The sequence below is a fragment of the Megascapheus bottae genome, chromosome 10, assembly GCF_031878675.1.
Source record: "Megascapheus bottae isolate mThoBot1 chromosome 10, mThoBot2.hap1, whole genome shotgun sequence".
Taxonomy (NCBI): Eukaryota; Metazoa; Chordata; class Mammalia; order Rodentia; family Geomyidae; genus Megascapheus; species Megascapheus bottae.
In genome coordinates, this window is record NC_143518.1 from 36,629,685 (window position 1) to 36,690,632 (window position 60,948).

Genomic DNA, 60,948 nt, shown 5'->3' on the forward strand with positions numbered 1-60,948 from the left:
TTAGCACAGACCACAAAGGATATGGAGAATTGTTTACAAATATATGGGCATCCATAAAGTGATGTGCATCACACGCACACACACACACACACACACACACACACACACACACACGGGTTAACCAAGAAGAGAAAGCCAATACCGTGGCTTACCAGGTACAAATGCTAGATTGTTCCTCACAGGTCTCCCACTCACATTGTGAGAAGAGTCAGGACCAAAGTGCAGGTGAAATGTAATGCAGCTGAAGTCTCTGTCATCAACTGCTTCAGAAAGGAAGCAGTTGAAGGAGCAAGCTGGTCTGAGAAGCAGAGTGAAAAGGTGTTTATTACAGGGCGCTCACACCTATAAACCTACATACTCAGGGGGCTGAGTTCTGAGTATCATGGTTCCAAGCCAGCCCAGGCAGGAAAGACTCTAATCTTCAATAAACTTGAAAAAAAAAAACAGTTGCAAGTGAGCTCTGGCTCAAGGACAGGGCCCAAATCCTGAGTTCAAGCCCCAGGATTAGCACCAAAAAAAAGAGGTGTTTACTACTGTCATAGTATACAAACAACAATAACAACAACAACAAAAAAACCTATGTACCAAATCGAAAGTCAATAAGAGGTTTTTCATGGGCAATCCTTGATAACCCACAATCTTGGTAAGTGTTTAGCTCACCAATGCCACCTACTGGTTAGATGTAGCTATTAATAAAGTAATGGAAGAGGGAATTTGCTCAGTTCACTCTATTTCCTTAATTGAATTGTTGTGGCCTGATGTTGCACATCACCTGCAAACACAGCCATTTATCGGTCAGGACTCTTATCTTAACCAACTACTTTTTTAAAAAGCAAGAAAATTCAATTTGGTGCTTTTAAGTAAACTGTATTGATGTTCACACAATCAATGGAGCTACAAGGATGTTTATAGGTGAAACTTGGCTGTAAATGGAGGCTTTTATCTGCCTCGTGGGTTCTTCCCCCTATTTTGTCTCACAGCTATAGTTAGCCTTAAATGAGATCTGCACACTACATTTAGAATATAAATAATTTAATTCCTTTCTGGGGCCTCAATTCTCTATTTAATCCTCCAAATTAAGGTGTCTGAGAAAACACCCCAAATGAATTCCACTGAGCAAAATGAACTCCATTCCTCTAGAACCTTAGCTAAATCATTTTTTTCTTTCCTAATTTTAGTTTATATTGGGTGAAAAGACTATATATGTATCATGATCAATTATTCTTCACATGAAGAAGTATACATGGTAAGAATGTGGGTTGGTGGTAGTGTGCGTGTCTAGCATGCATGAAGCCCAGGGTTCGAATCCTCAGTACCAGATAAACAGGAAAGACTGACATGGCACTATGGCTCAAGCGGTAAGTGCTAGCCTTGAACAAAAGAAGCTCAGGGACAGTACCCAGCCCCTGAATTCAAGCTGAAAAAAAAATGATGTATCAAATGAGTAGTTACAGACAAAGATTGGAAATTTTTGGCCTCTTTTGTAATGTGTTCCTAGATTGAATGGTTCATACCATTTATTCCCTAGAAGTTGTCCATCTACATTCAGAAATGTTCTAGACTCCATTCTCTCTGCCCTTCCACCAATACCACCAATGAGCTCTACTGTCTTAGTCTTTGCCAGCCTCTACCTTTGCCTACAAGACCTGCCACTTTTGGGGGGGGGGGTCTGGGGCTTGAACTCAGGGCCTGGGCATTGTCCCTAAGGTCTTCAGTTCAAGGCTACCGTCCTACCCCTGGAGCCTCAGCACCACTTCTGGTTTTCTAGAGGTTGATTGGAGATAAGAGTCTCACGTTCTTAAGTACCAGCTTGCTTTGAACTGCAATCCTCACATCTCAGCCTCCTGAGTAGCTAGGATTATAGGTGTGAGTCACTGTGCCCAGCCAAGACCAGCCACTTCTTAATAGTCACTTATAAAAGGCTCCCTTGCCTAAAGCCTAGTCTCTCTGAGCTTTCCTTGCATCCACCCTTGAGCAATTTTGTGGTCAGCCGTGGGCTTTATAAAATCTCAAAGACTTTTCTCATTACCATGAGAGTAGATGTCTTCTACGTGCTTTCACGTCCCAGTCAGAAAAATGTTTATAATGAACTGTAACCGAATTGCAAAGAAAATTATAGGGTTTTATCAATATTTTGTCTATGAACAATCTGGTTTCACTTGCGATTATTCCCTGCTGAGCAAAATGGCTTTTTTAATGTTGGTGTCTTTAAAACTCTGGAATCTAAGGCTCTGTCTTTCTGCCATGAGCCTAGAAGCTACTATTGCACAGGTAGAACACAGATGGGACTCATTCTCTAGGACTTTGCTTGACTTATAAATGGTAGCTCCCCAAACTCCCTTCTTAGAAACAGACAGATAAAACTAGGCTCTAATCAAAAAGAAGCAAATAAAAGCTGTGCCTGGAAACAAGAATTCTCTCTTTTGTATTTATTTTTTGTTTGGGGTGATTCTGCCTTCCTCTCTTTACATATGGTGCATTCACGTGTATATCTTCAGGAGCGTGGGAAAGAACTCAAGGGAAAGGGTGAAAGAGTACAGCAATGAAGCTCATGGGACGTGGATGCTCGTGAACTACACAACACCTTGGTGGGTATGGGAGGGAGGGACTGGGAGAGAGCGAGGGAACAGAAGACACTGTAAGAAAAGAAATGTATTCATTACCTGACTCACGTCACTGAACCCCTCCTTACATCACCTCTATACTGACAATAAAGTAAATCAATTATTTTTTTAATCTGTGCCTGAAGCTGCTACGTGGGAGGACCAAAAAGGGCAGCAGCAGGGCACCAGGGATTTGCAATCCCAAAACATGATGAAAGATGATACTATCAATAAAATATTGATGATTTCCAGCAAATCAAAAGAAAAAGAAAGCAACCACCAGAGGAAAAAAAAGAACAAACGCTACTGACATTCAATTTAAGGAATAAAATTACATGAACAAGAACAAAACACATGAAGAGATGCTCAGTCATTACTCATTGAGGAAAGAAAAGTGGCAATAAAATTTAATATATCCATGTAGGAAATACTAGACTGTACGATGTGGTGTGGACATGGGGTATGTGTGCATTGTTTTGTAAAATGTCGGTAGTAATATAGCTGTCTAGCTCAAGACAAGTAGAAATTCCTGACCTGGAATTTAACAACTTGTGATCTGTGGTGAAGAAACTCAAACCGGTCAAGAAAGTAATAAGCATGCAAATCTCATTGTGTGTTAACAATCATAACTGACTCTTCAACAGGAAAAGCAATACGTATGTGGTTGGCACAAATCTTACAATGCATCAGTGAGAAATGACAGGTTATATGTACTTGTGGCAACAGAAGAAATTGTTAACTATTTAGGAAGACATAAGCAATACAGATATAGACATATATGTGTATATAATCACATATGTTTACATTCCCTAACATGCATGCATACAGAATAACTTGAAGGGGTATACATAAACAAAAAGTGACCTATCTGTTACTTTATAATGGTCATCTGTGAATGAAATTAGAAATGAGAGTGGATAATAAGTATGAAGGTTAATAAGTGAATGATTGACACAAGAAAATGCCCTGGCCTTTTACCAGGAAATTGTCCTCTGCACTACTGCTATGATAGGAAATCCTCCAAATTGTCTCATGATTAAAGGTTTAAACCCCAACTGGTAGCACTATGAAAAGCGATTGAATCATAAGCATTCTTACTTTATTAATGACTTAACTCTTCCATGAGTTCATAGCTTAATGAAAATGGTAGAAGCTTCAGGGAGTGTGGCCTAGTTAGAGGAAGTAGGTCACAGGAAGCTTTCCTTTGGAAGGCGGCTGCTGCTGCTGCTGCTGCTGCTGCTGCTGCTGCTGCTGCTGCTTCTTCTTCTTCTTCTTCTTCTTCTTCTTCTTCTTCTTCTTCTTCTTCTTCTTCTTCTCCTTCTTCTTCCTTTTCCTCTTCATCCTCTTCCTCCTCCTTCTCCTCCTCCACCTCTTCCTCCTCCTCCTCTTTCTTCTTCTTTTCTCCCCCTCTCTTTTCCTCTTCATCCTCCTTCTCCTTTTTCCTCTCTTCTCCACCCTCTCTCTTTCCCTCTTTCTTTTATCCAAACCTGCCAGCATTTCTAACAATGCAATTTTTAGTAGTTAATTGGAGATAAGATTGGGGAGGTAGGAGTTTCCATTGAATGGTCTTTATATGAAAGGTGTACTCACAAAATAGTCAATTGCTATATCTAGAAATTAGCTGTTCCAGGGAAGTACTGTTCTCATCATACTGAAACATCTTAACAATAGAAAACATCATGATCCCTAAAACTTCCTTACGGTGGGCTCATTATGCTATTTTCTTTGTTTTTTTTACTGTACTAGAGTTTGAACTCAGATTTCCTAAGCAGGTGCTCTACCACTTGAGTCATACCCAAAACCATTTTTTAGTTTTGTTTTTGCTGGTCCTGGGTCTTGAACTCAGAGCCTGGGTGCTGTTTTGTTTTTTTTTACTCAAGGCTAACTACCACTAGAACTACAGCACCACTTCCAGCTTTTTCGGAGCAGTTTATTGGAGATGAGTCTTACAGACTTTACTGCCTGGGCTGGCTTCAAACCAGGATCCCCAGATCTCAGGATCCTCAGATGGCAGTCTCCTGAGTAGCTAGGGTTATGGGCATGAACTACTGGCACTCGGCATTTATTTTTAGCCTCAGGCAATCCACCTGCTTATCACCCTGTATCTAGTATCACGAGCATGCACCACCACATCAAACTAATTGAGATGGGGTCTAGCACCCCAAAACCTGATTTCTACCTCCTGAATATATACAGTTTATAGCCATGGCACCTGGCTATTTTTATTTGTAATTGGATACTAGACATTGTGGATTTGCCTTGTTGGATGGTGGGGTTTGTTAGGCTGCTATCTCTGATACCTCCACTGGAACTACTGAATTCATAACCAAGCACAATGGCTGTAATCCAGGAACCAGGACTAGGTCCAAGCATTTTGTTACCACCTGCTAACCACAAACACTGCCTCTCAACAAACAAATTTACAGCATGGTAGCCAAAAATAGCACAGAGAAAGAAAATCCTTACACATCCATACTCTATTTACAAATGAGGAAAATGTGGTAGGAAAGGATTTTCATCTCACTGGATTGCATTGGAGGCTCAATGCAGGTTAGAGATCCAAGAAAGCAAGAGAGAACTTGAGTTCTATCCTGTTACAAGGGAGGGAGGGAGAATGTGAGGGAGGAAGGCACAGATGAAGTGGAGAGGAAGGGACCAAGGGAGGGAAGAAAGGAAAAACTAAAAGCCATATATATGTGCCTATATATATATATATAGTTTCATATACGTTCTCACATATAGTAAAAATCTATTTCTTCTCATTTTGTTCTCCAATTCTTCTATTCCATATTCTATCTTATTACCATGATGTTTTATGAGAGTGACTCTGGAGCCTGGTGCCGTGTCTTATACCTGTAATCCTAGCTACTCAGGAGGCTGAGATCTGAGGATCCAAAGTCAGCCTGGCCACTGAAGTCCATGAGACTCATCTCCAGTTAACCACCAGAAAATGGGAAGTGGCACTGTGGCTCAAGGGGTAGGGTGGTATCCGTGAGCTGAATAGCTCAGGGACTGCACCCAGGCCAAATTCAAGCCCCATGACCGACAAAAAATAAAAATAGAAAAGAGTGGCTCTGTGTTTAACATTTAGTATGGAAGCTCCTCCATCTCCAGTATTGAATATCTTTTAATATAGCTTAAAATTCTATTTAATTTACAGATTTGCGTTGAATTACTATTTCATTATATTAAGTGTTCTAAACTAAGAATAGAGTATATATTTGCATAATTCTTTTTGATTTTTTTTTTACTTCTTCAGAGAACTAGTTTTCTTTGTATAGAACTGTACCATGTCTGAAAGTACTTTTTATTTCTAAGTACTTTTTATTTTTGTCACTCTTTCAGTGGACTATTTATTCCCATTGGTGTTTCTAGTTGGTCATAATTAACACACACAATAAACATTATTTTCACGTGTATTAGTCGTGTCTACCTGACTTCGGTTTTCCTTCAAGCCTGGTTGCTTGGGTTCTGTTATCTCATCTGTAAAAACAGTTGGTTGCCTCTTCCTTTCCCACGTGTGGGGACATGCAGGTCCCTCTGTGATTGCAGCTGGCTCTCAGGCCCAACAGAAGACTAATTCTCTTAGCTCCTCAACTGTCACATTTCTGTAACCAGCTCACCTGGCATAGGGCTGTGACACAAAACTTACAGGATCTGGGTCAGGCCCCACTCCCACCCCAACCCCTGATTATAGCAAAAGAAACCAGCATCCCTCCCTGCCTCTCCTTTACGAGCTTTAGTCTTTGGAAAGTTTGAACTGCAGGAGATGTCATTTCGGCCTTCCCCATACTTCACTATGAGTCTGATTCACACTTTCAAGTTGAAATCTCTCCAGGCCAGTTCTCTATCCTCCTCCAAGAAGATGCTAAGGGGTTGTAATATGGTAATTGTTGCTATTATGGCTAAGTTACAGGGGCTAAGACATTGTCTACATCTACAACTTCCTAGAACTAACAGCAATAAATTTCAGACTGTTTTTACCTCTGGTTCTTCCACCTACTGTTTGTCCAACCTAGGGGCAATAAATCACTCTGTCATTATCATTCAAACCAAGTCCAGTATTCTCACACAATCACAATTGTCTCAAAACACATTGGCTGAAGTACTAGAGGCTCTCATTTATACAGCCTGCAGATGTGCTCTGTGCCAGGTGCTAGTAGCGCATGCCTGCAATCCTAGCTACTCAGAAACCTGAGATCTGAGGATCAAGGTACAAAGCCAGCCTGGGCAGAAACTCTTATGCCAATTAACTACTAAAAAGTCAAAGGTGGAGTAGTAGCTCAACTAGTAGAGCACTAGCATTGAGTTGAAAAGATAAGAGATAGCACCCAGGCCCTGAATTCAAGCCCCCAGTATTGGCATTTTTTTTAAATGTGCTCTATTTGGTGATGCTCAACACTTCCACACAAAACCCCCTCAGTAACGGCTGCACATCTTGAACTAGAAGTGGATTGTGCAAGAAATACCACTTTATTTTCCAGGAGTTAATATAATCTCTAACCCTGAGCCATTCCAGCATATGGTGGGGAGCTTGTGACAGTTTTTGCCCACAATCCAACCCCTAGAGTTCCACTTCTTAAACTGGGATCCCTGGAGCTCATTCCGTACCCAGATTATTGTAAGATAATAACAGTGATTACTGTTAAATCCCTACATCTCTTTCATAAGGCCTCTTCCAAGCCAGTAGCCTTTCTGACACTCCTCTGCCACAAGTATGATCACAAGCATGGCAATTTTGGCAGGAGGCCCAGATCTGCTGTCCACTTCTACCTCTGGTTCATTCTCTCTGAGATCTTGCCACTTCCCTGGGAGTGTGCCTGGAAACAAGGGGAAGATGTCTCCCTCTCGTCCTAGAACCCCAAAACATCTCTCCTCCAACTAGAAAAACCTTGTTCTAGTATTTCCCACTTACCATTTCACCAGTACTTTGTGCTTACAACTTTATGTAATATACTCAATGGACTTCATAAGAATTTACAAAATAACACAGAATATCCAGGAAACTGTTCCTGTTTCCTAACGAAAGAGAAAAATACAAGGAAAGGAATGAACACATACGCTAAATGTCAAAATATTGTCCAGTTAGGTAACTTTAGGGTGTTTTTCAGAAGGGTATATATTAAATTTTAATGACAAATACATTAATAAAATCCAAATGAACCAAAATGAAAATGGCAAAGTTTCTAGAGCTGGTTAATGACCCATCTCTAATGTCCATTTGATGAGAAGGGGGGATGAAGGGAGAGAAAGAGGGAGAGGTGGGGAGAGGGAGAGAGGGAGAAAAAATTGTAAGCACTTAGCACTGAGGCCCTCACATGCCTCTTCCTCTACTAGTAAAAAGCAAAGGATTACACACAGAGACAAAAAAAAAGTTGTTGAATAATCAGGAGCAGAGGAAATGAGGATGAGGAAATTAGGAATATACAAGGGGGTGGATCTGATGAAAATCCTGTAACAGTCTTTAAGCGGGGTGTGAAACACTACAACGAAAAACCAGTGAACAAGTAACGCCCATGACAGAGGTGAAGAATTGGAATTTTAAAGCAGGTCCTGTCTGGAATGGGCATGAATAATGGGGAGGGTGAAATAGAATGAACATGGTGAAAAGACTTCACACATGTGTGCAAAAATGAAGCAATGACACTTGAGATTGGCTAGGGAAGGAGAGAATGCCAGATGGCAAGGTATGCCATATACAAATATGAATGTCAAAATCAAATGCTCTGGTACAACTAATTGATTCTAAATTTTAAAAAGAGTTTATGTACATGGCTTTCAAAAATAATCTCCCATTGGGGCCGGGAGTTTGGCCTAGTGGTAGAGTGTTTGCCTAGCATGCATGAAGACCCGGGTTAGATTCCTTGGTACCACATACTTAAGAAAAACCCGGAAGTGGCACTGAGGCTCAAGTGGTAGGGCTCTAGCCTTGAGAAAAATTCAAGGACAGTGCTCAGGCCCAGGACTGGCAAAAAAAAATCTCCCATAAACAATATTCAAAAATAGTTTAATAATTAAAGCACTAAATATTAAATAACCAGATGAGTATGAATAAAAAATACATTTTTTTGCGGGTCCTGGACCTTGAGCTCCGGGTGTAAGCAGTGGAGCTGTGGCTCAAGGGTAGGGCAGTAGCCTTGAGCTGAAGAGCTCAGGGACAATGCCCAGACCCAAAGTTCAAGCTCTGTGACAGACTAAAATAAAAAATACATAATTGTGCTTAGCATTTATAGCTTACTCCTGTAATTCTAGCCACTCGGGAGGATGAAATGTGAGGATCCGAGCTCAGAGCCAGCCCAGTTAGGAAAGCCTGTGGAACTCTTATCTCCAGGTAGCCATCACAAATCCAGAAGCAGAGCTGTGGCTCCAATGACAGAGTGTTAACTTTGAGTGAAAATGTTCAGGGACAGTGCCAAAGCCATGATTCCAAGCCCCAGGAACAAAAAAACAAAAACAGAAGCAAAAGAATAACTGTGTAAGATTCCAGTGTAAGACCCCCGACTCAGCGGGACGTCTTCCAGACGGAGCCCCCTTCCCAAGGAACAGCGAATCCACGCAGTTGGATGCAAACAGCAAGAGGTTTATTTAGGAACACGGGCGCCCGGGGCAACAAAGTCTCCTAGAAGACCTGCGCGCCGAGGCTGGGGAGAGGAGAGTATTTATGGGTAGCTGAAGCGTGGTTACAGAAGCAGAAGCATAGTTACAGTGTAGGGATTGGTTAATTCAAATGAGGCTGGGGGTTTACTCTGGGGAGTAGTGAAATTTTCCTTTTTGGCTAGAAAAGGGCTTACGTGTCCTGTCTCTGGTCACAGATAGCCTACGTGTCCTGCCTCTGGTCACAGATAGCCTACGTGTCCTTCTTCTGGTCATAACATGTTTTTCACATACTCCTTATCTTACTCCTTATTCTGTTCAGTTCTCGGTCACTCTGACCGTGAACATCTTGCTGGTTATCTTTCAATTTCTTTTTATAACTAAACTGCAGCTGCTACACAAAATGGAGTCACTTCTGCTATCCTGGGAATTACAGTTAAGGCTATACATTTCTCATTCCCCCATTTTCTTCTGGTTCCTTGAATGGAATCTTTCATTCAATGAAGACTGTCTCTCTATTTTTCACTTGCTGATATTGCTGGGTAAGGCTGGGCCACCAAGTGCCAGGAGTATGAATTTCGGTAGTTGACCAGACAACATCCCCTGTTTGAGATATTATTTGCCAAGTGATGGCTTTGGGAACATAGGGATTATCAGAAGCCAAAAGGAAAGGAAGTAGGCAAGAAAGGATTACAACCGAGAAAGTCTTATCTTTAAGGGGTTTTGGGTGCGCTGCAATTTCCATTCTGGGGTCTGGTTGGTGGAATTGTCCTGATCCTGACGAGCCGCTTTCACGTGGGAGGCGTGGACCCAGGCAGCGATTCCGTCTACTTTGAGAGCGGTGGGAGTTGTCAGCAGGACTGTGTTGGTTTGGTGTCGTCGCACCCACACGGAGTCTCCAATTTGGAAGGGATGCGGGACGATAGGCCTGTCCTGCTGCTCCCGATATGCCGCCGCCAGGGGTTTCCAGACTTCCTTCTGGACTATCTGAAGAGCCTGTAAATGGGCCTGGAAAGAGGGGCTATTAGCATAATCAGAAACATAAGGATGAAGGAAGTTTACAAGAGGTGGGGGTGCTCCATACATAATTTCAAAGGGAGTTAGTCCATGAGGGCCCGGTGTGTTCCGGGTCCTATACAAGGCTAAGGGGAGTAGGGACACCCAATCCTTTACGCCAGTTGCCAATGCTAATTTGGTTAAAGTCTCCTTAATTGTTCTATTCATTTGTTCTACCTGTCCTGAACTTTGGGGTCTGTAAGCACAATGCAATTTCCAATTAATCCCCAATAACTTGGCCACCAACTGACTTACCTTGGAGACAAATGCTGGCCCATTGTCTGTTCCTAGTACTTGGGGCATGCCATACCTGGGAAAAATTTCTTTCAACAGTTTCTTGGTTACTACTCTGGCTGTTTCATGCTTGGTGGGGTAGGCTTCTACCCACCCAGAAAAAGTATCTATAAATACTAAGAGATATTTATAGCCATATTGTCCAGGTTTGATTTCTGTAAAGTCAATTTCCCAATGAACACCTGGGCGATGTCCTCTCACTCTGACTCCAAGTCCAATTTTGGCCCGCCCTGCGTTGACCTGAACGCATGCAGAACACTGATCAGATACTCGCTGCAGGGCTTCATCTTTTCCCAAGAGATGGCCGAAGTTTTCTTGCCCGTCTATGAGGGTCTTCATTTTACTTTTACTTAAGTGGGTTAAGGTGTGGAGATTAGAAATAAATTCAAAAGTCCACTTTTTAGGCCAAACTGTTTTCCCATTGAAAGTCCATTGTCCTTGTTTGGGGTCATAGGCCGCCCCCATTTTCTTAAGGCACTCTATGTCCTCTGGAGTGTACGGGAGCAGAGGAGGACTGCGCCGTTTTCCATCACTGGAAGGACTTGTATTTTCCGGTCAGTTGTCCACCGGTACCTCTTCCCTCCGGTGGCTCCTTGCACCCACGCAGATCTCTCACTCAGTGGGCCAGGAGAACGGGTCAGCACGGAATGCTGGGCTCCGGTGTCTACTAAAAAGGTGACCGGCTGCCCCCCTACAGTCAATGTTATCCTAGGCTCAAGGGGGGGCTCCTGGCCTGGACCCCCCTAATCGTCCAGGGTTAGGAGGGAGGCCTGAGGTTTAGGCTTTCGAATTCCCTTAGATTTCTTCGGGCAATCACGAGCCCAATGCCCTTTTTCCTTGCAATAGGCACATTGATCTTTCTCAACTCCGCGGGGGCCCCGTCTGTCTCCTCCCTGTCTATCCTGTCGCTGTCCTGTCACTACTGTGGCCAGTAACTTACTCATCTCCTTACTTCTTTTCCGGTCCCTAACATTCTCTCTCTCTTCTGCCTCCCTTCTCAGCCTCTCTTCTCTCTCTTCTCTTGGGCTGTATCTCTGTCTCTCTGTCCCTCTGCTACCTCTCTCTCTTCTCTCTCTTCTCTACTTACTGCTTCCCTTCTTCACTTGCTCTCTCCCTCTCCACTACTTACTGCTTCCCTTCTTCACTTGCTCTGTCCCTCTTCACTACTTCCTGCTTCCCTTCTTCACTTGCTTAACCTGAGCCAAATTGGTGGGGCGCCTGGAGGCCCCATGGAGACCCGCGATAAGCAACCGGCGATAAAGAATTAGATGGTTCCTACCTTCAGGAGTAGTAAAATCCCAATTAGGACGCTCTAGAGGAAAAGCAGCGTTTATCTCATTGGGCAACTGGGTGGGGCGCCCATTGTCACCCGGTACATTTTTCCGGGCTTCCAGGAACACGCGTTGTCTCTCTTCCGATGTCAGCAACGCCTGCAATAACTGTTGGCAATCATCCCAGGTGGGTTGGTGGGTCACTAGAATGGACTCAATCAGTGAGGTCATCTGAGGGATCCTGACTGAAGGGGGGGTTGTTATTTTTCCAATTGTACAAATCTGAGGCAGAAAAAGGCCAGTATTGCAACTGGTTATTGGAGCCCACCCTCAAGGGGAATGCCTGGGAAGACGAGGACACCTGATCGGTCTGGAGGTCGCGGCGCCCCCTCAATCTTCCTGCCACTGGGGAATGGATAGGGTCCCTGGGTGGGGGAACTTGCGGGAGTTCCTCTTCTACTTCCCGAGGAGGTGGTCCCTGCCCTTGGTAGGGAGGAGGTTCCTCTGTCATGAGATCCATTAAAATTCCCTCATCTGGGGGTAGGACCTTGGGCTGTTTCTCAAGTTTCCTTTTTGGAGAGGCATTTTTTTTTTCCTGCAGTTTAGGTTACTGCCTAAAACTCCAGCAACAGTTTAAACTCAAATAAGTTTTTTTGTTTTTTTTTTTTCCTCAATGCAAGAACTGCAAACATCATCAGTGCATCAAAAGTCTGAATCTGGACTTAGTTTCCTTCTTTTTCTGAAATACGTCCAATTGCAACCCAGTAACATACAGAGATAAACTTTTAAACATTCATTCCTTTTGAAATGCTAATCAGATTACCCAGATTTTACCATCAGATTTTCAGTGTCAGTCTGCAAAGAAAAAGAGCAAAGATGTGGATCTCAGTCCACCTGACCAGGTTAAGTGAACGGGCCTTCATTCCAGCTTATTTACCCAGAGCTGCACCTTTGCCAGTTCACTTCTCACCCCCCAAGATGGTCACACAGGACTATCCTAAGTTTTCCCATCCTTTCTCTTAGGTAAAGTCTCTGACATTAATAAATAAATTTACATTTTAATTCCTAATATTTATCTCCAAATTTTAACTTAAGGAAATAGATTCCAAATTCCCTAATACCTCTGGGCTAAACAGGACACAATGTTTACAATGTAAACAGCTCTATGCATTTCAATATTAAATTATTTTTTTAATGCAAATTTCATTTAGAAAATACCTTTTCTAATTTAGAAAAATACTTTTTACCAGTTTCTCTTTAAAACAATGCAATAACCCTTTGAGACATTGTAAAACATTTTAACCTAATAATTTTCTTGAAGTTTAGACTTAGATTTACCCAATTGCCTTTTTTTTTTATTTCAAGTATAAATTTATCCATTGTTTTATACAGCATGCTGATAATTTAACCTTGAACATGTTCACTCACTCATTCACACACACTCATTAAAAGTTGGCCACTCAGAAGAACAGAAAATCATCCATCTGTTTTTGCGGACTTCCACTGACAGATTGCTGGCCACGGTCTGCACATCCTTCCAATGCTGTAAAGTCAAACTTAAAGGGGTTGTCACAGTCTGTCCCATGTTAGTAGTCAGTTTCAGTCCCGTCACAATTAACACAAGAAACAAAAACACACAACAGACAAAAAAAAACTTCACAATGCGGCTTCGTTCCAAAACCGAAAGTAAACAGGTGTTTGGAAGAAACCCAGATGTTTCCCTTATCAGCTGGACTGAAGAGTCCTCAGACTGAGGCGAAGCCCCAAAAAGAGAAACCAGACGGGTCAGAAATCTGACCCCAGATGCCTCAGGGACGTCTCCCAGGGGCTGCGGTCGGGAGTACGAGCTCGTCAGCTCCTCCACGGGTCCGCCAGAATACAGATTGACATGGCCGAGTCACAGATTCCAGAAATACTCTTAACATAAGACAAGACATACAAAAGACAACAGAAATTTGCTGGCCAGCTTACCTCCCGGAGGTGGGTCGGTGGTCCCTGGGTGGGGAGTCTCCAATCTCGGTGGAACCTCCAAATGTAAGACCCCCGACTCAGCGGGACGTCTTCCAGACGGAGCCCCCTTCCCAAGGAACAGCGAATCCACGCAGTCGGATGCAAACAGCAAGAGGTTTATTTAGGAACACGGGCGCCCGGGGCAACAAAGTCTCCTAGAAGACTTGCGCGCCGAGGCTGGGGAGAGGGGAGTATTTATGGGTAGCTGAAGCGTGGTTACAGAAGCAGAAGCATAGTTACAGTGTAGGGATTGGTTAATTCAAATGAGGCTGGGGGTTTACTCTGGGGAGTAGTGGAATTTTCCTTTTTGGCTAGAAAAGGGCTTACGTGTCCTGTCTCTGGTCACAGATAGCCTACGTGTCCTTCTTCTGGTCATAACATGTTTTTCACATACTCCTTATCTTACTCCTTATTCTGTTCAGTTCTCGGTCACTCTGACCGTGAACATCTTGCTGGTTATCTTTCAATTTCTTTTTATAACTAAACTGCAGCTGCTACACAAAATGGAGTCACTTCTGCTATCCTGGGAATTACAGTTAAGGCTATACATTTCTCACCAGTGGTCTTTAGCAGCTTCTTATTCTGAGGCATCTTTCCTTTATTTATGTGTTGTTTGCCTTTTTTTTCCCCTGACTTTCAGTTTCATTTGCAAATCAGATTATTGTTACTTCTACAAAGCAAAGTTTTGATAAGTCACCTGAGTCTCTGGTACAGAAAGCTGACTTGGTCTCCCAGAACTTCATAGAACAGAACATACACCACCAACAGAGCTCTACTTCATATGTTCATCTTTCTGTCTCCTTACTCCTCCCACTAGTCTCAGACTTGGAATCATGGGAACATATTTATAGAAGCCATGCCACCAGTTTGTTTTCCTTTCAGCCAAGCAGAACGAGCAAGTTTGTAAACGTGTACCTGATGCTCTAAACACAAGCCACTAAAAACAGACAGCACAGGCAATACTCTCTGTTTGACAAAGGAAATGTGCTGTAAAGTTGGTTAGAAAATTAAACTATGAAGAGAAAGGAGACACTTGATGTCATGCTCATGACATTGAGAAATACTCCAGCTTGGAGCTGGAAGCTCACATTTATAACTTTGGCTACTCAGAAGGCCACTATCTGAGGATCAAAGTTCAGAGCTAACCCCAGTAGGTAAGTTCATGAGACTATTATCTTCAATTAATTACCCAAAGAAGAGTGAGAAGTGGAGCTATGGCTCAAACTGAAGAGCACCAGCTTTGAAGAAAAAAGCTAAGGAACAGTGTCCAGGCCCTGAGTTCAAGCTCTAGTACTCTCACACACAATAATAATGATAAAATAATAATAATTTTTTAAATAAAAGTCAACCATCTCATATGGACTGTGGGCTTTTAAAGTGCTTGACAATGAACCTATTTTAAAAATACCATACTGAACTCACTGTGATGGGTGGAATGTATGACTGAAAAGAATTTAACTACAGGGTGCAGAGAGCATAGCCTAGTGGTAGAGTGCTCATCTGGCATGCATGAAGCCCTAGATTCAATTCCTTGGTACCATAGTAAAAGGCAGAAATGGTGCTCTGGCTCAGGTGGCAGAGTGCTGACCTTGAGCAAAATGTGTCCAAGGACAGTGCCCAGGCCCTGAGTTCAAGCTTCAGGACTGGAAAAAAAATTAACTACAATGTATGTAATATTTTATAGCATAACAAAAAAAAGAGCAGCCAATGAAAAAAATATAGAGCACATGTCTAAACACCAGGAAAAGCAGAAATGAAGGATGATACCAAGTGTCAGAAAAAAAAATCCAACTAGGCCAGGTGCTGGTGGCTCATGTCTGTAATCATATGTACTCAGGAGGTTGAGATCTGAGGATCACAGCTGGAAGGCAGCCTGAGCTGGAAAGTTCATGGGACTCTTATCTCCAATTAATCACCAAAAAATAAAGCTGGACTAGAGTCATGGCTCAAGTGATAGAGAGCAAGCCTTGAAATAAGCTCACAGAGAATAACACCCAGGCCTTGAGTTCAATCTCCAGAACAAGCACACACACACAAAAATTTTAATGTACCTAGTCCTCTATCTGTCCTCACTTTTCTATCTGGAGGCAATTTTCAAGTCAACATCACAAGGAGAGATCCCAGATAAGTATGGCAAAGAGACAAATATTAAAATTCCGAGTTCAGTAAGCTATGGAAAAAGTCAAGAGTTGCTGCTAAGGCTTGCTGATCAGACCACAGTTTGAAAACCACTGATTAAGAAGACAGCAGAGTCTTCACCTGTGCGCTAGTTTCTGCTGGGCAAGTCCGTACAGAACAATGTTACTTTGCTCAAGCAAAGACTCTCCAATAGTTGAAGTCTCATTCTCTGAATGTTTAGGGAATCTATGAATATATTAATTCCCAGCTAGGGAAATACATGATTTTATGTGTGATTGTGTGGGTCCTGGGGTTTGAACTCAAGGCCTGTGTGCTGTCCCTGAGCTTTTTTGCTCAAAGCTAGTGCTCTGTTACTTGAACCACAACTCTATTTCTGGCATTCTGGTGATTAACTGGAGAAAAAAAAGTCTCATAGTTTTTCCTGACCAAGTTGGCTACAAACCATGATCTTCATATCTCAGCATCCTGAGTAGCTAGGATTGCAGGCATGAGCCACCAGTGCCCAGCTAAATAGGTGATGTGTGTGTGTGTGTGTGTGTGTGTGTGTGTGTGTGTTTGTGTGTGTATCAGGGAGTCCTGGGGCTTAAATTTGGGCCTGAGTGCTGTCCCCCAGATTTTTTTTGCTCAAAGCTAGCACTCTACTTGAGCAATGGGCTCCATTTCCCACTTTTTGGTGATTAATTGGAGAAAAGAGTCTCACAATCTTTCCTGCCCAGGATGGTTATGACTCTGAATCCTCAGCTCTCAGCCTCCTCACTAAGTAGGATGACAGGTGTGAGCCACAATTACCTGGCTTAAATAAATGACTTTTTGTGTCAGTCTTGGGGCTTGAACTCTGGGCCAGGGTGCTGTCTCTGAGCTCCTCAGCTCAAGGCTAGCACTCTACCCCTTGAGCCACAGCACCACCTCCAGTTTTCTGGTGGTTAATTGGAAATAAGAATATTACGGACTTTTAGTTCCCAAGTTGGCTTTGAACTAAGATCCTCAGATCTCAGCCTCCTGAGTAGCTAGGATTACAGGTTTGAGCCGCCAGCACCCAGCTAAATAGATATATATTTTTTTTTCCAATCCTGGGCCTTGAACTACCCTCATCGTTACTATTCGTGCTTGCCCAAGTACTCTTAGCCCTTTCTATACATCGTTCTTTCTTTTTAATATCTGTAAGTATGAGAAACTTTTTATTTCTTTGGGGAATCATACCTTTACCACTATCTGCTTCTAAACTAAAATGATCAACAATCGCTTTTAATCAGATTTCCAGTGCTGTAACAAACTACCAAGAAAGTCAACTGAAAGCTGAAGGAAGGTTTATTTGGGCTCATAGTTTCAGAGTTTCCAGGCAACGCAGAGTGGTGAGGAACAAGCACCTCCTCTCATGGTGGCCAGGAAGCAAAGTAGTCAGGATCCCAATGTCCCCTTCAAGGACACATCCCCTATGACCCAATTCCTCCCACTAGGCCTGACTTGGTAACAATACCACCTCCTGCCAATAGCATCAGAAGCTGAGAACCAAGCCTACAATACATGAGCCCTGGGGTTACAGCGCACACTTAAACTATCACCATATTTGAGAGAAATGTCCCAAGGAAAGCGGTTTTTCCAATAGGATACATATACAGTCTAATTTCTCCTCTTTAAGTAAAGCTATGCTGTGTAAAAGCCCAAAACACTTCCGATCCTTACACCCCAGTTTTTGTTTTTGTTTTTAAAAAATGAGATGAGCATGGATAACTCATGGATAATCATCACTACTCAGGAGGCTGAGATCTGAGGATGACTGTTCAAAGCCAGCCTGGACAGGAAAGGCCACAAGATTCTGATCTCCAATTAACCAGCAAAAAAAGTTGGAAGTAGATCTGTGGCTCAGGGGTAGAACAGCAGCCTTAAGCTAAGGGAGAGCTTGAAACCCTGATTTCTAGCCCCAGTAGTACAAAGAGAGAAAGAGAGAGAAGAAATAGAAGCATAAATCCAAATTTACAATAGAAACATTCCTAATACTGACAATATATCATTCAGGGGGAAAATACTTATAAAAAGAGGCAGAAACTGGAAATTCCTATGTGGTGATCAGCCAGCAAGTGAGATGTCTCTCACACACACAAGAAACTTCAGTTAAGTTTTAAACTTTAATGTACGTATGTCAGAAAAAATAAATCCAGTCTGTTTTCTTGACAAATGCAGGTTACAGCCCAATGAGGCAAAACTCTGTGCTTGCAACAAACCACTGCAGCCAATACCTTGGGACAGGATGTATGCTTTCCAGCTCAGTTCAGACTTTACTATTCAAACAGTAACTCCAGGCACTTACACTCTAGCCCTTGTCTGCTTGCTTCTGGTAGGCATCTGGAATCACTCTTCTGTTTGTACAAAACCGCTTGGGCCTATAAATTCCATAGTCAATTCTGTTATGACTTGGTCTAAGAGCTATAATGAGTAGTCTTCATTTCTTCATCCTCAATCCCTGAGTAGACCAGGAATGAAGTCCTAAGCACTGGAGGTACTGAGTGCAGAGGCGCAGGCATGATCAGGAGAATCATAGTATATTCTGATAGGCGCTGGGAAATAATCAAAAAGGAAGAAGCCATTAGGAAAAGCAAAGGATGGAGGAGAGCGGTATAGGAAAGAAGCAAATGGAAAGGAGAAACTTACCAGCGTCTCCTAAAGCAGAAGATTACACCTATGAACCCAACGACCAGAAATGCCAGTACTGCCAAGACAATCGAGGTCACAGATGTGTGGCTTCCATCTGCTATGAGAGAACACAAAAAGGATGTCTTCTATCAGAGGACCCCTTACTGTATCAAGTCCCCTGGTCTAAACATGTTTAAAGATGTCAGAGTGCTTATTTCTAACTCCATTTAAAGCATCTGCTTCTATTCCTCGTTAGACTCCATTCTTTGTCTCAGGATCTGAACAAGCAGTTCACTTTAGAACACAACGGTGTTCTACATAGGTGGACCTTTGTAGCAAGGCAGATTGGAATCTCTATATTCTGCTTTGCCTTTTCAATGGAACTTTGGGCATTCTAACAGTAGCTTCCCCATTTCAGCTTCAATTGCCTCGTCTGTAAAATAAAGACTGGCAGTTCTGGCTTCAAAGGTAAGTGATAATGATGTGCCCCCACACAGGAAGCATTTGCTAAACCACTGCCGCCTCTCTAAAGTCTCTGGTCCCCTCTCTGCTGGGACTTGAATCATCCTGGAATTCTTGATTTGCCAACTACTTGTGTACTTTTAAGCCTCATTTCTTCTTCTATACAAATCACCTTGTCTCAAACCTTTTTGACTTTCTGGCCTCTGTTTCCCTCCTTCCTATCTGTGGAATTCTCTCTTTCTAGCCCTCTTCATTAAAGGCTTCATCTCTGAAGCCAACTGCGACGACCCCCACCCCTCCCTGCCTCAAAACTGGAGCAGCCCCTCCTGCTCTTCTTCTCACCCCAGTAGAGGACTATGTCTTGCTCCAAACTGCTATGCTTCACTCGACAAGACAGGCCAGCTGCATCCTCCTCAGCTGCCACATCCAGGGTTGCTCGGAGATACCAGGTCTCATCAGCATTGGGCATGATGTCACTTTTCTGGGTGTCTGGCTCCTCTTGTTCGCCTCGCATCCACATCACCCACACAGGCTTTGGGTAGAAGCCAGTGACATGGCACACCAGCTGCTGATGGCCGGGCCCACGACTGGGGCCACTGGATAGCCAGGCCTTGGGTTTCACTGTTCCCAACAAAGGAATGAGGACCTTGTGAGGACCATGTATTACAAGCTTCCCACAGGCTCATATTTCCCCCGTGTCCGTTTCTAGAGATGAAATTTCCTGGCAGATTTCATTCATTTTGTCACCTTCCCCAGGAAAGCCTTCCCAGATACTTCTCCCCCTCCTCCTTCCTTGATCTCATGGTCTCTGCTCTGTATTCATTCTGCACTCTGCTCTGTCACCAGCATCTTTCAGATCTGGCCTGGCTTCAGTTCTGTCCCCAATGCTTTTGTTCCACTCACAGAACCCATGTGGTACCCCATGATTGCCAGCTACCTTCACGTCATTATCTATCCCTTTCTGTGGCTGAAAGGCATGAGAATCTCTGAGCTGAAAAGGCTAGATGGGCCCTGAGGATACAGCATAGGGTGAAAAGGCAGACTGACCTTGTTTCTCCAGTTCTGACTTTCCTGTCTCCAGGAGGCCTCTGACATACTGGGGACAGAAATCTTTGAGGAGCTCCTGCACTGTGTCTTTTGTCCCTTGGTCCTCATTGAGCACTGAGATGACCTTCTTTACCCAAGCTGGGGCCTTTGGAGCCGCCTCCCAGGCAGATCCCTGGAAGTACAGGATGTATTTGCCTTCATACGCTGCTTGCAGAAAGCTTTCTGAGGCATTCCCAGGGTACACCTCGCATCCAGCAGAGAACTGGATATGAGCAGGATCTGCAGAGAGGAACGGACAGGATCAAAAAAGGAAGGAGACCAGCCACTATTACATGGTTCTGAAATGTGCAAAAGAAAAATTGCATTTTCCACCATTCACAGAACTCCTGCAGACCCTAGCAAGGGAAAAAATAATGGCATCTCTTAACTACTCTGGTGGAAAAGGACAAGAGGGCGGGGTTGAGGTTAGTTAAGAGCTGAAGGACTCCATTTGAATTTCTAAGGCCATCTACAATTTGGTTCAGCTTTGGGATCTGGAGGAAGAGCTTGCATGTTGATCCATCTGCCTTGATTCATTGGCTAAAATCTCATCAAAATACCATGTTCATTCCAGTGTCCCTACCACCATCAACACCATTCTTCTGTCCAGTGTCTCCTGAGACACTTTGCAAATCTGCATATTTTCCAGAACCTGTGTTTGTTTTTTCCTTTCTTCTCTGTTCTTTTTTGTTCAGAGGTGTGACCAGTCATTGGCCCTTGGGGGGCTCTCATTTTCCAAGACAAACATCTCAGAACCAGCACTGTTTAGCTTAATACCTTTCTAATGTCCATGTTAATTTTCAATAAAATCTAAAGAAATGCAGAAAAAAAAGGAGAGAGGCAAATCCTAGTGCTCATGCCTATTCTCGATCGCTGTTAGACAAAGCCATAAATGGAAGTACTGCTCAAACGGTAGCGTGCCAGCCTTGAGAAAAAAAAAATGCTAAGGAACAGTGCCTGGGCCATGTGTTTGTTCAAGCCTTGTGACCAACACACATACACAAGGGAGAGAAAGAGGGAGAGAGGGAGGGAGGGAGAGAGAGAGAGAGAGAGAGACAGAGAGAGAGAGAGACAGAGAGAGAGACAGAGACAGAGAGACAGAGAGAGACAGAGAGAGACAGAGAGAGAGAGAGACAGAGAGAGAGAGAGAGAGAGAGAGAGAGAGAGAGAGAGAGAGAGAGAGAGAGAGAGAGAGAGAGAGAGAGAGAGAGAGAGGAAAAAAACAAGGAAATTTGCATGAGGGTTTAGTACAACCCAAGGTTGAAGAAAACGATCCCAGGTAGAAACAAGGGGTATTTTCAAAAGTCAAAAACAATGGGACCTTTCCAGGCATAAGAGGGGAAAGCAAGCCTCTCTCACGTGTGGGTAGATGGACGTGAGGGCGGATGGTCTCCCAACGGGGTTCTGTGTCCCCTCTCCCCCTCCCTCCCCGGTCCCGTGCCTGCCCAGGGGATCCCATCCCTCCACTCACAGTCGAATTGTAAGATTTTGCCAAATTCCTGGATGTCCCTGACGAAGCAGCTTCGATACACCTCAAACACATGTTGTAGCTTCTCCATCTGCTGAAGGCTCAGTTTGCCTCGCGCCCAGGGCTTCACGAATTGGAAGGTGTGGGAAGCATTGTCCCAGCGGTGCGTCTGCAGCTCCCCTAGCCACGCCGAGAAGTCGGTGCGAATCCAGCTGCTGTTGAGGAAGGAGGAGATCTGCAGGGCGCGGAAGGGAAACCGGCTTTCCACAGCTGGGGCGCAGTGAACCACCAGAGAAGGAAGAAGGAGGGGGAGGGAGGAAAAGAAAGTCAGGAGATGAGCCGTCAGAGGGCCCCGTGCGGGTCACGATCTGGAGTCCAGCTGGAGGGGTCAGCGCTGAGCTGAATCAACCACCCCTCCACCCCACCCCGCACCACCCAGCCTCTCCACCCCCCAGCCCCGCTCCCCCGCCGCGCCCTCCTCCCTCTCACCTAGAGCACTTCCCCAAACGTGGGGAAGCACCCAGAACAGCCAGCACCGCAGGGACTCCATGGCTTTGGACTGGGGAACCTCTCCAGGGCTCCGCCCAGAACCCCAGCTCTGACCTCCAGAGCTGCTGTCCCCGCTCCACCCCGCCCCGCCCTCGCCCGTCCCTGGCCGCGCGCCCCTGCGCTGGCTGGCTGGCCAGTCCCTCGCAGCGACTGCAGCTGAGGCCCCACAAGTCCTGTAGTCCTACTAATTTCCAAGAAGCCCGGGTCTGAGAATGGCTGTGGCCTCTTTGAGAACCACCAGGCAAGTTGAAATGAAAGCAGGACATACCGTCGGATCCAGATGCATTGGGTTCCTAAGCTTTATCAAATGGCAACTCCTTTGTACAACTACTTAAAGACAATAACGAAAAGAAAAACGAAAAAGCACAAAGAAAGCCTGGTGCTGGTGGTCCAGGTCTGTAATCCTAGCTACTCAGGAAAATGAGTTCTGAGGATTGTAGTTTCAAACCAGTCTGGGCAGGAAAGTCTGTAGGACTCTTACCTTCAATTAACCAACAAAAAGCCCATTTGGCCCAAGTGGTAAAGTGCTAGCCTTGAGGGGAAAAAAAAAGAAAAAATATATCAGGGACAGTGCAGAAGCACCAACAATATAAGGAAAAATAAAAGCAAAGGAAAAATAAGACTCCTTTGGCTTGACAGTGACAACCGACAAGTGCAAAAGCAATGTGTGAAATGAATTTGCTTTGTTTTCCCAAATCTGTACCTACATAAGAATAGCACTTATAATCAATTAAAAGCACTGAAAATAATTTGCTCAACGGTACATGGAGAGGATTAGACAAGGTGGGCTCAGATTTGTGTCCATGCCTGAACTCAGGGCCTCCCGTTCTTGGTTGGTGTTTCACTCAAGATGGTACTCTGCCACTTGAGCTACCTTCTACTTCCTGCCTTGTTGATGGTTAGTTAGAGATAAGAGCCTCACAGACTTTCTTGCCGGGGGTGGCTTTGAGCCAGAATCCTTAGATCTCAACCTTCTGAGTAACTAGAATTACAAGAGTGAGCCATCACTGGCCTGGCCCAGTTTTTGAGGAGGTCAAACCTCATTTTACATCACTTCACTTTATCAGGTTCATTGCATTCTATACAAATTGGAAGTTTGCAGCAACCCTTTCTGAAAGAAAATCTATCTTCAACATTTCCCCAGTAGCTCAAATAATCAGTCATGTTTTTGCCATAAATATGTTCAACAAGTGTATATACTTCTTTTTCCTTTACCAAAATGCTGCTACACGTTTATTGGACTGCAGTATAAAAGTAAACATAACTTGCATGTGGACTAGGAAACTAAATAATTGTGTTACTTGCTTTGTGACAATATTCACTTAATTATAGTGATCTGGAATAGTAACCAAAACATACAGGATGTATGTCTGGATCCTTACATTCCTTCTTGCCATCTATCACCAATGCCACCTAGCTTCTCTGCCTGCCCACTTTCCCTTCTGCCTACTCATTCACTCTCCTAAAGGGAGCTGCTGTCTATAAGAACAGAAATACGATGACAGTGTTTACCTGTGAACCTATAACCACCAGCTCTCCATTTGTCCCACAGAAAGCAGTCAGTGTGAGAAAGATCTCCTCCTTGGCAATTGAGAGAGCCTCTCCACATCCCAACACTGCCCCTACCCTTACTTTTCTCCATTCTAGCACCAACTAGAATCTACTGCACTTTCTTTTTCCACATCTCTAAAATGGGTCCCTTGTCTCTACATTTCTGCCTCCACAATAACCCCAACTTTTTGCCTGGGCTCTGGAAATGGTCTTTTTTAGGGAGGAGAAAATCATTGGCCTGATCCAGATCATCCTACCAACTCTGCCCGAGTCTGCTTTTGAACATTGTCTGGCACCCCAGTCTCACTAGTTCTGTACTTTGAATTTGCTGATGTAATTTCAGTTCTTCAAATCCAGTGTACACAGCTTCTCGCTCAAGGACTTTGCACTAACTGTTCTCTCTGTTTGGAGGGCTCTTGCCTTTCTCCTGCCGTTAACCCCTTAGTTATTTCTGCTCAGACCTCAGGATCTAAGATCATTTTTCACAGCAGTCTATTCTGGCCATGCAAACCAAAGGAGCTAAGCCAACTTTCATCTCCACTCCTTGCTCACACATGGCTTTGGAAACCTCTCCCCCAGCACATAGTGACCCTGTCACAGTTAAGTTTACTGTCTGTCTCCCTCTCTACCTTCCCTTCATTCAGTGGGAGGATCCCCAGAAGGAAAGAATCACCTTTTCTGTCTCTCCCATTCTGCCAACAGTAATGCTTACCTCCCCCCAAACCCATTGCAGTAAGAGTTCTAGAGAATAAGTTCTTGCTTCTTGCTCTAGACTGGGATCTTAGAGATGGCCCTAAACCCATCTTACCTATTTCACTTGTTACTCCCCCAAAAAAGAGTTAGAAATACCATGGAAGTCTTATTTTGATTAAAAATGAGGGATAGAGCAATCAGATTAGAATACAAAATTGCCCGAACACAGAGACGGGAAAGAAACTGTAAAGATAGAAGTAAAAAGAGAGAAGTGGTTCTATTAGTCACAATCCAGTGTTTATCTACATTCTTATTTCCAAGCTCGCTTTAAAAATGTTGAGTACCTCTGTTTGTTTTTTCTGCATCTGGGGCAGTAAGGGTGGCCTGGTGAGAGAGTGCTTGCCTAGCATGCACAAAGCCCTGGGTTTGATTCCTCAGTGCCAGATACACAACAAAAATAAGTGGTGCTATGGCTTAAGTGGTAGAGTGCTAGCCTTGAGAGAGCTCAAGGACAGTGCCCTGAGTTCAAGCCCTAGAACTGGCAGAAAAAAAAAAGTTTCTTAATACTAACATTCTTTTCAGATTTAAAGGCAGGAAGCTGGGGTGGATTGTTTGGTCTAATTCACTTGGTGTTTACTTGTGTAGGTTTTCAGCCAATAGAAGCCAGAAAGTGTAACCTCCAGTTACAGTTATCTAGGCTTATACAAATATTATTTTTCAAAGGCCAGAAGAAAAATTTTAGTTCAACACAGAATGAGAAATTAGCATCTTGTTTAGTGTTGTCCAATAAAGAATGATCTGGTGTTTTATGAACTGTGTTCAACAAAAGTAAAATAAATGTATGTGAATTAATGCACCTTCTATCTGGCAAATATCATGTAACCCTTTTACTAATTACAATAAAAAAATTTAAAAAAAAATAAATAAAATTTGGGCTACAAAAAAAAAGTAAAATAAAATATAGATGCCCTTATTTGGATTTGTATGGTCAACTACCATTTGTGATACTAAGGAGATGATGGTTGTTGAGAATGGGGTCTTATAAGTCTTAGACACTGTGATAGGATGACAAAATTTTAATCCCATGGGCCTACCTTTCATAATCTGGGGCTTGAGGAGTCTAGAAATCTGTGTATGACTAAAACATATTGCAAAGTGGGGGGCAGTGAAATAGGACAAAATTCATCCAGTAGCTTAAAGATGGCAGAAACAAAAAAAGTACCTAAATGGCTACTTCCTCAGAACCTCCAAGTCTGATTTCAGAGAGAGAAAAGGAGGCCATTCTGTAATCTTCCCCTTTTCCCTCTGTGACCCTTAGTTTACAAAGCAAAGGTCTTTGGAGAATAAACAGGCATAGGGCACAGTGGCTCAATGCCTGTTAGACTAGGTAGGAGGGAAGTAGGGACCAGGAAAATCACAGTTCAAGCCAGCCTGGGTAGGAAGTTAGCAAGATCTCCACCTCAACTGATAAGCCAGGTGTGATGGTTCTCACTGATCCCAGCTACCTGCAGTCCCAGCTACTGGATCGCAATCCAAGCTAGCCTGGGTACACAAATGTGAAAGCCTCTCTGAAAAACAGCTGCAGTAGAAAACTACTTGTGGTAAAGCACTTGCTTGGGAAACACAAGTTCAAACTCCAGCACACATGCAGATGTGCATGCACACACACACACACACACACACACACACACACAGAATAGACACCTAGATTATCTCTTGATTATGTTTCCCTTTCCTTTCTTTCTCTTCATCATCTTTTTCTTCTTTTCTGGCTGGCCTGCATCAGCACCCACATCTGGCCAGCTGGTCATCCCGTTCCTCCTTCCTACTATACCTTTATCCCCTCCTCTCCCTCCATTCATTGTCTCATCCTGCCCTTCTGCTCCAGCTCCTGACCAAGCTACTCACCCACACGCACCAGGAAATGTGCCTGGTGTACCTACATTATAGGAAATAAAAGCTCTGCTAAGTACAGTAGAAACCAAGTTTTTACTTAGGCTCCTCTAACAGAGCTCTGACCTGCTCTGGCCCTGTCCTCTGTGTCCCGTTCCTGTTTCACCCAGAGCCTGCAACCACAATGTGGGTTTCAGAAGACGTGAGGTGTCATCTACATCTCAGATCAGTTGAGCGTGAGAAACTCAAGTGTCCCTGTGTAAAGCTATAATTATTCACAGTCCACACATTTCTACAGGGAAGCACTGCTCTAAGTACTTCACATTCCCATTTTCTCTTTTGGTTCTTGAGTTACAATAAGTTAAGGACTGCTTTTTTTAGCCTCATTCCCAGATAAGAAAATCAAATCTGAGAAATGCAAAGTAACTTCCCCAGGTTTTACAATTAGAGTGGCAGGATTTGAGCCCACAGCCAAGTTTTCAAGTGTGAAACAATACATCATTCCACTCAGGCAGGGGACTGTGGGAAAGAGGCCTTAACTCCTCCCTCCCATCCAGCCCTTGCTTGCAGCAGGAATGGTCTGTGATATTCCACTGAGGCCAGGCATCCAGGCAAACAAAACAGAATTTCATTTTTCACAATGATACTAAGAGAAATTAGGTAAGAGGATGGAATTGACTTTCCCTACAATACTTTTTAGACAGGTGAATCTGACCAGTAGCCAGTATCTCACACCTATAATCCTAGCTACTTAGGAAATTGAGGTAGATCTGAAGATTGAGGCCCAAAGCCAGTCCAGAGAAACAGATTTTCAAATCAAGGGGTTGTGATCATCGAGTGTTCTCAAGACTGTCAGAAGTACTTGAAATCTACTTTCCCCCACTCATCTGTTCCCTGTATTTGTTATCTGTAAACAGCCTTCTCATTGTAACAGAAGTAGCTTCCAAGAAGCTTAGTATTCTTTCTTCCTGCAGAATTTTAAGTCCTTAGTACAACAAAAAATAAAGTATGTTCTCTAGGCATATAGAATGAAATTAACTTTTTCTCAATTCACTAGATAGATCTTTAAGTTCTGTTCTGTTTCCCACTGAACAAAGTTCTCGGGGTAAGCACTTCCTCTCTCCACCGCCAGAGGCTTCCCTCCCTTCTGCCTTCAATCCCTGTCTCAACAACTTAATTTTAATACTTCTGTCCCTTGTCATGTTTCTTAGCTCTTACCACTGAATCCTAACATTGTCAAACAAGTCCTCCTTTGTCTGGACTTAGCAACTCTTGACTCCAAATCTTTGCTGTACTTTTTACTTCTCCTTAGAGATCACTCTCTATGAAAACAGAGATCACTTTTCTTTATTTTTCTATCATCCAGTACTCAGCACAGTACCTAGCACCATTCAATGAGAGAACTACTGCAGTAGCACTAAGAAACAAGTATACTTGGTTGACTAAGGAGCTTTATTTATAGTTTGGGTATCTCATCCTCTTATCCTGCACATTGCCATTTCAGGAAGCCAGGGATTTCCTTGTTTAGATTGACCTTTAGTGACAGTTTCATTTTCTCTTTGGGTTATGTCGCCTAATGGCTTTTCTGCCATTAGAATCTGGTATCAAACACTCATTTGTAGGGAAAAAAAAGAATCCTATCAAAAATTAAAGATTAATGGCTAATCTTTCCTTCTAATGAAGAATGGTCATCTAGTATAATTTTTTAGCATCTGATACATGTTTTATTTTTAAAGTTTGATACTGTAATGTTAAATGAATGATAGCATTTTCATGTGAGTATAAAATGGCTAGATGGATAAAAGTACACATATATTAACTAAAAGATTTTGTCTAGGGCCGGGAGTTTGGCCTAGTGGTTAAAGTGCTTGCCTAGCATGCATGAAGACCCGGGTTCGATTCCTCGGTACCACATACATAGAAAAAAGCCAGAAGTGGTGCTGAGGCTCAAGTGGTAGAGCTCTAGCCTTGAGAAAGTCCAAGGACAGTGCTCAGGCCCTGAGCTCAAGCCCACGACTGGCAAAAAAAAAAAAAAAAAAAAAGATTTTGTCTACCTGTTTTGTTTTTTTTTTTTTTGCCAGTCCTGGGCTTGAGCTCAGGGCCTGAGCACTGTCCTTGGACTTTCTCAAGGCTAGAGCTCTACCACTTGAGCCTCAGCATCACTTCCGGCTTTTTTCTATGTATGTGGTACCGAGGCGTTGAACCCAGGTCTTCATGCATGCTAGGCAAGCACTTTAACCACAAGGCCAAACTCCCGGCCCCTGTCTACCTTTTTTTAAGATTGTCAGAAAGCAATAGATTCCAAGGCAATATATGAATACAAAAGCCCTATGTATTTTTTAAGTGTATTACACATGCTTGAGCATGAAGCATGATGAGCAGTGAAGCCTGTTGCTATTTTTCTGGCTTCTTTGCTTTACTAGAAATTGTGGGAAAGCTGAGGATAAAGAATTTAAGAGATTCTGCCTGGGGGGTGGTAGGGGGAAGGCCTATAATCCTAGCTACTCAAGAGGCTGAGATCTGAGAGTCACAATTCAAAGTCAACCCAGGCAAGAAAGTCTGTGAGACTCTCATCTCCAGAAGTAGAGCTGTGTCCTAAATTTTAGAGGATCAGTCTTGAGTGTAAAAGCCAAGTGACAGTGCAAAGCCCTGAGTTCAAGTCCCAGGATCAACACACACACACACACACACACACACACACACACACACACACACACACACAGAATATATAGTACACAGGCACCCAGAGAGTCTTTGTCTCTCTCAATCCTATGCTCTCTCAGACCAACTGTGTTAATTTAAACACACCACCTGAGTTTGCCGCATCTCAATTTCCTTATCTAGAAGTGGGAACAATAAATTCTTTTTCATAGAGTCATGATGTTTGGATTGATCATGGTGGTGCATATATTTGGTAAACATACTGGACGACAATACTCAGCATGTCCACAATGGAATTTCTGAATCCTCCCTAGTCCTCAGAGCTACCCGGTACCATGTTCTCATTGGAATCAATTTCCTCTCCATCCCTACAATTGTTCAGGCCAAAAACATCCTTTTCTGGCTTCTTTCCCAAACCCCCAGTTCAGCTCATCAGGAAACCCATCAACTCCCCATCTTTAAAATCCATCATCATCTTACCTTGCTCACCACTTTTTTAATCCATATCTTTATTCATATTTTGGACTTTTTTTCACTCAAACTACTGCAACAGCCTCCTCACTAGGCAGTCTTTGCTTTACCTTTGAATCCTATTGCCTTTAATCTCTCTCCCTCTCCCTCTCCCTCTCCCTCTCCCTGTCTCTCTCTCTCTCTCTCTCTCTCTCTCTCTCTCTCTCTCTCTCTCTCTCTCTCTCTCTCTCTCTCTCTCTCTCTCCCCCCCTCCCTCTGTCTCTCATTTTTGGGGGGAGGGAGTTAGTCATGGGACTTGAACTCAGGTTCTGGGCACTGTCCCTAAGCTCTTTTGATCAAGGCTAGTACTCTAGCACTTTTAGCCACAGTGCAATACTCAGATCTCAGCCTCCTAAGTTGCTAGGATTACAGGCTTGATTATTGGTACCCTGCATATTGCCTTTAATCTTAACAGCCAATGAAAGAACTTGAAAATACCTCTCTCTCTCTCTCTCTCTCTCTCTCTCTCTCTCTCTCTCTCTCTCTCTCTCTCTCTCTCTCACACACACACACACACACACACACACACACACACACACACACAGAGTCACATCACCCAAAAACCTCCCAATGGATGGATCAGACCTCCATCTTCCTGTAGCTTACTGTGAGCAGTGCAGTATGGTCCCCGACCCTTTTTCCCCCACTCATTTGGTAAATATCACTTGACTCTTCACTGCCACTCAAAAACACTAATGGAGCTTCCACCTCAGCAGCTCAGCACTGTGCTTCTCTTAACCTAGAGAATATTTCCTCTCCCAGAGGTCAGCATGGTACGTCCCCTCTTCCCCATGAACCCTTTTCTTGCAAATTATCAAATGTGAAAGGTGTCATTTATGAGAACCTTCCACCTTGTAGTCAAGTAAGACAGAAATCTGGGGAATCTTGGCTGTGGTCTTCTTCTCCTTGACATTGGTAATGTCAATATTCCAACCCCAATAGCAGAGTTCTCACTACACTACCTTTTTACAACAGGGAGACACAAAGACAAGTAAGGCACAGTTAGGGCAAAGTAGGGAGTGCTCTATTTATCTTCAGGTATCCTTTGATCTGTGCCTTCAGCTCATTTTTATCTACTTGTTTTTTGTTTGTTTTGCTTTGTGGGGCTTGAACTCTGGGTCTGAGCACTGTCCCTGAACTCTTTCTCTCAAGACTAATGTTCTACCACTTTGAACCATGACTCAACTTCCAGTTTTTGAGTGGTTCATTGGAAATAAGAGTTTCACAGGGACTTTTCTGCCCAGGCTAGTTTCAAATGGCTATACTCAGATCTCAGTCTCCTGAGTAACCAGGACTCTAGGCATATGCCACCAACACCCAATGCTCTATGTGTTTTTGAGATAGAATCTTCCTTTTATCAGACTGGGACTCTCTTATTGATGTTCCAACGAGAGCCAGAAAGACCAACACAACCCACTGTACCCCAGTTATTGGTTAGGATAGGGTCTTGGAAACTTTTTGTCCCAGCTGGCTTTGCATTGCTATCCTCCTGATCTCCACCTCCTGAGTAGCGAGGGTTCTAGGCCTGAGCCACTGGAAGCCAATGTAGTGATCCCTTGGCAAATGCCTCCGCACTGTCCACCTTCACACTGTGTTAGCGAGGGGCTCCGGAAATGTACCAGAAATGCTAAGGATGCATCCCACAACCCCCAAAGAATCCCTTAGCCTAAAGGAAAGAGGATGAACTTCATCCACAAGAAAACAATTAGGGTCCATTCTGGAGGAACTCTGAAATGGAAACTAACCTAGAAAATACCATTTTGGCTGGGCAGAGGCTCTCGCCTGTAATCCTAGCTAATCAGGAGGCTGAGATCTGAAGATCGCAGTTCAAAGCCAGTCCAGGCACTAAAACATCTAATCACCAGAAAACCAGAAGTGGTGCTGTGGATCAAGGGGTAGGGTGGTAGCCTTGAGCAAAAAAGCTCAAGCACAATGCTTAGGCTCAGAGTTCAAGTCCTAGGAATGACCAAAAAAAAGTAAAAGAAAAGAAAACACCATGTTGAATAAACCCATTATTCTCATTTTTGTTTCTACAATTATAGAGTTTCTTTTCCAAGCTTTTTTTTTCTTAAATAGGGCTATGTGAGTCACCCGAGAATACTCAAGGATGATACAAAATATAACCCCTGGGAAATCCCAATAAACAGCACTTAACTAGTTTGGTCCTTTCACTTTTCAATTAAAAATGAAATACAGAGATGAAGACTATTTGGTGATCAAGAAATTGAATTCCAGTTCCTGAGTCCCAGGGAAATTTTTCAGACATAAAAACATAAAAACGGAAAAGAGATATTGGCAAAAATAGAGGCCATCATAGAGAATATGATTCTGGAAAGAATTAAAGATATAAACAACAAATGTGCGCCTTGCTCCAGGGTACCTACATCTATCAGAGAAGATATGTCAAAATTAATATACCTGGAAGGGTGACAGAAATTAAGCAGGGAGCAAAAAGAGCAAGATTTTTAGTGTCTCCTGAACTGGAACTTCACACTGCAGTTTTTTTGAGATGCTGAGACTTCACAACAATACATATAACCCAATGAACTGCTTCCAACTAGAGCTGTGTCTCTTATCAAGCCTCTTCTCTTTCTTCACTCATCCTTATGAAAAAAAATGCCGTATGTACATACTGTGGTCAAGAAACTATTTTTACCAGGGAAATTCCATCTTCAAGTAATACTAACTCAAATAATATGATCTTTGGGCTTACTGTAAGGCTAAAAGAAAAAAATACATACTTTTGCCTTTTGTTTTTGCTTTGTCAGTTGTGGGTCTTGAACTCAGGGCTTGGGCTCTGTCCCTTAGCTTTTTCCTTCAAAGCTAGTGTTCTTCCAGTTTGAGCCACAGGCTCCAGTTCCTGTTTACCTGTAGCTAATTGGAGATAAGAGTCCCACAGACTTCCTTTCTCAGGCTGGCTTCCATCTACAGTCCTCAGATCTCAGCCTCCTGAGGAGCTAGGATTACAGGAGTAAGCCACCAGTGCCCAGCTAGGCATTTCTAATCCATCTTGTTACCAAAAGTAATCATCCATGCCCAGTAACTTTTTGAATCAAGTATATGAGGCTTCACTAAGCAGCAAGTATGCATTCATGGGTGACAACAGCATGCTATAAGAAAATGGTAAGGAGGGGCCGGGAGTTTGGCCTAGTGGTTAAAGTGCTTGCCTAGCATGCATGAAGACCCGGGTTCGATTCCTCGGTACCACATACATAGAAAAAAGCCGGAAGTGGTGCTGAGGCTCAAGTGGTAGAGCTCTAGCCTTGAGAAAGTCCAAGGACAGGGCTCAGGCCCTGAGCTCAAGCCCAGGACTGGCAAAAAAAAAAAAAAAAAAAGAAAGAAAGAAAATGGTAAGGAAAAGAGCAGCAAGATTTAAAAGATACGTGGTGGATGGCAGTAGTGTAGAGTGCTTGCCTAGCATGTATGAAGCCTTGGGTTCGATTCCTTGGTACCACATACATAGAAAAGCAGATAGTGGTGCTGTGGCTCAAGTGGTAGAGCACTCCCTTTGAGAAAGCCCAAGGACAGTGCTCAAGCCCTGAGTTCAAGCTCCAGGACTGGCAAAAAAAAAAAAGGTACTGAGGGGGGTGGGGAGGAGGGTAATGGGTACCAAGACATGTGAAAGGGTATCAATGTATGTGAATTAATGCACCTTCAATCTGGCAAATATCATGTAAGCCTTTTATTAATTACAATAAAAAATTTAAAAAAAAAGGTACTTGATGGAGAAACATGTCACACTTACCTATTTCTTCATCAAGTATTTATTTAGCACTGACTATGTGCCAAGAATTAGGAGCATAATGATTTTAAAAAGACCGTCCCTGGGGCCGGGAGTTTGGCCTAGTGGTAGAGTGCTTGCTTAGCATGCACAAAGACCCGAGTTCTATTCCTTGGTACCACATACATAGAAAAAAGCCAGAAACAGGGCCGGGAGTTTAGCCTAGTGGCTAAAGTGCTTGCCTAGCGTGCACAAAGCCCCGGGTTCGATTCCTCGGTACCACATACATACAAAAAAAAAGCTGTAAATGATGCTGAGGCTCAAGTGGTAGAGCTCTAGCCTTGAGAAAGTTCAAGGACAGTGCTCAGGCCCTGAGCTCAAGCCCAGGACTGGCAAAAAAAAAAAAGAAAAAAGCCAGAAGTGCTGCTGAGGCTCAAGTGGTAGAGCTCTACCCTTGAGAAAGTCCAAGGACAGTGCTCAGTCCCTGAGTTCAAGCCCAGGACTGGCAAAAAAAAAAAAAGGACAGGACAGTCCCTGCTCACATACATAAATTATATTTAATGTCCAAAAAACTGGGTCATGGGCTAAAGAACTACAATACCCATGGTGCCCAGCGCTGGCTGAGAGGGCCCCTTCCAGCTCGGTTCTTTGGTTATTTCCTCTGTTATACTCTAGGCTTTGTATTTAGGTATTTCCTTTTATCATTATTTTTTTTAACTTCTTCAGACTTTATTTGTAAAGGTAATATACATAAGTCAGGTGATGAGTACATTTCTTTTTGAATAGTGACACCCCATCCCTTATTTTCTCCCAGTTTTTCCCCTCCCAACCCCTCTTATCTCCAAGTTGCATAGTTCATTTCCAACACAGTAACATAGTGTCTAGTGAATATCACTGCTGAATTAGTTCGCCCTTTGTTCCATTGTTTCTGTGCTCATCTTTATTTTATGTGCCATGTTTAACTTAAGGAAGTAGTATTGAAGTACTGTAAAACTGTAACAAACCAACTATGGGGTCTTAAGAAAGTAATCTAAAAGGACCTAGCCTGCTGCCAATGGCTCATTCCTGTAATCCTTACTGTTCAGGAGACTGAGAACTTAGAATATGGTTGAAGGCCAGCCCAGGCAGGAAAGCCCTTAAGGATCTTGTCTCCAATTCACACACACACACACACACACACACACACACACACACACACACAGAGAGAGCCTCTGGAGCTGGAGCTCACATACTAAAGCACTAGCCTTGAGCAAAAAAGCTCAGGAACAGTTCCTAGGCCCTTAGTTCAAGACTCCTTCCTGCTCATCTGTAAAGCCATATGACACAAGCGGTGCCTCTTGCCTCCTCCCTCTACTAAAACCCACGGGTCTAGGGTCCTCCGGTTCCTAGGCAAAGCTGCCTCCCCAAGCATGGTGTTCCAGGGAAGCAAAAGCTTAAGCCAGAATGAAGAGAACAAAGGGGGACAACATTTCTGTAGCTAGCTAGAAGGACAGATGGGGAAAGGGAAGCATCCTTGACTTCTCTTATCATTCAAGTTCGTTGTAGTTACCTGAATTATTTTCACGTCCCATCTGCCATTCACAGACCACCTTGCTTGATTAAATTCCACATCGGGCCTCCACCTCAACCTGTAATGGGTGGTTGGAGAATGCAAATTTGGTCATTAAAACATATCATGACTTCCCTTTGTCCCCAGAATAAAACCCAAACCTCTTAACTAAGCTGTCATTACCTAGCTTCTTCCTTGTCCTCCAGCCTTCCTTCCTTTTCCCTCTTTAGATACTATCCAATCCTTTGTTCTTTTAACACACCAGACCGCCTCTTACCTTGAGGGCCTTTTGCATATTAAAAACAATTAATGAATATTCTGAAGTCAGCTTTACATGATCTTGCTGTGGTATTAATTAGTGCCTTCACCACGCTCTAAGTTCTCCCTTCCCAGTCCTGAGAGATTCTGTAGTTTCCTGTCTAGTTAATTATTAGGGGTCCAATCTAGTGTGATCCACTTTAAAACTTCAATTTCTTATCCAGCTTTGCACTTCTTTCCCCTTAGCAGCGAGACTGATTTAGAGACGTGATGTATTCTACCCTTTAATTAAAAGGCATTCTTTAATTATTAAAGTTTAATAGAAGTCTCCTAATATACTGTGTTGAGACTGAGAGTAAGAAATAGGGAGAGTGAGGAAGCTTGTTTGGTTTTTCAAAGAAAGAAAATTTCTTTTGTCTAACTGGGCTTGTAATTGTAGATATCTATTGGTCTCTGCCTCTGAGACAAAGGCAGGTGGATCATGGAAGTATACATTCAATCTACATGGTCTTCAAATACTCGTGCTTACAGGCACATGAGTTAGTTTCCTGGGAGCTCTCCCCAGTACACAATCTCTGATGGTTAATATGCTCCACCTTGTTTTTTCTCACTTCCTGCCCTTGACAATATAAGTAGTCTCACTGGCTTGGCTTCAAGGGTGTTGGGTTTTTTATTGTTGTTTTTTAATTGTTTTGTTATTGTTTGTGGGGAGGTGTTTTGTTAAATTGTTTTTTGTCATGTGTATAAACAGGACTCAATTCCATTTATTTGTTTTACAGGAAACTCATACTGATTTCAGCATTGTTTATTTGCCTTACACATTGTTACTGAACCAAAGGGTAAGAATGATGAATCTTTCCCATCAGCCCTCTTGCCCTGCTCCAGGGATTCCAGTGACTAGATGAACAGACTCATCTGCAGATAGCCAACCAGAGACTGAGATGTCAGTGTCCCCTTGTCAGCCCACTAAATTCTGAGTGCTTCTCTTGAAGACCTGTCACTTAGAGGACAAAAGGCACATTTGCTCCCTTGACTGAGGACACATGACCTTATAAGTTCCCTTTATATTGCCATCTCATACCATTTTCTATTTCTGTCATGTGTAGAGAATATTAGGGTATGGTTGGTGTAGACAGAAATGACCTTTCTACCTCTTTTTCTTTCATATATTTTTGCCAGTCCTGGGGCTTGAACTCAGGGCCTGAGCACTGTCTTTGGGCTTCCTCAAGGCTGAAGCTCTACCATTGGAGCCACAGCATCACTTCTGGCTTTTCCATGTATGTGGTACCAAGGAATCGAACCTGGGTTGTCGTGCATGTTAGGCAAGCCCTCTACCACTCGATCAAACCCCCAGCCCCTTTCATATTTTTGTACTGGTACTAAGGTCTAAACTGTTGCCACAGCTCCATTTCCTGGTTTTGGGCACTTATTATTGGAGATAAGAGTCTCACGGACATTTTCCTGCCTGAACTGAATTCAAGCCAGCTTCTCAGATCTCAGCTTCTTGAGTAGCTAGAATTATGAGTGTGAGCCACCAGAGCACCCCTAGACTTTCCACCTTTAAATGACACTTCTACATTGTTAGCAGTTTTCCAGATGGTCTGGGATCATTCCAACTATCCCCGCCCCCGGTTCTTGTTTATTGTTCTCAAGAATAATCATAGAAGAAGCTGGGCACCTGTGACTCATGCCTATAACCCTAGCTACTCAGGCTGAGATCTGGGGATTGCAGTCTGAAGCTATGTCAGGCAGAAAAGCCCATGAGACTCTTCGCTCCAATTAATTTCCAAACAAACAAACAAAAAAGCTTGAAATGGAGTTATGGCTCAAGTGATAGAGCCCTAATCTTAAGCAAAGAAGTTCATGGATGATGCCCAGGCTCTGATTTCAAGCCCCAAGACCAGCACCACCAAAACAAAAAAAAAAAGTGCTGAGAATGCAATATTCTAAGACCTAAAGGAAGTGCTAAAGCAGCCTGCACCTCCTTCCTGTCTCTAGTGGTGAACCTAACACTTAAGCTAAGAGAATTGACAAGGACAGCCTGATACTTGTGCCTCTACTCCCCTAGAAGCAGGGAATCCTTCAAAACATTTCCAGTAAGTCACATTGCCCTGAGAAATGTAATCCTGGATGCCCCTTAGAGTGCCCCAGCTGTGGTACAAGCGAGACACATGCAGGCAAAATTCCATCTGTCCAGAGCAGCAGCAGCAGCAGCTTTCTTGAACCTTGGAAGACCAGCCTGAACTAGAAAAGGCCTCTTTTGTCCTTCACTGCTCGCTAATATCTAGTGCTTTTGCTTCACATACCTCATACGAGTGTGCTCTGCTTCACTGGACACACTGGATACAGGCATTAATAACACCTCATCCCACGATGCAGGGGGCAGAGCATTTGGTGTCCTATTTCTCGTGGTTGTTAGAGTGATATCTCTGTGGCTCTCCTCACTGTGGGAGCCCTCCTTTAGAACAAGTTATTAATAAACATGTTTATGACATTGGCACTATGAGCAAGGTTAAGTCTCATAGAACCAAGGTTTTCTGGGCATAGTGGGAGCAGGGCAAAAAGGTTCAGGATCCAGCCTACGGCTAAAACCTCCGCCTGGGTATGAAGGAGATGAATCTGAAGCTGGATACATATGAAATGGGGAGGGGAGGAATGTTAGGTGGGATTTACATCGCCTCCCCTTAGCCCTGCAGCTGTGAATGAGCTAGCAACACAAACTGAGGCAGGTAGGACGGGATTTTGGAAACTGAAGAATGGCACACATGGTGGAATGAATGTGGAGGAAGGCCAGAGAAGTCTCATGACCTTGACTTTCAGGTCTTCATTACTTAGGCAGAATGGCACAGTCTGAAGGGAGCCGAGACTTCCAAGTTTACACTTGAGGAGTTAGGGAACTCAGATTTTTCTGGAGCTCTTAGACATCAGAACCCACATGATGATATTTTTAGATCCCCTTAAAGGAGCACCAGTTCACATCCTTTGACAATTTGGGTGAGACTAGATGAATGTTAGTCTCTGTAGATGCTTTAGGACGAGTATATATGGACCCACTGAGTTTATGCAGCTCTGCTGTTAATGGCTTGCCTGCCTCCATGCCCACAAGTGGGTCACTAAACCATCAAATGTAGAAAAGGTTGCTCTATTTCTCTAGGGCTCGACCTCTCTCTGAGGGCAGCTGGAGGGGAACCAAATGAGATAGACAAAACCATGCCTTGAAAGCCATGAGATGATGGGATTGTAGACAATGAGTGTGCCAGAGCCGTTCCCAAGATATCACCTCTAGGAATTAGGTCACCATTGTGCCAACAGCCAAAAGTTGTGGCTCCATTTTCCTCGGGTCATGCAGGAGGAGTAACAGACTCAGAGCTTGTGTGATGAGACCTTCAGCACCGCACGTAAGTCAGTGCTCACAAAAAGATGAGAGACACTTGCTCTCCCATGTAGATACCTCTCCCCTACCTCTGGAGTTGTTTGGGCCAACAGAATTGTTCTAGACCCCCTTTGGCAAGGAAGGATGAATGTTGTAAATATTGCTTCCCTGGTGTACCTAAGAACCCCAGGCACTTTAGAGACAAGAGCAGAAGAGGAGTGGAAGCAAGACTTCTGGTTGCTGATGTGAGGCATTTGAAGGCTCTTTCCTGACTTCATTAGCAACTGCTTACCTAGATAAGTCACAAGTCACTGCTTCAAACCTGTCTTCATATTCTGCCTGTGGTGGTAGTTCTTGGTGTGTAGCTCAATGTTGAGTGCTTATTCAGCATATGCAAGTCTCTCAGTTCAATCCCCTATTCCTAAAACAAAAACAAACAAGAAGTAAGGAGAGGAGCCGGGAGTGTGGCCTAGTGGTAGAGTTCTTGCCTAGCATGCACTAAGACCCGGGTTCATTTCCTCAGAACCACATACATAGAAAAAAGACAGAAGTGGTGCTGTGGCTCAAGTAGTAGAGTGCCAGCCTTGAGAAAGCCCAAGGACAGTGCTCAGCTGCTGAGTTCAAAGCCCAAGATTGGCAAAAAAAAAAAAAAAGTAAGGAGAGAAGCTGGGCATAGTGACTCACACTTGTAATCCTAGTTACTCAGGAGGCTGAGATCTGAGGATCATGGTTCAAAGCCAGCCCAGGCACTAAAGTTCGTGAGACTTGTATCTCCAATTAGCCACCAGAAAACCGAAAGTGGCACTGTGGCTCAAGCGGTAGGGCAGTAGCCTTGAGCTGAAGAGCCTTGAGCTGAAGAGCTGGAGTGAAAGCACCAAGTACCGAGTTTGAGTTCCAATCTCAGACCAAAAAAAGAAAAGACAAGACTACTAGAGATGAGAAGACCAGCTGATAAGCTATTTCAGTGAACTAAGGAAGAACAGATGAGGATTATGAAACACAAAACTAAGCAGTAGAAGCAATGGGGATAAGAAGGGAAATTTCAGAAGGGAAGGTGGCAGAATATTGAAGCTGAATAAGGAAGAAAGAGTACCAGTACAACCCCCAGATTCTTTGCTGTGAAGCTAGATGATAAGGGAGAAACAGATTTGAATCAAAATTTAAATTGAGTGATATGGTGGGCATGAGCTGCTTACAGACAGTCGAAGATTAAACAACTGAAAGTGAATCTCTGCCCATGGGCTGCCACTGAAATCATGAACGTGGGTGAGATTACTCAGAGAAGATTTAAAAAGATCAATTGAGGGCAGACTCTAAGGAAACACCAAACACAGAGAAGGAACAGCTGGATACAAGTTAGCTCAGGAGAAGGCAGAAAGAAAATTGTGCCTGTTTTGCTTTAGGTAAGAGTGTAAACTAGTGTATTCATTTCTGGTAGATGCTGTAACATATTACTGCAAACTTAATAACACAAATTTACTATCTTACACTTCTGGAGGCCAGAGGTGTTAAAATCGGTAGGCAGGGCTACCTTCCTTTTGGAGGTTCTAGGGAAGAATTTGTTTCCTTCCCGTTCCCAGTTTCTAGAGGCTTCTTATGTTCCTCCCACCTCCGCTGCTCAGTCTTGCAGTTTAGCATCTGACCCTGCCTGCATCCCACTCTCACAACCTCGTTCCTCCTCTCTCTCTGTCCTTCTGCTTCTGTTATCATATTCCTTCAATCTGACGCTTGCGAGAACACTTGGATCCCACTCAGATAATCCAGAATAATTTCCTCATTTCAGGATCCTTCATTTCATATATCTGCTAAGTCACCATTTAAGGCAACGGAGCCACAGATTCTAGAGATTTGAATGTGGACATCTTGGAGGAGGACATTACTCTACTTACCACACATACTACTTGCTAGCACATGGTAAATGCTCAAAAATATAAGTACTGATAATAATATCAACATCTCTATGGTTAGGAGAGACATATCAGAGAGACATTAAATCTGGGCACCGGATATAATTCTACCTACTCAGGAGACTGAGATCTGAGGAACAAGGTTGAAAGTCAGCCCCTGCCCACCCCACCCCACCCCCACAAGGAAATTGTCAAGACTGCATCTCAAATTAACCACTGAAAAGCCAGGCTGTGTGAATGGTTCAAATACCATATACACCAAATAAATGCAAAGTCTTGAGTTTAAAAAAAAAAAAAAAGAAGTGTGCTCAAACAAGTTGAGCAAATGCAGATTCCTGAGTTCAAGGCCTGGTAACAGAAAAAAAAAAGAAGAAGAAGAAAGAAGGAGGAGAAGGACAAGGAGGAAGCACAAGAAGGAAGAAGAAGAGGAGAAATGGAGGAGGAGAAAAGAAAGGGGAGGGAAAGAGAAGGAAAAAGAAGGAAGAGAAGGAGAAGGAAGCAGAAGAAGAAGGAGAAAGATGACTGAAAACATAAAAAGAAACTCCCTAAGTCACAAAGGATAAGGTTCAAAGCACAGCTGCAGGAGGAGCACGGACCCCTTGGACACTAAGAGAGAAATCCACCCATAGCTGGTCATATGTGGAAATGTAGCAGTAGCTATACATTTGCTTCCTCCCTCATTCGAGGAGTGTGTCTGTGCTGGTAAAGAATCATGGTTTTGTCTCCACTTCAGCCTGACAACCCCGCCACACACTGTCAAGGAAGCGCCTCCAGATTCATCTCTGATTTATGGCTGTTTCTCCCAGAGCTCTGAGCTCCATCTCTTTTGTAAATAGATTTTCAATAAATGTGCTGGGATGAATAAGTGAATAAATGAATGAAAGAACAACCGTAATGGGCTGGAAGAATATTGATTTAGGGTGATGGGAACATAGCAGCTTTGATGGGAAGACAGCCTGCAGGACACAGCCTGCGTTAGCAGGGTTCAGACAAAGAGCAGGGAAGAGGGGAAATTCTTCAGAGGTTTGGGGAAAAACAGAAGTACAAACAGGTATATGAAAGCACTGACTGAGCTGGTAATTAATTGAGGTCTTAAGAATCATTACAGGCACCTAAGAGTGGGATTTTACTGATGCAAGATAAATTGGAATTAATGTCACATACCATATGAAACTTTGCTAAGGAAGTAGATTTCCATATTGTCTCACCTCTGGTGGAAGGAGAGGAAAGTAACTACTTAAGGAAGTAGATATGGCTGGGAGTTTGCCTAGTGGTAGAGTGCTTGCCTAGCATGCATGAAGACCTGGGTTCGATTCCTTGGTACCACATACATAGAAAAAAGCCGGAAGTGGTACTGAGGCTCAAGTGGTAGAGCTCTAACCTTGAGAAAGCCCAAGGACAGTGTTCAGGCCCTGAGCTCAAGACCAGGACTGGCCAAAAAAATAATAATAAAGGGGGCCAGGAGTTTGGCCTAGTGGTAGAGTGCTTGCCTAGCATTCATGAAGACCCAGGTTCGATTCCTCGGTACCCCACATACATAGCAAAAAGCAGGAAGTGGTGCTGAGGCTCAAGTGGTAGAGTGCTAGCCTTGAGAAAGTCCAAGGACAGTGCTCAGGCCCTGAGCTCAAGCCCAGGACTGGCAAAAAATAAATAAATAAATAACTAAAAATAATAAAGGAAGTGGATATGTAAATTTGCTTGGCTTTAGTAATCATTTATGTATATATATTTAAACAGCAAATATATCTATCTATATACATATATATACATACATATATATGTATATAACTTTTACTTAAAAATAAAACTTAGAATAACTAACTACCCTAGGTTTCTAAGAGATAAAATAACCCTGTATCAGAAAGAACATTAGAGAAAAAAAAAAAAGAGGCTTGAATTTGTTTTTAATTCTAAATTAAATGCCTGATTCCAAAACTAATTTTTCCATGACCTGGAGCAATTTTCTTAGTCTCATTGGGCATCCATTACCTGAGAGGATAAAGTAGGTGATTCAGGTAAAGCACTTAAGCCAATAAGCTGGTGGAAAGAAAGAAATAATGTAATAAATTATTGCTGTTGCTGTCTCTCAAGGCTGTTGTTACAAATAAAATAACATGTCAAAGCACCTAGGCTAGCATCTTAATGGAAGCTCAATAAATTTTAATTTTCCCTCCTCTCCCTTAGAAATAAATGTAAACCAAATGTTCTTGGGGCCCAAGAGACATGGGAAGCTGGAGGTGCTGGAGACCATGATTGTCCACAAGACTCAGACCTGGCCTCAGAGGTTGTATTGGACTCACGTGTTTGAGATGAAGTGATCCCTGAGACCCACTTGAATATCTGGCAGGAGAGATGAGAAGTGAGGCAGATGTAGGCTGCCTTTATCCCCAAATAACTGGTAGAGAACCATCTTGGTGAGCGACCCACCCAACAAAAAGTTCAGGAGTAGACTGATTCAACCCATCATAGCTACTGATGGAATGCTGAAGACGCCTCACACCCGTCAAACCTACTAAAGACAGTGACACAGTGAGTCTTTCTGCATTCTGGTAGAAGGAGGAAGCCATTGTGGAGAGCGGCCAGAGGCCTTCGTTTAATAGTCTCTACCTCAAGAAAGAAATCATTAGGAATGCAGAGAAAGTATTCTCATGGACTATATGCCATTTCTTTATTCTACTAGGTTTTCAGATGCCTCCATCCAAGCCATCTGTACATGCTGGCCCAGCTAGTGGTAAATGCTTCCTCAATGAGGCAGAAAATAATAAGGGTTATGAGGGTGGGGGAGCCTGAGGATTCTAGAGGGGCTTTAAGCTGCCTGGGATTTCAATGGGACTTCTTTTCTGGGCTCTACCTCTTTAGAAATAAATGAAAATGATTCCACCTTGATTTCTTTGTCGGTAGGTTTAGAGGAAGAGTAGCTCTGTGGCTCTCCTAACCTTGACAATACAAGGGAAACAACCCAGTCCAGAGCTCTCATGAAGATGATTGACTGTCAGCTGTAAAAGTTTATGAATTCCTTGTCTAAAGTGAGTTAGGGGTTAATAATGAAGCCGCCGATTGTGTGAAGCACTGCACTGCATTATGGCAGAGAAAAACAAAAGATTGAGAAGCTCAGTGTGGTTCAGGGAAGAGATCAATATTCCTGAAACTAGGGACCATAAAAGTATTAATGGTACAGGATTTCTTCTCCCCCCCACCCCCATCCCCAGTCCTGGAGCTTGAACTTAGGGCCTGGGCACTGTCCCTGAGTTTCATTTGATCAAGCGAGCACTCTACCACTTGAGCCACAGTTCTGCTTCTGACTTTTATTGTTTATGTGGTACTGAGCAATCAAATCCAGGGCTTTATGCATGCTATGCAAGAACTCTACCACTAAGCCACATTCCCAGCCCAAGGTAAAGGGTTTCTTTGTGAGAGAGGGTTGGAAGTAGTCTAACATGTGATAATAATGATGTGGGGGGCCGGGAAGAAAACCCTGAGTCCAGCACCAGTGTCTCATGCCTGTAATCCTAGCTATTCAAGAGGCTGAGATTTGAGAATTGGGATTCAAAGCCAGGAAAGTCCATGAGATTGCTATCTCCAATTAACCACCAAAAAGCCAAAAGAGAAACTATGGCTCAAGTGATAGAGCACCAGCTTTGAGTGAAAAAAAAGGACCTAATGGACAGTGCCCAAGTGCTCAAGTTCAAGTCCCAGTAGCAATATGCTACACACACACACATTCAAAATAAAAAAGGATGGGCCAGAAGTATGGCCTAATGGTAGAGTGCTTGTCTCGTATGCACGAAGACCCAGGTTCAATTCCTTGGGACCAGATACATAGAAAAGCTGAAACTGGTGCTGTGGCTCAAGTGGTAGAACACTAGCCTTGAGAAAAGCCCAATGACAGGGCTTAGGCCCTGAGTTCAAGCCCCAGGACTGGAAAAAAAGGGGGGGGACTGTAATAAGACAGTGGAATTGGAATTGGGAATCTTCACAGGCAGTGAAGACATCCTTTGGCTTGTAGAAGTCCAGTATGAAGGAGGCGTGTGCTGAGGGCAGAGGATTCTGAATGGGAACTTTTAGATCAGCGTGGCCTCCTCCTCACCAAGGGCCAGAAGTTGTCTAACCTTTCTTCGGAAGTCATTGGTCAAGGTTGCTGAGAAAACAACTCTGGCTTTTCCATTAATCAAGAGGACAATGGCCTCCTTTGAGGGTCAGTAGGTATTTGGCTACAGCCGCATATATCCTCCCAGGGTATAACAGAGAGCAAGGTCAGCCCTCTTGATGTGTTCCTGCTTGTGTGAGCACTCTGCTTACACTACGTTATCTCAGTTCACTTTCAGAAGCCTATGACTCTGCCACAGTTCTCAGACTCCCTGTGGGACAAGAACACTCGCTACTGCCACATCTGACCCTGGCTACCTTAGTGCAAGTTCTCTTCTTCCTAGTCCTCATAACTCTGCTCACTCTACTCACTGTCGTTAAGAATATCACCAGAGACAAAGGCAGTAAGAACCTAGAACCAGGAGCAACACTGCTGGCATAAACATCTGTGTCTCTTGGTGGAATCTCCACTGTAGTAAAGACCTTACAGCCCAAGGACCATCTTGGAACCATCCTGGAGCCTGGACTCTGAAGAAGAGGTCCTCCCACAATGCCAGGCCTTGCTCCCCTCCTCCACCCAAGCCTCTCTTCAGCTGGTCGTCGGCAGAACTCAGCTTCTGAGTGTTTTTTTTTTTTCCTGTGAATCTTCTAGATCAAAACATGCATGGCTTTTGATTTCTGCATTAGCACAGGAAATGAACAAGTCTACAGGGAATTGCAAATTGATTACAAAGCCCAACTTTCCCTAAATTGGGCATGTGTGAACTATTGAATATTGACGTTGTTCGGAGCTCACAACACCTCAAAGTGAAGCTACCCTGAATCTCAGTTGCAGGTCACAGGAACAGGACAGGTCCCCTGCCCTGAATTCCTCTTTGACAAATGCTAGAGATAAAAGAGTATTTATTCTCCAAAAAAAAATATGACTTGAAAGCACCAAGTATTTTGCTCTCATCCTCCAACTTAATGGGTTGGCAGAATTTAAAAATACCATATTCTAAAGTGATAATTTTTCCTTTTTTATCTTTTCTGAATTTGGAACAAATTAACTCTCTTTTCAAATGAAATCCAAACTAAAGTAGCAATCTTTTTTTTTAAAAAAAAAAACCATACTCTCAGCCTACTGGGTTTGAGTTACTGTAAGAAGAATCTGACTGAGATTTTGGCTCACACCTATAATTCTGGCTACTCATGAGGCTTGGATCTGAGGATCACGGTTCAAAGCCAGCCCAGGTAGAAAAGTCTATGAGATCCTTATCTTCAATAAAGGACTCAGAAAAAGCCAGAAGTGGTGCTGTGGCTCAAATAATAGAGTACTAGCCTTGAGCAAAAAAAGCTCAGGGACAGTACCCAGGCCCTGAGTTCAAGCCCCAAGACCGGTACACATACACACACACACACACACCGTTTACCCCTTTTTTTGGAAGCAAAACCAATATGTACAGCTCCCTCCATCATTAGCATTATTTATATCAAGTGGCTCCTTACCCTCACATACACTCCACCTTGGCGGCTCAGACAGAGAGTTCTTCTAGAGCTTTCCTCTTGGCTGAGAGTCATAGAACTGAGTAGAACAGAGTTGGAGCACAAGACTCTGTTCCTTCTGGATCGTGGGCCATGTGGTCTGTCTCAAATCACAGCTTACCCTTTCTTCTCCACTTCAACCCACAGAAATGGAATAACTTGTTCCCTTGATGCCAACAGGCTGGTGTTGCTCAGATGAAAAGGAGTTCACCGGATTCGGGGCTCTACCCCGCCTTGATGGTTGACTGGCTTGGCAGATAAGACTGAGAAGCCTGACGACTAAGGAAGGAAGGAAACCTCTGGAAGCTTGGACCCCTTTGTGAGACCCTACAAGCGATCCTGCTGGGCTGCCTACCATGCCGCTTCTCCTTGGGGAGGTGTGGGAACCAGGCCTGGTGTCCGGGCATGCGCGGGCATGGCTTCCGTGCATCTGTGCAGGGAGAAGCTCCACAGCAGATTCATGCATGCCTTGCAGATGGCAGAGAGAGGCTCAGCACTCCTTATACTCCCTAGTTTTCCACAGCTACCTTCCAGATGTCCTTTTCACCCAAGAGACACAAGTGTGTATTTGAGGACCCTGTAGGTGAGAGTTAATGCACCACAGGACATGAACCAGATGAGCAGCAGGAGGCAAAAGGGAAAGCACCCTAGATAGACAACAGATTCAAAGCCAATACAAGAAGGATCATGTGTCTTAATAGGACAACAGACAGGAAACAACTGCATGGAAAAGATCTCTGCAGATCTTGTAGATATTATGTTCTTTCACATACTAGCTACATGCGTATCCTAAAAGCCTACAGTTAAATGACATGTCCACACCTATGATCTAGCACTCAGGAGGCTAAAGACTGAGTTGTGAGTCCAAGACTAGCTTGAGCTGCGTAGCAAGACTCTCTAAGTATGGGACTTAATTGCCCCAGCCAATGAGACTGCATTATAAGCTTCTAGCCACCAGATGGCAGCAAAAGGTCAGGCAATGTCCTTGTAAAAGCAAAGAAGACACTCCCTCACATTCTAATAGCTAGCTAGTTAGTCCTCCTTCTAACTCCATAAAGGACTGTAGCCAAGTTTTCCACACTAATCCAAAAATCATCCTGGACTGGGAAATTTTGGAATTTAAAATATATTTGAAGCCGGTGTACTAGCTCATGCCTGTAATCTCAGCTACTCAGAAGGCTGAAATATGAGGATCACAGTTCAAAGCCAACCCTGAGAAGCAACTTCCCTGACTCAATGTCTTGTGTTTGTCTCTGTAGACTCTTCCTGTAGTACCTGGTGACACCCAAGGCTTCAGTTCCTGCACCTGTCAGTCTTAAGCCATCAAGTCTTGGCCATGACATCATCCAGTGGACAACAGGAACCAAACAGGAAAGGCAACAAAAGCCAATGAGATGCTGCTGCTCCCTCGGGGAACTTCAGGGCTCATGGGGTAAATAGCTTCCCTCAAACCAATAACAACCCCAGGGCTTTTGTGAGAAAAGCCACACATGGGATGCTGGTGGATGCTCTAGGATGTGAGGCTACAGGTACCATATGGGCTCCAAACAGGAAGGCCTGGCTTCCCAAAGCAGGTGCCATGTTAGGGAAAGTGATGAATGAGTATTAGAGGCCCAACAAGTAAGCATGAAGGAAACAATGGAAAATCAAGCTTAGAAAATAATATAGAACTAAACCAATCAGTAGTAGAGGATCTTGAATGCCAAGCTAAGGATGCTCCATTTCAACCAGGAAGAAGACAGGGAAGATTTTTGAGAAAGGAACTGACAAAACACTCGAGATTAATCTGGCAGTGTTGATGTCAGAATAAGTAAGTGTGAAGAAAGACTGGATGAAGAGGACCAGTTAAAATGCTAGGGGTGTGACACTGCCTGAAGTTTCTGTTCCTGTTCCTGGCACCACCTGTTTCTGTGACATCACCTACTCTATTCCACTCACCCAAAATGCCCTTTGGAGCTCTAGCCCAAGGCAATCAGTAGGAACAGGAAAGCCAGGCTCATACCAGCTACGCAGTAGGTTGAGATATGAGGATCGAGGTTTGAAGCCAACCAGGACAGAAAAGTCTGAGGCTCTTATCTGCACTTAACCAGAAGAAAGCAGGAAGTAGAAGTGTGATTCAAATGACAGAATGCCAGGCTTCCTGAACATTCTAGGACTTGCAGAGCTGACTTCTTTGGAAGACCTAGAGTGGAAAGAGATCTCTACTTGCCTTTCTCCATTCCTCTGGAAGTTGTCTCACTGTTTCAGCCCACTGAAGCACACAAGCCATGGATTCCCAGGATGGATATGAGCCTGAAAATCACAGCCACCAGCCTGTCATCCTTCAGACAGACTCGCACAGTGTCAGGTCCAGAATGCCACAGGCCACTCACAATTCCCTTCTCATCTTGCCAAGGAGGCCTCTATCGCCCAGGAAGTTAAGTGAGGCCTGTACTGCATGTGGAGGGGTGACCCTTGGAGGTCACATAGAATCGGGGTGGTTTCTTTACAGCTGTAAACCCACAAGCACATTATCTCAGCCAGTGGTTCTCAAACTGTGTTCCCGGGATCCCTGGGGATTCTCCATAAAATACAAGATGTTCTTTTCCCTTTTCATGTTTCTTCTCTCACGGGTATACAGATGAGTTTTTGAGAGTCTGCATTATGCATATTAAAGAGATTTGCAGACATCTAAATATGTCCATGCTTCTGCCTAAATAGGTTATGATAACATATAAGTTGTCTTTGTTGTTTCTACATGGATTAATAAATTCAAACTTTTAAGTTTAGGAGTTTGTTCTCTCCCTCTCCCCCCCCCCCCCCTCTCTCTCTCTCTCTCTCTTAAGCAAACATAACCCACATAACAAAAACTCTTTGGGATCTCTCATCATTTCCCAAATTATAGTCTTGAGAGGGAAAGCATTGAAAAACCACAGGTTGAAACTTGCTAAGCCTCTATTTCATTATCTGCAAAAGTGTGCTAAATTTATTTCACAAGATAATTTGAGGCTTAAAGAAGCTATCTCATACCAAAAAGGTGTGGTCCAGGTCTTGCGGTCAATCTGTGACTGTCTAAGATCAGGTACCCAGGTTCTTGAAGCATGGCTCTCTTCATAATCATCTGAGCAGCTCTGCACTTCCCTGGGGTGCAGTGAACAAAGTGTAGGATCTAAGGAATGAAAAATTGTGAGGTGTGGCAAAACCTTCAGTGGAGGCTGAAGCCCCTGTGTCCCAGCTGGGCCTGGAGCACATTCTGTCAAGAGCCCTGTGTGAGCCACGGGTGGCAAACACCTGTAATGCTGCTTATTTGGGAGGGCCATGGTTCAAGTTAGTCTCGGCAAAAAAGGTCTGGGAGACTCTATGCCCAATTAACATCAGAAGCAGAAGTGTGGTTCAAGTGGGAGGATGCTGGCCTTGAGCAAAAAGAGCCAAAAGACAGCACCAGGGCCTGAATTCAATCCCCAGTGCCAAAGCCAAAAAAAGAAAAAGAAAAAGCGCTGTTCAGCAAATGATGGTCCTATCAGAGGTGCCACCTTCATCTAGAGGCCTGCTGAGCCCAGCAGAGAGCCCAGAAATCCATTAGCACATCTGTACATCTCCTCTCTTGCCACCTGGGGGCAGAAGTCTCCCACCAGTGGAACAGCAGATTGCTTAGGACCAAAACAAAACAAAACATCCGGAACAGTCACTTCAGAGAATGTGTCCCTTCAACAAGTGTGTTAGGAGCCATGACATTTCCCAGCCATGAGTACATGAGGTTGGGTTCCTGCACGAAGGTGTAGTAAGAGTCCCTGGAGGGGCCGGGAGTTTGGCCTAGTGGTTAAAGTGCTTGCCTAGCATGCATGGAGACCCGGGTTCGATTCCTCGGTACCACATACATAGAAAAAAGCCGGAAGTGGTGCTGAGGCTCAAGTGGTAGAGCTCTAGCCTTGAGAAAGTCCAAGGACAGTGCTCAGGCCCTGAGCTCAAGCCCAGGACTGGCAAAAAAAAAAAAAAAAAAGTCCCTGGATCACTTGCCCTCTAGCAGGAAGAATTTCAGTTTCCCCTCCTTGGCATCACTTATATCATTACTGCCTACACACACACACACACACACACACACACACACGGGCACTCACATACACACATACATAGCATGGCTCTCTCCTACTACAATTAAGAACTGGAAGGAGTCTAAAGGTGGATTTCTCATCTTGCCTAATTCCCCGCATAAATGAGTCTCCATTTCTTAATGAATGAAGAGAGAGAAATAAATATACCCACTTTTTAGAACTGAAGAAACATAAAAGAGCTCTATGAAGACTCAGGTGCAGTTCTTGTGGTTAATATCTAAGCCAAATTGCTCAGTCCTTTTTACCATAGGCACAAAAATAGAAATGCCTGGCTCTGATTCCCAAAGGAGCCAAGATTAAGCAAGGGCAAGTTCATAGGCGTTGGAAGAGATAGGGGTGGGATGTCTCCCTGATTGAATTATTGCTTAGTCCAAGTGAGGGGACACCGGAAGATGAGCACCCCAGTGTGGCCTGGGGATCCCTGTATTCTACTTTCCTGCCCATTGGCAGCCTTTCGAAATGACTTTACATGCTCTCCTGACTCCTGAGAGCACATGGGAAGCTCTCATGAAAGTGCTCTCTGAACAGGCCCAGAGAAGTGTAGTAACTTGCTCAAGGACTCAAAGCAATTCTGTGTGTGAGGCCTGCGTTCTCTCCACAGACAACTCCAAGAAGACCCCATGTCAATTGCCAGTGGCATTAGAGTAGTGCGCTTGTCACCAATGGCTCTGTCTGGCCAGAGTATCCACCCTGCTAAATGACAGCCATGGGGGCATCTAGAAGGTCTGCCTGCCCACTCCTGAGCAAGCCTGTGCTTTTGTCTTGTTCCCACTGAATAATGAAGCAGCCTTTTTCTTAGACTTGAAGGGGCTGCCCTGCCCGCTCCCAACACCCAGACAAGCCTTCCCAAGCAGTCTATACCTCAGTGCTGGGCCATGGTGAGGAGCACCACGGCACAGCACGGAGAGGAAGGGGAGCCTTGCCGGGCAGTGAACAGCTGAGGAAAAGCAGGCCTGAGATGCTGACCCACGCCCAGACATCACAGGTACAGACTCACAGGCCCTGCTTCTGCCACTTCTGCCTTGAGGCTGTCCAGCAGGGCATTCAGCTGCCACACTTCCTAGATGTTTCCTTCCTAAAAATGCCTACCTCCTAGGCAGACTCAAGGAAGAGGGAGGCCCAAGTACTCTCAAACCTTTTGTTCAAAAGAAGACTTGATCTGATCTCCACAAATGTCCACTCCTAAAGTGAGCTTTTAGAATTGAAATGAAACCCTGGCATTGGTGGCTCATACCTATCATCTGAGCTGTTCAGGAGGTTGAGATTTGAGGATTGTGGTTCAAAGCCAGCTCTGGCAGAAATGTCTGAGTTACCCTCATCTCTACCTAACCAGGAAGAAGCTGGAAGCAGAGCTGTGGCTCAAATGGAAGCATTCTGGCTTTGAGTGGAAAAAGCTCTCCTTTAGGAGAATATAAGGTCCTGAGTTCAAGCCCGGGTACCAGCACACAAAGACATACAAAAATTCAAAAATATTAACACAACTGAAATGACAGTGTAGTTCATCGAATTGCTTGTACTGTTGATCTGGAACCCACAGTTACACTTGGAGGGTTCTGAGAACCTGGATAAGTGACTGAGTTCACAGGCACCTGTAAGTGAATGTAGCATTCATCTATTTTGCCCAGTAGTATTAACAACACTTGTGTCTCTGTCACTAATAGAAATGGGAATATTGCCATATCCTATTGTGGGTACCAGTCTCCTGAAACACTGTTTACATTCGTCAGATCAACTTGGAAATGATAGCTGTTATTCAATGTGCCACTCAGTCTGCCTATTGAACACATTCTTAGAGGAAGTGGTACATTGCTATGTCACAAGTTTGCTTGTGGAATCTTTCAATAACTATATTCCCCCCCAAAAAATGTCTTCCTTTACAATCCAATGTATTTCTGGTTTTGTTTGGAAACCAGTCATGAGCCTCAACAGACTGCTGACAGGGACTTGCACACAGAACTCCTCAGGACCACCTGGATCCAGTCAAGTTCCATTAAATGTAAAGAGCTAGGCCGGGAGTTGGGTACACGAATCAGCTGTGTGCCCTGTGACCAGAGCACATTACTGCATTCTCTGAGTCACCAAGTCTTCATCATCGTGATGAGAATAAACACATCCACTGGACAGTTTCTGTGGCTGGCTTTGTTGATCCACATATAAAGAGCTTGTCATGGTTCCTAAAACTGGCTAACTGTATCCTAAAAGCAACCTGTCATCACCATTACTGAGAAAGGGACTCCGTGTCTTGGAGCTGTAGTCACATTACAGTCCATTTTAGAAATTATAGGCAACTCTGAGGCTTTTCTTCCTCCTCAGCCTCTGTCATCCAAAATGGTCAGGAGTTTCTGATTGTTTTCTTTCTGTCTCTGTATCCAGGACTTCTTACAAGTCAAATGGACTTCCCTCTACCAACAACGAACACGAGCTGCAGAGATGAAAGCTTAAGTGTCAGGACCAGGAAAGGGGGGCAAGAGGGTGGCTGCACTCAGGCATCAGCTGCCCTGGTTCACTGGGCAGAGCCAGGGAAGATGGTGGTAGCTGTGTCTCTGTGTATACGGGTATAATTTATTTTCTTGCATGGTTGGGGGGAGGCAGCTGAGGTTTCACAAGCTGTACCTGACAGATAATTATGCCAAGACAAATTGTGCCCTGCCTTACCCTTCTCTCTGTATGACCACCTCTAGAGTCTGTAGCGGGGGAGGGTGCAGGGCATGGGGGTGGCCCAGTGGGAGGGGGCAAAGCTGGGCCAGCTGACCCATTACTCATCTACAAGCTGAGGTAGACAATGGAGCTGGGAAGAATGGGGTAAGCTACAATAGAGGCACAAAGGGACCTCTGGACTGGGAATCAGGTCCCTTACAGGAAATAAGGGGATACAAGTGGTGTCACTGAGTTCCCTGGTTCCTGGTTGCTCTATAGGAGGCTAGGGCTGGACAGCTCAGGGCAATGCTGACCAGATACAGAATGCTCCTCCATAGCCTGCAGGACGCCCCACCCCCAATCCTAATTCTGACCCAGGGGCTGATGGGAATTTCAGTTCCTCACTGAGTATCTCCTCTGAATTCTGGCCCACACTCTCTCTACTTCCACCACTCTCTGTTTTCCCCTGCCCTTTCCTATTAAAAACATCTCTGTGGCATGACACCATTTTTTCCTAATATTCTCAGGCAAAAACGTGGAAGACAATGTAAGTATAGCTTCTAAACCTGCTATGCTCTTTTTTTAGAGAAAAAAAAAGGTAGTAATTTTCACTATAATCTTGGATTTATAATTATTTTTTGTTGACCAGCATGGAAGCTAATAAAAATAAATCAAACCTTTAAACATATTAAGCTTTATTTTAAGAACAAGAGAGAGAGAGCGCACTCAAGGTGCATGCTGGTGGCTCTGCCTATAATCCTAGCTATTCAGAAAGCTGAGATCTGAGGATTGAAGCTCAAAACCAGCGCCAGCAGTAAAGTCCATGAGGCTTAGCTCCAGTTAACCACCAAAATGTCAGAAGTAGAACTACGGCCCAAGGAGGGTAGAGCTCTAGCCTTAAGCACAAAAGCTCTGAGTTCAAGGATTCCTCAGATTCCTCAGAGGCATCTTACCTGGTACAGCATGCACTAACTTATTAAGCTTTTCCTGGACCATCTTGTGAACATCACAGTGTCTGGCTCTGGGCCTCATCATTAGCTGTGTACCTTCAAAGGACAGTGATGGGCGCAAAAGGACCCTCTGGGAGGGGCCACCAAGGCAGGAGTCACTAATGTCCTCCGAGGGTGGCATCAGGAAGAGCTGCTGCAGGAGTCTTCTCTGATTTGCTCTTCCAGGAGACTGCTGTCTGCTCAACCTCCTCACTATGCAATGCTTCTCAATCTCCTGCTCCTCTTCCTCTTGGCCTCCTGTGAATCCCTTAGCAAGACTAACAACTATCTCTGAGGCTGTCATAAGACCCCATGGCAAAGACCCACCCCTTCATTCCCCCAGGCCTGGCCTCTAGAGGAGATTCAACAAGGAAGGCCCACATGAAACTCAACACAGCTCCTCCTGCACGTTAGGTCACGTGACCCAGAGGCTCCTGGACTAGTGGACTCTGGTCAAGTCCTAGTCCGGGCATCACTCCCAGGTATCTTCCTGTCAGCCTTCCCAGGCTTTCCTGGCTCTTCCTGGCAGACCCTTATAGTCCTTGAGGCACTTCCAGCTTCCTACCACTGAGGATAGTGCCTCGAGGGACGCCTGGTAGGCCTGGACATCACCCCACCACCATTACCTGCTCTGCTTTCTAGCTATCCCCACTTTATCCCATCCCAGATTCCCTGTTTGGGTTTGGTTTATTTGTTTGTTTCTTGCCAGTAGTGGGGTTTAAAATCAAGGTCTCCCACATTCTCTCGGTGTCTTGGGCAGCACTGGCCCGTGGTCATGGCTGTGGCCTGTTACGTCTTGCACAGAGGACAACACCAGAAAGGTAACCGTTCAGCATGGCAGAAGCATCTGGATTCCTCTTGTCTTCCAGCTCCCTCTTACGAGTAGCATTTGGGGCTCCAAGGTCACATTTCTGGTGACTGGGGCAGTGGTTAAGACCTGGGGAGAGGTTGCTTATTCTTTGGATCAGTCTTGGAGAATTCCCATCACCTGGAAGGAAAGGATAGATGCCAGACATGTCCTCATGAGCACGAGATCAAAGTCCAGCTCAGGGAGGAAAGCAAGACGGTAAGGAGGCCAACGAGAAAAAAAAGAGCTGTTTTACCCAGGGTAGAAGGCAGTGGTTCCCGCTGCAGGAAGCGATTTAATCATCCCGCAAGCTTCCTGCCTCCTCCTCCTGGCTCTTCCAGATCCTCAGCCCACAGAAGAATGCCAGTGTGGAGGAAAAGGGTGGAAGGGCAGAAAGAAACACCGAAGACCCAACACTCGCCTCATTAGGACATGGGAAATGGAGAGCACAAAGGAGATGACTTAGAAAGCAAAGCGGAGCCAGACACCAGGGGCTCACACTTGTAATCCTAGCAACTCAGGGGGCTGAGATCGAATGATCCGTGTGGAGTCAGCTCAAGCAGGCAAGCCTGTGAGACTCTTACCTCCAAGTAGCCAGAGGGGGCGGGGAGGGGGAAGCCAGAAGTGGAGCTGTGGCTCAAGCAGTGAAGCACCAGCCTTGAGTGTAAAAGCTAAGGCCCTAAGTTCAAGAGGAGGAGGAGGAGGAGAAGGAGGAATTGGAGGAGGAGAAGAAGGAGGGTAGGGGGCAGTGAGGAGCAGCAGAGGAGGGTGGAGGGGTGGCGGGGTCATGGCTCCCCGCCCCGGCCCCACTCCATGGGCGAGGATCTGGGTTCCGGGCGGCCGCTGGGGGGAAGCCCAGCCCGCGCGGCGCCTCCCCGCGCCTCGCCCGCCCGCTCTCCCGCGCTGCGCTCCCGCTCGCGCCGGGCCCCGCCACACTCCAACAGAAGCCATTACAGAGAACAAACTACCTTCTTGTCTCCGAGATGGGTCCCCGGGGCAGAAGGCAAATTGCCTGCCTCGTGCATAATAAACCAGGCGTGGAGAGCGGCGCGGAGGAGGCCGCGGCCCGCACCGGATCCAGGCGGCTCCACCGCGGCCTCCCGCGGCTCCCCGCCGGCGGCCGCACCACGGACCCCGCACCCCTACTCCACGCCCCGGTCGCCACCGCCGCGCGCGCCCCGGGGAGTCCCCGGCCGCCCGCCCGCCTCCCCTCCCCGCAAGCACAGCTAGCACTCAGCCCCCCCCCCGCCCCGCCCCCCGCTCTGCCCGTCGCTCTCCCTGGCCGGGAACGCATCTCTTCCTTGTGCAAAGGCGGCGCGCTTCGCATCCACCAGGTCCCCGTCCCGAGGAGGTCCCGGCTTCCCTTCCCACTCTGGACGGAGGACGGAAGGCAAGGCTTTCTCCCCCTGCTGAGCAGGCACCCCGCGTACACTCTTGGCCGGCCGCGCAGCTACTAGCAAACTAGTGCAGCCCAGACGCTGAACCACGCGTCCCTAGGAGAATTCCACCCAGGCCTCAGACTTGACAGTGTCATCGATGGCTGCGATGTAAAAGATGGGTCTAGAACCCTGAATCACCAGTCCACCACGACGCGCGCGCGCGCGCACACACACACACACACACACTATTCACTTTCCTTTCTTTTGAGGGGGTGGAATAAGACTTGGTATTTGACTTGGCTTGCTCATCTGACACTCCACCCGTGTGTGTGTGTGTGGGGGGGAGAGAGAGAGAGAGAGAGGAGGGAGAGGGAGAGTGTGTACTGGGCCGTGGCACAGTCTGTTTGCTCTTTTTGTTCAAGTTTAGCCCTCTATCACTTGGGCCATACCTCCACCTCCCACTTTTTGCTGGCTAACTGGACATAAAGAGTCTTAATGAGTTTTCTGCCCAGGCTGCCTCTGAAACTGTGATCCCCACATCTTAGCCTCCTGAGTAGCTAGCATGGTAGAACTGAGCCATCAGGGACAGCCCGATGCTATTTCCCCTTCTTGAAATTCCCGTTCTTCCCCCTAAGATATGGTAATAGGGGTGAAATGTTCATAGAGAAAATGGAGAACACAAAGGCAACTGCTTAGAAAGCAAAGGGGAGCAAGACAGCAGTGACTCACACCTGTTCATCTTAGCTACCCAGGAGCCTGAGATCGGATGATGACAGTTTGAAAGGTTTGTGCAGAGCCCAGCAGCCTGTCCTGTACAGGGATCTCCAGGCCTGCAGGTAAAGCCACGCAATACACACATGGGAGGAGAAAATCCAGCAGTTTCAAACCTGTGTATGACCTAGGTGCAGATGAGAAGCATCTAGGAGTCTTTAACAGGGACCAGGACAGAAGGTGGGGAACCTTCCCACCTACGCACAGCAGGTTTTGTGCAATGACCTGAAAAAGCAAGTTGGGGGATAGCGACAATGCAAGGAGAGTTTGTCCCAAGAGCGAGGGTGACAAGTGATAGCATGGCTCAGATCAGGCCTATGACCTGTAAAGGGACTGACCAGAAGTGAGGCTGGAGAGAAGGAGACTGTAGTCAGTTCAGGGACTCCCTGGACCAAGTAGTTTAATGGGCTTAATTTTATCCTGACCTTGACAGGAAGCCAAGGAGTGATTTGGGAGATGAGACTATCACCTCAGATTTGCGTTTTAGAAGGATTATTTCAGCAGCAGAGTGAAGTATGGATTAGATAGGGTCAAACTGGAGGCAGAAAAATCAGATAGGAGGTTCTGGTATTAATCCAGAGGGGAAAGGAAGAAAACCTAAACCAAACAGGAGCAATGGGAGTGGGGAGAAGCTGCCAGGCTGGAGCTGAAAAAAGAAAAGAAAGAAGGAACAATCACCAGGTGGTGGGTATAAGGAAAAAGGACAAACCTGGCTCCCCAGAGAAGGAAAAATGAGCTTTAGATAGAAGGCAGATGATAGGTGGACAGGCAGGCAGGAAGACAGACAGACAGACAGACAGGCAGGTAGGCAGGCAGGCAGGCAGATAGATAGATATAGATATAAGTATTAAAGTCAGGTGCCAGTGATTCATATCTGTAATCCTAGCTACTCAGGAGGCTAAGATTTGAGCATCGTGGTTTGAAGCCCACCCAGACAGAAAGTCCATGAGGCTCTCAGCTGCAATTAACCAGCAAAAATCTGGAAGCAGTAGAGTATCAACCTTAAGTAAAAAAGTCAAGGAACAGTGCCTAGTCTCTGAGTTCAAGCTCTAGGACTGGTGCACAAGTACACACACATACACATACACACAAACCACACATACACACACAAATAATGTGGCCCTACAGCTCAGAAGGATGGAGATAGGTGTGTGTGAGTTGTCCCTAGGACCTTGGTGACAAAAGAAGACAAAAGAAGAGATGAGATTACCCTGAAATGTGTGGGTAGAGGGAGCGAGGGGGTGAGAACAAAGCCCTGCAGAATAGCTACCTTGAGGGGAGGAACAGAGGCAGAGCAGAACACTTCTGCTGAGCTGGACCTGTCAGAGAGGCTAGGGAGATCTGAGGCGACACTACAAAGCAAGCGAAGCTCAAAGTGTCATTACTGAAGAATGCTGCAGACTGGTCCAAGAAGTGTCAGAAAGAATTGTCGGGAAAGACTGTACATGGGACAAAAGACGATTCTGGAGTGTCCTTTCTAACTCACCAACCAGAGTTATTTCTGCTTTATCCTGCCTAAGAGCTGTTTTAAAGCTATGTAAATTGTGGGAAAGTGAAAACACAGAGGCTTCTTGCACATAGAAATGTAAATTTATGTCTAATGGAGTGCAATTGATTAGTGCCCTGTGGATAAACTGGCTTTATATCTAGTTGTAAATTCATTTGTTTCAGGATTCCCAGCTGACCTATACAAATGTGGAACTTGGAGTTTTCCTTTGAACCAGTTGAAATACCCTACTAGATTTCTCATTACTCTATAGGCTTAATATAGTATTTATTGGTGGTGGTGTTGATGATGGCTTAAACTCAAGACCTCATACTCAGTTTGCTCACTTGGTTTGACAGTCTACCACTTGAATTAGGCCTTTAACCAAGATCCTTCAGATTTCCACCTCCTGAGTAACAAGGATTACAAGTGTGAACCATAGGCGTCTAGCTTAAATACAACTTTGACATGTATTCATTGTATGCTTGTCTGAAAGTTATAATCCAAAAAGCTTTGCGATTGCCTAGCATGTACAAAGACCCAGGTTCGATTCCTCGATACCATATACCTATAAAAAAATCCAGAAGTGAGCCGGTGTGGTGGCTCATGCCTGTAATCTTACCTACTCAGGAGGCTAAGATCTGAGAATCAAGGTTCAAAGCCAACCCAGGCACAAAAGAACCTGAGATTCTTATCTCCAATTATCCTCTAGAAAATAGGAAGTGGGGCTTGGCTTGAGGGTAGGGAGGTAGCCTTGAGCTGAAATGTTCAGAGACAGTACCTAGGCCAAGTTCAAGCCCCATGACACCACCACCGCTCCCCCCCCACCCCCCGCAAAAAAAAACGGCGAGAAGTGATGCTGTGGCTCAAGTGGTAGAGCTTTAGCCTTGAGAAAGCCCAGGACAGTGCTCAAGCCCTGAGTACAAGGCCCAGGAGTGTGGTAAAAAAAAATCTGAGGGATGGACCTCAGGTCCTGAGTTCAAGCCCCAGTACCAGCAATCAATACATCAATCAAATCTGAAGGGGTCCCCCTGTCCTGCCTGAGGCACCACTGATCCCCAACTGAATACAGATTGGCACAACCAGCCAGTCTACCAGCCCACTAGGGTTTTGATTTTAGCACTAGGGTTATTTTAGCAGGGTTCTCAGGGTTCTCTGATACCTGAGGTGCCATACTTGCCTTGTGGTTTTGTTTTTGATTTTAACCCCCATGGAAATTTTAAACACAAGGAGAACCTGTGTCAAGAAAAAAGACTGGTTCTTGAGCAATGAGGCTTTTTATTTGATTGTTTCATTGTTGTTTTTTTCTTTCCTTAACCTAATAAGTAAGGGGCAAGCCTTCAGTGGGGCAATGTGGGATTCCAGCTTCTTTCCCTGGCATCTAGCCAAGGGCCAAAAAGACAGGCATCAAAAAATAATTGTTTTAATAAGTGAAGAGACTGTTAATAGCCCTTTCAGTTATTAGGAGAGCAGTGGAGCTTGGGGGACCTGGGGCCCAGAAGCTCCTCTGCTTTTTTTTTTTTTTTAAATTTATTTTGTTGAATTTTTCTCCTAGCTGACCCACTAGTGTACAGGGTAAAGGACTGGAAATTTTCCTCAAAAGTCAAACTTCAGAGGCCTTTTGTCATGCAAATCGCCTACAACTACATGTATGAAAATATCCAGCACACTTCCTTAACAAATGTTTAGATTCTGCCCCGTCACAGCCCCCCACCCCACAAAGCACCATCAAATCTCAGGAAGCTTCATTCAAAGGAAAGGATCCAGTATCTCACCCCATCACAGAATATCACCCAGAACAAGAAAACCAAGACTCAGAAACTTTCAGTGGGGACCAGGAGCATGGCCTAGTAATAAAGTGCTCACTTAACATGCCTGAAGCCCTGGGTTCACTTCCTTGGTACCACATACACAGAAAAAAGCTAGAAGTGGTGCTGTGGCTCAAGTGGTAGATGGCTAGCCAGACCCTGGGTTCTAGCCTCCGGACTGGCAAAAAAAAAAAAAAAAAAAAAAAAAAAAAAAAAAAGCCGGGGGCGGGGGGGAGAGCAAGAAAGAGAAAAGAAAAGAAAGTATCAGTTGTGTATGTGTCCAAGGTCACATGACTAATAAATCATGTTTAGGCTAGAACTCATGTCTGGATTCTCCAGCCAAAGAGAAAACAAATTTGAATGCTGAGAGCAGGAAGATCTGGTCAGTGTTAGGCTAACATACCAAAACATTCCAAGTACAGGTGCTGGTAGCTCATGCTGAGATCTCATGCTGAGATCTCATGCTGAGATCTGAGGATAGGTTAAAGCTATCCCTGGCAAGAAAGTCTGTGAGATTCTTACCTCCAATTAAAAGTCGAAAGTGAAGCTGTTGCTGAAGAGATAGAACACTAACCTTGATCACAAATGCTGCTCTGAGTTCAAGCCCCAGTACCAGCACACACACACCTACTAGGCCTGCCTCACAAGCACAGAGTCTTGTGACACTCAGAATCTAGCTGTAGTTGCTGGGATGGCCCTAACTGAAGTGGGCTTTTGCCTTCTTAGCCATCTCTTGGAATCTCTCTGCCCACCTTCTACTTCCATGGAGAAGATGGCTCTCAGGATCACTGGGCAGTTGAGAGACTCAGGATCCATCCCCAGGAAAAGTCAGATGACAGGGTCTGAGTTCACAGAAGGACAAGGAGGTAGGAAATGGGCAGAGCTGGGAACTCTCCTGCAGACCCATGGGAAAGGCTCTATTTCCACAAAGCATTCACCATGAAGCCGACTGACAGGATGAGAAGAATCAGGAAACCCTATCAAAAAGAAGCAGCAACATTTAACTGAGAAAAGAGAGCTCAGAGAAGAGATAGACATGGCCAGCATGTTT

General features: G+C 44.6%; 1 protein-coding gene, 1 long non-coding RNA gene and 1 pseudogene across 4 annotated transcripts; all 3 read right to left on the minus strand.

The window, feature by feature from the left end:
* Positions 1 to 788, minus strand: part of LOC150058077 (T-cell surface glycoprotein CD1a-like) — a 13,664-nt pseudogene extending 12,876 nt beyond the window's left edge.
* A 17,286-nt stretch (positions 789 to 18,074) lies between these two features.
* LOC150058078 (antigen-presenting glycoprotein CD1d-like) lies at positions 18,075 to 22,209 on the minus strand. Of its 2 annotated transcripts, none has more exons than XM_090340687.1 (6): positions 22,104 to 22,209; positions 21,618 to 21,884; positions 20,108 to 20,386; positions 19,403 to 19,681; positions 18,617 to 18,713; positions 18,075 to 18,522 (listed from the first exon to the last, which is right to left on the minus strand). In XM_090340687.1, exons 1-6 carry the CDS (start codon positions 22,162 to 22,164, stop codon positions 18,501 to 18,503), a joined length of 1,005 nt encoding a protein of 334 aa, XP_090196813.1. In that variant the 5' UTR covers positions 22,165 to 22,209; the 3' UTR covers positions 18,075 to 18,500. The 2 variants fall into 2 exon arrangements, with proteins under 2 accessions (XP_090196813.1, XP_090196812.1); XM_090340686.1 differs by having other exon boundaries at positions 18,617 to 18,716.
* A 12,538-nt stretch (positions 22,210 to 34,747) lies between these two features.
* On the minus strand, positions 34,748 to 60,472 carry LOC150058079 (uncharacterized). 2 transcript variants are annotated; one of them, XR_016536795.1, is made up of 3 exons: positions 60,420 to 60,472; positions 38,665 to 38,793; positions 34,748 to 34,820 (listed from the first exon to the last, which is right to left on the minus strand). It is a non-coding gene; the product is annotated as an uncharacterized LOC150058079 (long non-coding RNA). The 2 variants fall into 2 exon arrangements; XR_016536794.1 differs by lacking the exon at positions 60,420 to 60,472 and adding an exon at positions 45,854 to 46,152.
* Between the last annotated feature and the right edge of the window lie 476 nt (positions 60,473 to 60,948).

Coding starts and splice junctions, on each gene's coding strand:
- LOC150058078 (XM_090340686.1), bottom strand. CDS start 22,164: ATGGAGTCCCTGCGGTGCTGGCTGTTCTGGGTGCTTCCCCACGTTTGG. Junction 21,885..22,103: donor CGTTTGGGGAAGTGCTCTAG/GTGAGAGGGAGG, acceptor ACTGCGCCCCAG/CTGTGGAAAGCCGGTTTCCC. Junction 18,523..18,616: donor TTCTGCTTTAGGAGACGCTG/GTAAGTTTCTCC, acceptor ATTATTTCCCAG/CGCCTATCAGAATATACTAT.